Source organism: Triticum urartu, chromosome 6 (genome assembly GCF_003073215.2).
Source record: "Triticum urartu cultivar G1812 chromosome 6, Tu2.1, whole genome shotgun sequence".
Classification (NCBI taxonomy): Eukaryota; Viridiplantae; Streptophyta; class Magnoliopsida; order Poales; family Poaceae; genus Triticum; species Triticum urartu.
The window spans coordinates 115,676,513-115,748,601 of NC_053027.1; the positions used below are offsets into that span (position 1 = coordinate 115,676,513).

The window sequence follows — 72,089 nt, forward strand, 5'->3', positions numbered from 1 at the left end:
TTAACTCTGATAATACGGAAGTGATTGATAGATGAAGAATGGAGGACAATCGGCGGGAGCGGCGACGGCAGTTTTCGATGATTGCTATTTTATGGGTTGCGATTTTGTTATTACTAGATTTGAACATTGTAATAGGGAAGCAAATAAAGTTGCTCATGAAATTGCTAGGCGAAATATTCAGCGACTAAGGATTGGTTTGAGGAGCCCATGGTTGATATTGTATCTCTTCTTATTGATGATGTAACTGTTATTTCTAATCAATAAAGCTTAATGTTTTCAGAAAAAAAGACCAGACATATCTCGTCGCATGGCTGATTTGTGTAGGCAACGAGGACCTGTGCCGTGGGTGGCTGGGTCATCCAGTCATCCTAGCTAGAAAGCTCATTTCAAAAAATATCACATGGAGCCAGCACTTTATTAGGAAAACGGAAACCCGTTTTATGGGCCAGATGATCCAAAATGTACGCAGGCAAAAGTGTAGAAGTGTAGTCGTGCACGTATTCTGCAGCAACGGCAATGAAAGAAGGATAACGCCTTAGCCATGGAGTGCCAAATTTGTACAGAGGGATTTTACCGCTGCACGATGTGGCCAAAGGGCTGGGGTGGTGGTGGTGGTCGCTTTCGGTGCGCAGGGTGATTCGCTTTCATGTGAGTATGTGACCGGCCACGCATGGGGTAGTACCAACAACGACAGCAGGTTCTACTCCTGGCTATGAAAACTGGCGGGTTTGCGTCGCGGCTAGCTTATGAGAGAAAGCGATGCCAGCGGAACTGACCACTCAGTTGGGTTTTCGTGCCATGGTCACATGCGGTCTTGCAAGAGCGATCTCGGACTTGATGAGAGCTCGCTGCTGGTTGATACGGGCAACGGCTGGATTCTGAACGTGCTGGAAGGGAGGATGTGAGGGATGCTCGTTTTTGGCGGCTCTGGTCATTTGCGATCGGGTATAGTTCATGGGAAGGACGTCCCTCCTCCTGAAGCCACAGTCGATTTTCCTGCAGAGCTATATGATGTCGCTAAATCTTGCAAGGATGTTTAGCATTAACGTAATTATCAAAGGAAAAATGCCTATGATGGACAATGGTCTTGTTCCAAAAAAAAAAGAGAATTGCTTCTGTTTTGCCATGGCCTCTGTTGCCGGCAAATCGAGTAGCTCTCTGAGTGGACGGTGCCTTCTTGGCTGCTCACGGTACCACGACACGCGGGCATGATCCTTATGAGGCACCATGAAAGTGTCATATTTTCTGCGTACTTAACCTTATTTAACTGCAATGATGTTTCGGATTCATTCTTTGATGTAGGGCACGGCGTTGACGATACAAGATAGTTAAGGCCCAATCATTGTCCAGGCTGACTCCTCAGAGGCGTTGGCCACACTCCCGGGAGGGCTTGGCATGTTTAACATATGGTCATATAGTTGTCGTGTTACTATTGAGAGGTAGAAGCTCCTCAATACATGATGGTCCTTCATGTAGCTTGATTCCATCTGAAGAAAATGGGTCATAACCCCGTGAACTATTTTCAGCTTACTCAACCCCATAATCTAACCAATGTTGTTCAGAAATCATCATTAGTGGTTTGCACACGTGGTTTTACTGACATGGACGATGTCAAAATGATTTGTTGACCAGTTGGGGCCATTACGCCCGCGCCCTTGTCGTTGCTACCACGGTGACGCACAGAATGGTCGTCCAGGCGTCCATTTGGACTGGGGCTTGGCCCTATGGGCTTAGGGAGCAGCGCCGCATCCAACTGAGGAGTTGGGCATGTTCGAGAGGGTCCGGAGCATTGCCGACAAGGACCTCCGGTGGCTACATCACAGTTATGGGTGACACGCGACGCGTGTAGGCTATAAAGATGAGGGGGGGAACGAGGAAGTTGCAGACGAGTAGGAGACTCACCTAGGGGGTGCTGGCGTAGGAAGGGAGACCGAGGGTGCTCTGCAGTAAAGCCATGGACGCCGAAGGTGGTAGCCGGAGCGCAGGCTTGCTTGGAAGGGGCTCAGGTCGTGGGCCTCGCCGAGAAGCTGTCTAGAAAGTGTGTGAGGTGGTCTTGGGTCAAGAAAGGGGTCGTGGAGGTCGGGGGCGCGCCGGTGATCGTGAATTTTGGCGTGGTGGCTGGCGGCAGTGGTGAGAAAGATGACGATGCCATGCTCGATTGGGGTGGCTCGGCACAATGAATTTGGCAGAGTTGAAAAGGGCAACGAGGCAGATGTTCCAAATGTTTTGGCGTGTCTCTGTGCTTCCTCCGCTACGTGCACGATGACGGTGGCCGTCGACCGGTACTTCGAACTTGGAACGAGCATGAAGAGATTGACGAGACTTTTTTCTCTTTTGAGTTTTTCTAGCCGACCTGCCGCACAAGATCTTTGGTCTTCCCCTGGAATACCGAAGCTCGGGCGCTCTTTGGCGACCGTGGATGTGGCAGGTAGAGGAGGGAGAAGGGAGAGCATGGCCCCATTGGTCAACAAACTGCTTTGACCTCGTCCATGTCAGCAAAATCACTCGCGCAAACCCACCAATGATGATTTTTGAACGCGATAGTTAGATTAGGGGGTTAAGTGAACTGAAAAAAGTTCATGGGGTTAATGCAAACCACCCATTTTCTTCACAGGAGTAAAAATGGACATTGTTCTTCATGGAATAAATTCCTTTCACCTACAAATTTTTTTATTAAGGTGTTCCTCCGGAGTATAACTTTTTTCTAAGACAAACTCCAGATTACAACTTTTTTAGGGACAAAGCCACACTTTATTACTCACAGACCACAAACAGAGTTCTCATCTAAATGTTGTCTTTTTTTGCGAATAATCTAAATGTTGTCATAGATGTGATGAGGCCCGTTTGGCCCACCAACCCCCTTTTTGTCTTTGTCTGATTGATGAGAGCGGCTAATCGAAGAGTATTTCTTCGGGAGCCCCCGCAAGAGTCACCTGAGGTGGCTGGGAGCGCGCCACTTGGCACGCTCTTAGCCGCCGCCACGTGTTACGCTTTGCGTGTTTTTTTCGGATTTTAATTTTTTTCTATACCTGTTTTTGGCTTTTTGATGATTTTTTAGTTTTTTTGGCTTTTTCGTTTTCCCCGCCTTTCCTCGGGATTTGGACCGATTTTTCCTTTGGAAACAAAAAATTATTTTCCTGAAAAAACACGTTTTTTCTTCTTCCGTGAGGCATGGACTTACTTCTCATGGAGGCACAGATTTACTCCCGCGAGAGGCACGGTCGTGCCTCTCGGAAAGGGGAGAAAACACGTTTTTTTCGTTCCGCGAAAGGCATCGTCGTGCCTTCTGAAAAAGGAAAAAAAATGTGGTTTTTCACGAGAGGCACGGATTTGTTTCCGCGAGAGGCATGGTAGTGCCCCTCGGAAAGGAAAAAAAACGCATTTTTTTGTTCTGTGAGAGGTACAAATTTACTTCTCGTGGAGGCACGAAAATGCGATTTTTTCCGTTCCGCGAGAGGCATACATTTACTTCTCATGGAGGCACGGTTGTGGCTCTCAGAAAGGGAAAAAAATGTGCGCCTCTTTGAAAAGGGGAAAGCGCGTGCTCTCGATTCGGGTTTTTCATAAAAAAAGTTCGTTCAAACCTATCAATAGGGGATCTAGTTTTAAAAATCTTGAAGAGAGTTTCAACGGTAAAAAGGTTCGAGATTTGGACGCACGTTTTAAGAGATAAGACATTTTGAATACACGAACCTACGAAAAAATGATAATTCCTAGGCGCCACTTGTGGCAACCCGATAAAATGGGTGTGATCTTTCAATGAAGTATTTTTTTTAATTAGTGATTTCACTGATTGATGGTGTGCATGTACAAACCTCCTATGCAACGCTTATAGTGCCCGTTTGTGAAAACAGCGGCCGCATGGCTGCTTTCCTGGGTCGGCCGAGAACGTGGGCTGGTTGTTCGGTCGGTCCTCTCCTCCTTTGTTCGCTCAGTCCATTCATGGTTGACCGGTTAACTATTGACTGAATGACTTTTGAAACAACCTTAGATTTATTCTTTTTGTAAACTTGAAAAACAGCCGGTGAAATTGAAATATCTGGCAAATTCAGAAAAAAGTTATGAGTTAAAAAGAATCGCAAGTTTGGACAACAGTGTGGATTTGAAAAATAAAATCATGTACTTCAAAAAGGGTTTGCGGACTTGAGAAAAGTTCTGCAAATTAAAAAAACAAAAAATTGTGCAAGAATATGAAAAATATTCACGAATTAATAAAGTTCACAAATATAAAAAACGTTCGGGGGTCCCGTGGATTCGAAGAAAGCTCATGAGTTTCAAAAAAGGTTCACACGTTCCAAAAAGATTTTACGAATTTTAAAAAGTTTTTGAGTTTGAAAAGAGTTCATGGATTTAATAAAAAGTATGGAAAATCCAAAAAATATATTTTTCCATGAATTTGAAAAAATATTGACGAATTCCATAAAAAATGTTCACAAATTTGAAAAAATTGTGTGTTCGACAGATTTGAAAAAAAATCATAGGTTGAAAACGGTTTCTAAAATTGAAAAACAATCATGCATTTGAAATTTTTCAAAATTCAAAAAATCTTCATGAATTTTCAAGAAGTTGCAAAATCATGTGATAAAAATTGCGAGTGAAAAAAAGAATATATAAAGATAAAAGATATAGCATCTAAAAGCTTTCCCAATAGGGTTGCACCATCAACTTGCAGACATGGCAGATGCGTTGTGTGTGTAGGTTGCGGGCGCCCCTATGTCTCGCTTATAGGAGACCTAGGAAACCATGGCATTAAAGACTGCACGAGATAGACCGGCCTAGGCGCAGAAGACGACAGCCTCATTTTTTTCCATGTTTTTGTGTTTTTTTCTTCTTCTTTTACTTTGGTTTGTACTTCCAAATATTATAAATAAATATATTACATAAAAAATTTCAAACAAATATATAACCTAAGCATTTGAAAATTTTCAAATTGTGTATGTATAAAATGTTTCTCATGTATACCAAAAATGTATATGAAAAATATACAATGCGTGTGAAAAAATTTAATCATGTTTCTTAAAAAAATTAATCCAGACATTTAATAAAATGTTAATCCAAGCATTTAGAAAATGTTAAACAGGTATTTGAAAAAAGTTAATCAAGCATTTGAAAATTGTTGATCATGTATTAATAAATATTTGAATAATTTTAATCAAGAATTTAAAAAAATTGTTAAATGTTTATAGAAAAATTGACCATGTATTAAAAAAATGTTAGCTGGTATTTGAAAAATCTTAATGAAGCATTTGAAAAATATTAAGTTTTATAGAATCTTTTTTGACCATGTATCCAAGAATGTTAAACTTCTATTTGGAATTTTTTTTAGTTAACAATTTAAAAACAAGTGTTAAATCCGTATAGAAAAATAGGTTGACCATGTGCTAAAAAATGTTAATTTGCTATTGAAAAAATGTTAAATGTGTATAGAAAAATTATCCACCGTGATTTAATAAATGTTGAACTTGTATTTGAAAAATGTTAAGCATGTATTAGAAAAATGTATAAGACATTTACCAAAGTGTGTATAAAACATTGAAAACCTAAGCGAAAATAAAAGAAAATTGATGAAAAACAATGAAAATAAAATAAAAGGAAAAGCCAGTCAAAACCGAGAGGGAAATGAAGAAAAACAAACAAAAATGAAGAAAAAAAGAAGAAAATTTGTGAAATCAAAGAAAGAAAGGAAGAGAAACTGGTAAAAAAACAAGAAAAAACATAAGCATAAAAAAATCCTGAAAACCAAAGAAAAAGGGGCTCTTTTTCTTCAAGTTTGTCTCGACCTACCAATTTAGTACCAACCCAACGGTAACTCGTTGGCTAGCAGGGGTACGCCTCAACCACGAGATCCTAGGATCAATCCCCGCAAGAGCTCCTACCGTCTCGTTATAAACAAGATATAGCTCTAGCGTTACGTTTGCATGGGAGCGAACGAACAAGAAAAAACACGGACCAAGCCTAGGATGGACAAGACTGTGTGCCAAATTGCATAAATAGTGGTAAACATCGCTATAATATAAGCTTTAAATAGGATATCACGTGCATGTTATGTTGGAGCTTTTTGTCCTTCGTTTTTGTGTGCGCAAGCCCAATAGGGTCGGACCTTTGTGTTGTCTATTTTTTCTCTATCGTTCAAACCTTTAGTTGCTCTAGAACGATGGGATGTATAAATTGATTGTGATTTTTTAAAAATAAATATAATTGAATACTACCCCATTCAGAAATATAAAACGTTTTAACATTTTTGTCAGATGTATATTGGCACGCTTTAGAGTGTTAATTCTTTCATTTCAATTTCCTACGTAGTCTGTATTAAAATATCCAAAACATCTTATATTTGTGAACGGAGGGAGTATACAACTACATCTGTTCAACTTGGACCCTTCATACGGATACCATATCTCTTCGCCGACCAGTCCGGGCCGGTGTCCGGACACTGATATGAGAGTCGGTCATCCAAAGCTAACCACAAACATCATGTCACATTTCAAACGGAATTCAGCCAAAACAAAGAAATTTGATGCAGGTTTAAACAAATTGGACGACTTTCATTCAAACTTAAATAATTTTCATCTAAACTGGAGCAGATTCATTGCATTTTGACATATTTCCACGAAGATGGTCTAGGTTATTCTAACCTAGTCTAAATTATCGCTGGCCGCGGCGACAACAGTTTCCCACGACATGGTCAGGCAGCAAGCTCACCAGCCGTTCAAGAACCCTGGGGATGTGAAACTTCATGACGAAGGGAAGAATAGCCTCCGGCTCCGCGAAGCGGGCAAGCTCACCGGCTGCGAAACTTGGTAAGATGGTGCTGGTGACCTTCTTGGGACCCAAGCGGCGGCGGCCTTCCATGTTCTACTCGTCCTCGCTATCGGCGGCCTCCTCTCATGTTCTTCTATTCCTTGCTATCGGCGGCGGCCATGGACGTGCTGGTCTGGTCATTTATGTCACATCTAAAATGGATCGGAGGTTGCATAATTTATAACTATGTGTGTGTGCGCGCGCGCCCCGCGCGTGTGTGTGGTGTGTGTGTGACATGTATGTCAATTGAAATACAATGGATCAAATGAAAGCTTTCAAGGTGGCTGCAATATAGATAGAACTTTATTTGCAAATAAAGTGATTCGACAAAATTAACACTTTGTTTGGCGTCATGGTGCTGGGGTTTGTGATTTAAATGCAATTGATCAGATATATATAATTTGATAGTAAACTTGCAATGGTGTTTCTGATGATGTAATTAACATTACATCATAAGTATCGACATTCAACAACGTCAGAGACAAAGGACTGGTATATGAGAATTTGTGACCACATACTATTGAAGTGCAAATCAAACTGGCGACACATGGACGATGGAGTGTAGGTACAAGTCGTTCTTCCTCCGGACGGTGATGCCCATATCCTCCACCATGTCGACCTCACCTGGCTTCAGCCCCGACGGGAGCTCCCAGTCGAAGTGGTAGAGAAGTGCGGCGAGAACAATCTCCATGCTGGCCTGTGCAAATGTCATGCCAGGACACATCCTTCTCCCCGCCCCAAACGGTATGTACTCGAAGTCCGTGCCTTTAAAGTCGATGATGCCAGACTCGAACCTCTCTGGCTTAAATTCCTCGGGGTTGTCCCAGTGCTTAGGGTCCCTACCGATCGCCCACGCATTCACAAGCACGGTTGTGCCCTTTTGCACGTCATACCCGAGGATTTTACAGGATTCCATGGCCTCCCGTGGAATAAGCAGCGGAGCTGGTGGATGCAGCCTCAAGGTCTCCTTGATGACAAGTCTGAGGTATTTCAGGTCGGCCAAGTCATCCTCGGTCACCGTGGGCTTTTCTCTGAGGCAACCACGTACTTCGGCTTGCGCTTTCTGCATCACGTTCGGGTACTTCATGAGCTCCGACATGGCCCATTGAAGTGTCGTTGCTGACGTCTCACTCCCGGCACTAAAGAGGTCCTACAATAATAATAATACCAATGTGTGCAATTTATAGAACAGGTAAACATATAAATTACCAATTGGAAACTTGATGATTTTCACCTGATGTCTTATTGACATGTGGTCCCTAGAAGTAGAACCACATGCCAGCAAGAGATCGAGTTGCCATCCTAAGTTTTCAACGAAGGAACCATGGAATGGTAAATCTTGAGTTCAAAGTCACGTGGAAGTGGAAAGGAAAAGATATGCTATGCTTGCTGCTTCTCGCAAGTTAAACCTATAGTAGGAACTGAAAGTAGCCGGGGAGCTGTTGCACTCACCAGTATACTTGCTTTGATGATTCCCATGGTGAGAGGCACCTCGAGGCCACCTTCCTTCTGTATCCTCAAGAGCACGTCCACTAGGTCCTCTCCGTCCCCCGCGGCCCTCTTGTCCTCGTGTTGCTTGATCGCATACTCCATGAGCTCGAAGCTCTTCCGGTGGACCTCCTCGGCCATCCGCGCCGTGCCGCTTATCAAGTTGGCGAGCCACGATGACGGGAACAGGTCGCCGAGGCTGAACCCGGAGACGAGCTTGACGCCCTCCTCAAGGACCTGCAAGAACTCCTCCCTCCTCTGAAACCTGTCCCCGATCATGGTGCGCACGGCGGAGTCGGTGATGAGCACGGCGATCCGCTCGCTGACGTTCACGAGCTGGCCAGGCGGCGTCGCCGCAATGGCGGCCACGAGGCGGCCGACCTCGTCCTCCCGGATCTGGCGGAACGACTGCACGCGGCGCGCGCTGAGCAGCTCCAGGATGCATATCTTCCGGAGCTGCCGCCAGAGGGCGCCGTAGCGGCCGAAGACGAGCCCTTGCCCGTCCGACATCATGATCTTGATGGTCGGGTTCCACGGCCGGCTCGCCAGGGCGACGTCGTGCGTCTTCATGACCTCGCGCGCGGCCTCCGGGGACGAGGCGACGACGACGGAGACCTCGCCGAGCTTGAGGTACATGAGCGGCGCGTCCAGCCGGCGTGCGAGGTCGGCCATGACGCGGTGCGCGAGCGGGCTGCTGGCGAGGTGGTGCAGGCTGCCGATGACCGGCAGCCGCCACGGGCCGGGCGGCAGACGCACGGCGCCGCCACGCTTCCGGCTCAGCTTGAGGAGCAGGAGCGGGAGGAGTAGAGCCAGGAAGAGGCAGAGGTAGTAAGTAGCTTGCTCCATGGTGGGCAATGTGAGTGTGTACGTGTGATCACGGCGCGTCAAGCAGGTCTTGTATTGACAAGAGGCGGGTTACTATCTTGAGCGGTGAGCACGCAGCGACGCGCGTGAACAAACAAATTCGCGTAGCTTTCGGTGTGCGTCACACACGCAGCTTGTCCAAGCGTTTCCCGATGTGAACATGGTGGGCATCAGCGTGGCCGATACACGATGCCTCTTTGGCGTTGCAGGCCCGGCATGTAATTTTGTATGCAGTGACACAGCTTGTCATAAGGAGTAGTAGCATGGTCTGTAAGTACTTGTAACTGACAGTAACACGTGAGAACGATTCTCAAGCTTGATCAGCCTGCCTATTGAGAGCACATTCATGAAAAAACTGCCACGTGACACACCCACGACTGGTGACACGTCATTGCATGCATCCTGTTATTCTTCGACAGTTGTGTTTGCGATTGACACCTCAACAATGGTCAGGGGATTTGGGTGAAGGCCGCAATCTTTCTGGAATGCGCGATAGGATAGGAATGCTGAGGCGCTCGTCCGTCTTCCTTCGCGTCTAGACTCCAGATCAGAATCAGACGACGCACCGAGTGCACAACCGCAGGCCGCCTTTCCATACAAGGGAAGGGGTGGTCCGTTTTGGCTTAGGTCCCGTTTGCATCCACACACATGTAATTTGCGCGGGAAGCTCAATTGGCCGGATGCATGCATGCAGCCAACCGAATGGATCGCGCGACGTCGACCGGTGCCGGCCAGGCCTGCCGCTTTCGGAAGGCCGGCCGGCCGGCCAGCGCGGTGACCCGATCCTCTAGCTAGCCAAAACTCCCGATCGAGCTTGACAACTACGTAGTGATCGATGCCCAAAGAAAAGAAAAGGACAAGTACTCTAGGTAGCAGCGACTCGGTCGGGCAGCAGCCTGATGAGTTCTCTAATCTGTACAGCCACACTCATCGATGCAGGGATCTTGCTAGCGGCTTAGCACTGCACAACAACGTTACGATGGGATCGTGTGAATCTTTTGGTGCTCGATCGACTCGGTTTGATCCGTCCTGAGGCTACTGTTTCCTGAGTGCTTTTTTTAGCTTCCTGATGAATCCTCATTTGTCTACATCGGTACTTGCTCCAAACCAAATTCATTGCAACAATCTTTGATTCCGGCAATGTAGTCAGATATTATGTACTCCCTCCGTCCCTAAATATAAATATAAGTCCTTTTAGATATTCTAATATGGACTATATATAAAGCAAAATAAGTGAATCTATATTTTAAAATATGTCTATATACATCTGTATGTAGTCTACATTAAAATCTCTAAAAAGATTTATATTTAAAAACAGAGGATACTAATATAATGGCTATCACTTGGGTAGTACTTTGACCGAATCCCCTGCAATATACTCCCTTCGGTCCCTTTTACTCTGCATATTAGAATTCTCTGAAGTCAAACTTCACAAAGTTTGACCGTATTTATATGAAAAAATATCAACATCTGCCATGCTAAAGTTATATAATATAAAACTTTAAGTGATGACACATCTAGTGATATTCATTTCAGATTGTGAATGTTGACACTTTTTTCTACAAAGCTGGTCAAACTTTACGAGGTTTGACTTCAGTCAAATCTTATATGCGAACTAAAAAGGACCGGAGGGAGTAATAGCAACAAAAATTCTATATGGCTGACGGATGACAGGGGAGGTGGTCCTGGCGAACGATATGTTCGCACCAGGAGGAGCAATCGAGCGAACTGAATAGTTCGTTGAGAGAAACCCTCCTAGCGACCCCCTCCCCTTCCATGATGAAAAGCAGTCGCTAAGGCGAACCAAAACCTGTGGTTGCATCTATCTATACTACTATTAAAAGACCAAACGTGATTTCCCCTACATCCACACGAGAAAGTGCACACAGGATAACCCCAGACGTCCGATCAGACCCACTTAGTACCATCCAAGTGTCCACGTTTCATCAACCATACATGAACCAGATCGATGGTTCTAAGCAAATGTTCTACCGGCAGACTCCCACCTCCAGGCTCCTACACATCCCAATGATGACACCTCCATCCAGCGAATAAATAGTATCTCCGCGATCAACGCCACCACCACGCCACGAACCTCGCGTCAGCACGCTGCCCCGCCGTCCTCGCTCCGCTCCGCCCCGCCCGGCCGCCCTCGCCCCTGGTCTCCGCGACGTCCTCGACCCGCCTTGCAGCCCTAACTCTCCTCAATACGCCGTCGTCGCCACGCCGCCCTCTCCCCCGGTGTCTGCGACCTCCTCGACCTGCCGCGCTGCCTTACCTCCGGTGTCATCACCCCGCTGGCGATCAACATCTCCAGGACATCTGACTACTTCCGGACCTGCCAGTGCACAGGTTAGATCAACTGAAATTGCACGTCCTTTGGTCAGACATAAGACAAAGGGAATTGCTCTTTTAATCTGACAACCGGAAATTTGATACTTACAGTACATCATGATTTGCATAGCAAACTGGGTTGAGGCACGGTTCAGTAAGTGTTTCACAACGGGAGCCATTGAGAAGACAATATGTTTGGATCTCAGCGTAGTGGGGTACGTACTCCCTTTCAGGACCTGACGAACAACGACAATTCAGGTAAATACAGATATCACCTACTCTTAGCTACTAAGATCACGTAAGTACCGACTATGTCATTGCCTTGCAGGTCAAAAAACAGATCCAAAAGAACTAAACAGACAGAGGGAAAGGGAGAGGTATGCACTAAACAGGGATGCAATATTGAAAAAAAAGAAAGGAGGCAAGGGATAGTAAGAAAGCTATGTCCGCTATTTTAAATGGAACCAACACTCCATCTAAGCCACCCGTGGCCATGTGCCTGGTTACCCAATTTTCTCTGTTCTTTATCATACATTTCATTAATCACAGCTAAATTCATGTTAATTAACTTTCCCTTTGGACAGGTTTTGACACTGTGGAGATGCCTAGTGCGCAGTCTGCTATCACCCAGCAATGACACACACCAGTTGTGGAAGGTCATGTGTTCTCCTACATCCAAACATACTAGCGGCTTTTGTGTGTCAGCAACTGACTTTGGTAATACAATTTGGATGCAGGCATACCTGTTGATGTGGTAATGAGTGATCAGACTCCACTTCATGGTCCATGTTCACTAACAACACCAGATACTGTCGTCTCTAACAATGAAAATGTTAATAATATCAACTCTGCCATTGAGTCCTCCCAACTGACTGTGTTACGACCGCCACTTCAAGCCTACAGATGCAGCAGTTCATATGGTAATCATTTCTGGCTCATATTAACTATCATACATAATTCACACATACATAGTACATGGACCATAAACGTGTGTTGCTCAAGTTGTTTTGAACCTAATTCACACTTACTATACAGAAGCAAAACAAGCACTGAAGAGGCAGAGGGAAAATGCCCGGTATGAGCAACATAAAGAAGAGATATTGCAAAGCCTACGTGACAACCGTCGTGCTGCCAAATCTACAGCAGTGCTTACAACTGGAGAACAAAACCAATTTGATACAGGTGATGCCAGCTACATGAAACACTGTATATCTTATCTTTGATTTCCTAACTGAGATTCACTCAATGTTTCTGTAGCTGATGAAGATTGTGATTGGCTACACACAAATGATACATACCTGATACAAAACATTGGAAGGAGGATGAGGCGAGACAACATACCCACTGCGTCATCACGTCGACACAATCCCGGAGACAATTATAATGGTGCTTTAATTGAGTACATCTTGGTTCATACCTTTCATTCATCGCTGATACTTGCCCATTTTGCAACATATGCTGTCAGGCAACGACCATGACGATGATGCATATGGAATACTGGAGCCCGATGACAACACAACAAATATGGATGGTACACACTAATGCATCTACGGTTCTATGTTTAGTTTAGGAGATCTTATAATTATTACAAAATAATATTTGTCTACTATAGACTGCTTGGGAGGTGAAAACCTTATTGAAACTGAATACGTTGAGCCTGACGAAGAAGCTAGGATGTTCTCCCACCAAGGTACCTTATTGCTATCATGAGTTTCCATATATAATATAATACCGTCTTTTCTGCATAACAAGATATTAATTAATATTCATATTCCGTTACAGATGTTGACTTTGAATCCTACCAAGTTGAACGACGTCACACTGATGGAACACCCACAAATGATCCTCATGATAGGGTTTACACTAACCTTCCCAAAAATCAACACGTCCTTAGAAAAGTTAGGGACTGCCTCCACTGTGGAGCATTGCGGTTTCAATACGAGGGACCTGCATTTTGTTGCAAAAAGGGGAACGTAGGTTTATTTACTCCCGAGGTCTCGGACGAGTTGAAACGGTTGTTCACAAGTCAAGGTGATGACGATGCTAAACATTTTCGAGACAATATACGGTATTTCAACTCTCACTTCTCATTCACAAGTCTTGGAGTCACCCTTGATCGTCGAGTAAGCACTACAGCAGGAACCGGCGTATATACCTTTCGTGCATGTGGGGGGTTGTACCACGCTCTTGGTGAGCTGGTGCCAGCTGATAATGGCCCTAGGCATTTGCAGCTCTATATTTATGATACAGATCATAACTTGGTGCACAGGACTAAGAGGTCCCCAGATCTAGATATAGATCTCATACGGAAAATTCTGGGAATACTAGAGCAGAACCCTTATGCAGAGGCTTTCAAGAGCCTTGGGTTTGTTCCGAATCTAGATGAGTACAAGATCTCACTAAACACAGATATCAAGTTGGATCAACGTAGGTACAATGCCCCAACGACTTCTCAGGTGGCAGCGATATGGGTTGAAGGGAGCGACCCACAAAATTGTTTTGACAGGAGTGTTGTCGTGCATGCCAAAAAAGGAGACCGACCCCTCTATATTAGAGCGTACTATGGGTGCTATGACCCATTGTCATATCCACTGTTTTTCCCACGTGGGGAGACTGGTTGGAATCGTTGGATGCCGTATGTTCAGGCCCCCGATGACACCACCCCATTTCCAACGCATAATTCTGGACCGCAAGAAAACCGGACCTCTGATTTACATACATGTATGATGTTCATTATTACTTTGTTATCTACTTACTATCTTTAAGAATAATAAAAACATTTGACTTCGTTCACCTACCAAACATATGAAAACTTGATTAATGGAAGGGAACGAATTGGCAGCGTTGTGCCAGATGAAGACCAGGTCACTAGTTTACATACAGGTATGGTGTTCATTATTAAATTGTTATTATATACTTGCTATCTTTGTGAATAAAAAATGAATATGAAACTTATGAATTGGTTCACCTATCAAACAGATGATAATTTGATTAATGAAAGGGAACAAGTTGGCAATTTTATGCCAGATGAAGACCATGCGACTGATCTACATGCAGGTACCAGTCATCACTGCTTATATTCTTAAGAAAATCTTATGTTGTCAATCATTATGAGTCCAGCCAGTATACTGGTACTTATGTTAAATATTTTAGATGATAATGAGGATAACCAAGATGAGGATTTTGGTGACAATGAGGTCAATCCAACACAATCCAGGAAATTTGTTAGTGCAAGGGAGTACTACTGCTTCAAGCTACAGGTCAGGAAGAAGTTTTTTAACATCATCTTGTTCGGTGGGTGCCTTTTCCAACAGTGGGCGGTTGGCATGTATATCAAGATTGAGACTAGCTGGACTGGTACTCAAAGCCAGAAAATCAAAAAGTTATACGAGCTGATCTCTACCAGGTATGGTGCTTTTGTTTATTCCAATACATCGTAATACAAGAACATTTTGAAAATCATGCCTTTTCCATAACCTTATATACTATTACAGGGTCTTGTTGACACCATCGTTGCCGGCGAGTCACGCGGTGATCAAATTGGCAAGAGAATCGTGCCTCCACGTACGTTTCCTGGTGGTGATCGCGAGATGCAGCGGAGGTTGCTGGATGCGATGGCAATAGTCCAACGATGGGGAAAACCGGATTATTTTATCACGATGACTTGCAATCCCTATTGGGAGGAGATAACCCATAATCTGATGCCTGGACAACTGCCACAAGACCGTCCAGACCTTGTGGCAAGAGTATACAAGGCTAAACAGCGGGATATGATGGACTTGCTAACTAAGGGTAAGCATTTCGGAGAAGTCGCAGCTTATGTACATGTCACGGAGTTTCAGAAACGAGGCCTCCCTCATGAGCATATAAGGTGATATCCGCAGAGATACCTGACAAAGAGAAACACCCTGTTCTGCATGACCTGGTCGTCAAACACATGTTGCACGGACCCTGTGGTGAGTTGAAAAAAAGTTGTCCTTTCATGATTGAGGGACAGTGTAGGTTTCATTATCCGCGAGATTTTTGTGATGCCACACAACAAGGGAAAGACTCTTATCCCATCTATCAGAGGAGGGACGATGGGCGTGGAGTTAGGATCAGAGGAGCGAATTTGGATAATAGATGGGTGGTACCTTACAACCCTTCTTTGCTTATGCGATACAACTGCCACATTAATGTGGAAGCATGCTCGAGCATCAAGGCAGTCAAGTATTTGTTCAAGTACATCTATAAAGGCCATGATCGGACGTCCTTTGCATTCGAGTAGGACATAATCAATGATGGTGGAATCATCAATGAAATCCAACAATATAGGGATGCATGCTACGTATCTCCTCCAAAGGCTATTTACAGGATTTTTGGTTTCAAAATGTTTGGTGTGAGTCCATCAGTGCTGCAGCTCCAGCTTCATTTACCGAACATGCATACAATTGCATTTAAAGCTGGTGAAAATCTAGAAGATGTTATCGCTCGGCCATCTTCATCCAGGTCCATGCTTATTGAGTACTTTGAGATGAACCGGAGGAATCCGCAAGCACAGAAATTGTTGTACAGAGAGTTTCCAGAGCATTATAGATGGATAGCTGGAAAAAAGAAGTGGCAGAAGAGAAGAACTAACAGATCACAGATTGGAAGACTTTTGTATGCACACCCTGCTGAAGGAGAGAGGTACTACTTGCGTGTGCTGCTAAGTCATGTTCGAGGTGCCACTTCTTTTATGATTTAAAAATAGTAAATGGCAACCTATGCACTTCCTTCAGAGATGCATGTGAGCACTTAGGCCTCATTGAGCACGACAAGACTCTTGATGATTGCATGACAGAGGCAACCACATTTCAGATGCCTTCTGCCCTAAGACGGTTGTTTGCAACTATATTGGTATTTTGCGAGGCAACAGAAATCCGACAATTGTGGGATAAACATCTACCATCAATGTGTGAGGACTACCGTCGTAATGAATCCAATGAGTCAGTACTTGAGCAGATGGTCCTTCGAGATATTAGGGATACTAGTAATCATGCACGTGCAACGCACGACCTCCAAAAATACTGACTTTGGTTACTTGATGCATGAATCTATTTTTATTTTTTCGAAGTCAGATATCCAAGAAGCTTAACTTTTCCAATTTGCTCAGCTTTTCTTGTACCAAGATGTTTATTTAAGTCTTGATACTCAATAATCTTCAACATATATGAAGTAATTTTTGTCATGGTAAAGGAGATAGAGTTTAAGTAGTTTTGAGATAGCTCCAGTCTGCTGATACAAGTAGTAAGAAGCAAAGGTTTTCAACCGCAAAGAAAAAAGAGAGCAGGGTTCCACCTGCTGAGGCAAACGAAAAAGACAGAAGCAGGGTTCTCTTTCTAGGCTTTCACTCTACATAGATTTACCAAGTAGCCTATATTAAGTAATCTAGAAGAAAAAAATCGACACACCCACCAGAGACAACATTAGAAATTCAACTTCACTATACATACCCAGCAACCACCATTTACAGGATAGAAATTCATTATACAACCTCACCACACACTGGTCATTTACCACGTACAATGAGTATATAAATCTTGAGATAAATGGGAAGTAATGTGGACAGGTGATGGATAAAACAAAAAAGAGACAATCTGTTTCAGGTAACTTATAAAAATATTTCAATTCTATAAAACTAAAGAGGATCACGTATTGCATCATAATTACATTTATGAAAAGAGCAGATTGGTTGAAATACACTCATGCTATATGAAAATTGTTGCTCCCTGCAAAAAGATAATAATATGAAATATGTCCCACACATGGATTCATAGTTAGTGTGTGCAGATAACATCAGCATTTTGAAACTGTAGAGATTGATTTGTTTCACATCCAAGAAATGTACATACATGTACTTATCGAAAAGCAACTCAACCAACCTCATCATTACTTATAACCAGCCACATTAACTTTGAAACAGCTTGAACTACTTACAATAACCACTTCGCTTGATCAATAAGGAGTATTTTCTATTGGACAACATGTGTAAGAGCGTATCACCTTATATAGATCTCTTGTTTGATTTTGTTCAACAGGGTGGTCAGGAGCGATTCCCTTTTCTGATCTCTTGCTTCTTCTCTGATCCATTGATCTACTCCTGCTCCAGAGCGATTCCCTTTTCTGATCTCTTGCTTCTTCTCTGATCCATTGATCTACTCCTGCTCCAGCACTCCTCACAAAAGCATCACTTATAGACTCCTAGTATGGGGTAAATATAATATCATTTGAACTTTGCAGATAATATTATTAAAGTACAATACAATTAAAATTAGAATCCCCTCGTCTGGACAGTCAATCACTAAAATCTTTTGTCACCATTCTCGAAAAAAACACAGATGCAAGTATCATTACACGTAAATGTCACTTAATACAAGTTAATGAACCATTTATGTACAAAAAAATCATTAAGGAACAATTGTGAGAAAATAAGTGTCATTCAAAAAAGGTGAGAAGTGACGGGTACTTACATCATTGTGTTACATCAACAATTAACTAAAGAAGATATTTCAAATGAGAAGAACTTTTAAAGTGCAAGAGAATGTAGCATGTCTGATTTTTCATGGCATTATAAACAAGCAAGCATGCAGGACTTGGCTCTTATCAGTTAGTGTTTTGTGTTTCTACTATGCACACTTCTTTCGCCTCATTGCCAAACGATATTTTTATCTTTTTCACTTTCACGTGTATCTGAGGAGGCTATTGAGTAAAAAAAGTTAATTGAGGAACACAGGCATGTATCCCGGGGGATGCCTGTGCAAGATCTGAACTTTGGATGCTGAAGAGGAGATGTTGTATTTTTTGTGATTATACATGCAACAGAGAATTATAAGAAAAATAACAATAGTAAAAGAAATCATCATGTGCTGAACCGGCTTCTTCTCCACTGCATTTGCTGAGGACATAGGAAGCCACTGAAATATGCTATTATGAAATTATGTTTCATGAAAAATGATGATACACTTTCACCTAACCTACTTGAATACTATCTTTTCTCAAGAAAACAATCTGAATGGTCTTTTCTCATGGCATGAGCCAAATCTAGATTGCACACTTTCTAACATGCTATCTGTTTATGAACGGACAGGTACTTACACGCCAATGAGGCCAGAAACGAGCGTCACAGGTAGGGCATCTGTCTTCCACATCATTAGCATGGAGGAGCTCCTCCTCAGCTGCTCAGTGAAGGATGACATCGATGTATCCATTTCCCATGTCTATTGTGGAGATGCGTTCTGGAAAAGATTGATGAAGATATATAGATGTTTTATCAACACACTAAAATAAATAGTAATACAAAGAGTTATAGTAAAGAAGAAAAATCCTTGCATGGCAATCGTATGAAATAGCTATGCAATTATCCCATATAAATGCCTCCCTAACACCAGCAACTGTTCCAGCTTTTATATGAGATAAAAAAATCGCCGATGATACATTTTTATGAGATAAAAGCAACAAAGTCAAGTTATACTACCTTAAATGGTTTCAGTAGACATATAGAAGGATATAAATTCTACAGGTACGTGCCACTGCCACCAAAGTCAGGTTCTGTTGGCATCCAGCTTGAACAAAAAAGTGCAAGTGCAGGCTAGTGCAAAGTAGTGCTACATCACAAAGTTTTTGTAAGGTATAGTGGGAAAATAATAAAAATTCAGTGCAAGCATGGTTGCAAAAGAGCGTAGCATGTGCAGGCCACTTACCAGGTCCGGCACCCGTACTGCTCTAGACTACAGCCAAAATTTGCAACCACATCCTAGAAACCGTTTGCAAGGTTCAGGCTACAAAAAAAGAACAGAAAAGTCTGATGATTCAGAAAACCATAGACCATAGGAAGTCAGAAAGCACTCAAACAACTTTGGATCTGCGTCTGTGGCGGGGGATCGAGCACTACAGCTCCTCACCACATGCCCCCTCAAATCTAGGTCAAACACTACATCAGATTATGGTACACCAAGCCAGATTTATGTCATTGAACACCACATATCCCAAAGTAGCACGCATATCCTAGATTAGTTGAGTAGGAAGCTCTTGGTCCTGGAACTCTGGCAGCTCCAGTTCCTATCATTTAAAAGAAGGGCCTTCATTTTTAGCAGAGTTTATAACTTTCTGGAGCCATTCATGCTCATGCCAAAAAGAGTAGCCTTCTGGTTTGGGTTGAATATTGAACAATTAAGCATGGCATCTCCATGAATGGACTTGCATATTACACAAGAAATTGGTCAGGGATGAATTGTAGATTTGTGCACTGAAATTTTTTGGACCCAAATAACCTTGCAAAGTGGATTACCTGTACGCATGGTGCTAGCACTACAAAAAAAGACACATCCGTGACATTTTGGGCCGAACGAATTTTTTTTCTGTCATACATATGCCACTTCTATGACGATAATTGTGACAAAACCTGGTATCATCATAGATGTGGTGGGCTCCTACTTCTATGACAAAAAATCATGACAGAAAATGGGCTTTTCGTCCTGGGCGGGCCGGAGACGCAGCTGCATGACATTCTTTGGGCCGTCCATGATGGAAAAAACCGTGGTAGAAGCGAGGGGGAGGAAAATTTCGGGGAGTTCCCGGTTACGGTGGGAGGTCGGGGGCCGAGCGATGCGCGTTTCTCTCATACACGTACGCGCGTGTGTGTGAGGCGTTGGCTCTAACTGAACCCGAGTGAGGCGTTGGGCTCTAACTGAACCCGAGCGAGGCGTTGGGCTCTAACTGAACCCGAGCGATTGCACGGCAGGCTACGCGTTACTGAACCCGAGCAATCGATCGATGGCTGTTAACTGAACTCGATCGAGCGATTCCTTCGCTACTGCTGCTAACTGAAGCCGATCGATGGGATGAACAGTGAGCGTTGCGGGGGGGAGGGGGGTTGGATGAACAAGTGAGCGGTGGCGTTGCCTCTGGATGAACAGGACCCCGTGGTGTGGTGTAGGGCTGGATGAACAGTAGACGGTGGAGGGGTGCCCGTGGAGGGGTGGATTAACATGACCCCGTGGTGTGGAGGGCTGGATGAACAGTAGACGGTGGAGGGGTGGTTGAACAGGACCCCATGGTGTGGAGGGCTGGATGAACAGTAGACGGTGGAGGGGTGGTTGAACAGGACCCCGTGGTGTGGAGGGCTGGATGAATAGTAGACGGTGGAGGGGTGGTTGAACAGTAGCCGGTGGAGTAGCGCACGGTGGAGGCTGGATGAACAGGAGCCCGTGGAGGCTGGAGGAGGTCGACGGTGGAGATGAACAGTATCCCGTGGAGTCCCGTTTTGCGGTACGCCACACCCCTCCCGATGAACAGGACCCCCGTTTCGACCGTAGCGCTCCAACACAAGTCCGTTTCCTCCGTTTTGCGGTACGCCACACCCCTCCCGATCAACAGGACCCCTGTTTCGACCGTAAGAGGTCCGTTTCCTCCGTTTTGCGGTACGCCAGACCCCTCCCGATGAACAGGATCCCGTTTCGAATGTGGCCGGTCGAACACAATGCCGTTTCCTCCGTTCTGCGGTACGCCATGCCTCGTTTCCATCGCCTATTTCGTGCAAGCCCTCCCGATGAACACGACGCATTCCATTGCCTCCCCATGAACACGACGCATTCCGTTGCCTCCCCATGAACACGACGACGACGCTGTTTCTCCATTCCGACCCAGCCATGTACACGAGCCCTGGCCGTACATATGCGCGAGTAGGCGTTCGAGACCCCGCCCGTATGTACACATACGTGGCCGTATTTTATTTCTTGCACCCTGGCCACTGTACTTATGTGTACATGCTACGTGCGCGCCTCTACTACGACACGTGCGCGCCCCTACAACGACACGTGCACGCCTCTACATCGACCAGTATGTACGTACACGTTCGTGACCAGAATGACAACGCTACGTACGCTTCGACCAGGTGGGTCCCGACTGTCAGGCACTTCCTTGCCTGCGAAGATGTAGCTGGTCGGTCCCAGCAGTCAGGGGGCGAATCATTTTTTTGCCCGGACGCACTTCCTTGTGTGCGAAGATGTAGCTGGTGGGTCCCAGCAGTCAGGGGGAAACGTTTTTTTCACGAAATACGGTGGCCCGTCCGATGGGTCCCGCTATCAGGTGGAGGAATAATTATTTTGCACGTAATAAGGAGGCACTTCCTTGCTGCGGCCGTGGACCCAGCTGTCAGCCTCTCCACGTACAGTCCACGTCCGATGGAAGCCGTTCCTTGACCACGTTGACCACGCCGCGCCGAGAGCACCAGGGCGGTGGACGACGGCGAGGCCTAGGAAGGGGATGACGCGGAGCCGGGGAAGACGTGACATTGGATGCCCATGCGTAGAGGAGTACGAGGGTTCACTGGTTCGCTGCGGTGTGAGGCTGTCGTCGCCGCAGAATAACAGGGGGTGTGGGTGAGTAGAGGGATGGCCTGGCCAGCGGTGGGAGTAGTAGGGGCGGTGAGGCCTCCGCCGCATCGCAGCCGGCCATGGGAGGCAGGAGCACGAGGCACGACCGGCGCTGGTTTGGCGGCTGGAGCAAGAAGACCAGAGGTTGAAGAAGCACTACGGCCGTTGGATGGACATCGTACGGTCACTGGAGCTAGAATCGTGCATATTGACTAAGTTGACAAAGCCCTCCGACCCGTCAACTTAGTAGGCCCACAAGTCAGCCTGCCACTATACTGGGTCCCAGCTAACAGGGGGAGTATTCATTTTTGTGTGCGTAATAAGGAGGCACTTCCTTGCGTGCGAAGATATAGCTGGTGGGTCCGAGCTGTCAGCGGCGGTAACGTTTTTTTCGCGAAATACAGAGGCCCTTTCGGTGGGTCCCTGATGTCAGGTGGAGGAATCATTATCTTGCGCGTAATAAGGAGGCATTTCCTTGCGTGCGGCCGTGGACCCAGCTGTCGGCCTCTCCACGTAAAGTCCACTTCAGATGCATGTCGGTCCTTGACCACGTTGACCAGGCCGCGCCGAGAGCACCAGGGCGGTGGACGACGGCGAGGCCTAGGAAGGGAACGACACAGAGACATGGAAGACTCGGCAGTTGTTTCCCACGCGGAGGGGAGTACGACTGTACGAGGGTTTACTGGTTCGTCTGCCGTCGCCGGAGAATAACAACAGGCGTGGGTGAGTAGAGGGATGGCTAGGCCAGAGATGGGAGTACGGTGGGGCGGTGAGGCCTGCGCGGTAGCAGAGCCGGCCGCGGGGAGGAGGGAGCAGGCAGTCCCGCCGGTGCCTATTTGAGCGGCTGGAGCAGAAAGAGCAGAGATTGAAGAAGCACGACGGCCGTTGGATGGCCATCCAACAGTCACTGCTTATGCGTCAACCTTTTTTTAGGAAAGCCTCAAATCTGTGGAAAACAGCATGCAGCCCATTTGCTAATTCTTAAGGTTTTTTGGAGCCCATATTCTTTTTGTTAGCATTACAGCCCATATTGTGGCCACGGTTAAAAAATTATACGAAATTTGCATATTTCGGTGCGGTCCGAACTATTTTTAATCCTGAAATTTCGACTCGCATTCAAACTGATTTTAAAAATAAATGTATATCAATATAAAATCCAACAAATTCTCCATGCATAAAAATTAATGTAATTTAAAATCTCGAAATGAAAAAAAGATATTTGAAACTAATTGCCGGTTTGATGTGTTTTAAAAATGTACAGCCCATTTCTCCTTACTGATGGGCCATTTTATCGGCCAGCCGAATGAAAGCTCTCCTCGTCTTGAAAGATTTGCAGCCCAAAAGGCCTGATAAAGCGACTTACTTGGAAAATCACAAAAAAACTAGGTTGTGGTTGTGGACCTAGCTGTCAGTCCATTTGTTTTTTAGTCCATTTGGTGGGCTGGGTGAAACAATGATGTAGCATCTATGCAGCCCATTAAATCCCATTTGCATTTTTCTCGAAAGCCGCGGACTTGCTGGGCTGGGTGAAAATATCATGTTGGGCTAGACGGAGAAATGTTATAAAAACATAAACACATGATTGCACGTCAGTAAAATCTTTGTAAGGTTATCTACGCAATCACTAGGAGTTAACTTGCCAAGTTATATATAAACAATTATTATTATTATTATTTTGTAAGAACTTTCAACTTACGAAATAAAATATCATTTTAATTTGATGAGTTAATAGTACGTGGGGTGTTATTATTTTTTAGGCTAGACGTGGGACAGTTGAGTTGGTTCTAGGGGAAAGTACTGGGAGAAAACTCAGTTTACATTGAAAAAGAAAGTGGGAGAAAATTCAGAGACCTGCTGGGTCCACCTGAGGAGGGGAATATGTTGGGAGGAAGGAGATTCAAAGCACGACAGCCGAGTGAACTAGTTTTTTTATGGACAAGTGAACTAGTTTACATACATAAGCAAATTGCCACTAAAAAAAAGCAATCAGGTTAATGGGTTCTTAAAAGAAATATTTCGGACAAAACAGATAATTATGACACATAGGCTAATGCATGAAACACTCACATGATAAAGGTGCTTATAAACAGATAAAGTACAACATCTAGATCTTCCTGGCACGCTTGATCATGACGCTGCGGCTGTCCGTGTACTCGTTGGTTACGGGAAGCAGACACGCCCTCATGTCCAAGATCTGCATGTACATGTCGTAGCATGGGTATGTGCCCTTGGCCGCGTAGGTTATATAGGCTAGATTCAGAGGTACCTCCCACGTGTTCAGGTCGTCTTCTTTCATGTTGGCGTATCAGGGGTCGATGATGGTCTCAGCGAGGTCAACCACGGAGTCCTTCTCCTGCCCGTTGCTGATAGTCTTGTATTGCTTCTAGATGTCGACAAGCTTGTTGCACCAGATGGACGAATCATCGCATTCTTCCTTCTCTCCACCGTAGCGAAGGTGCAGTCGGCGCTGCCGATGAAATGGGCGAATGCTCCAGAACCTGGTGCAGCCATAGGACTGAGGCGAGGCAGAGCTTCACCGAGTCCGTATCGTTGGTGTACATCACATTCAACTTGGTGCAGCCATAGGACTGAACGGCGAACTCAAAGGGGAACTCCTTGCTGAAGTCCATATCCAGCAGGCTCACCCCTCGGATCGCCATTGGAGTCTCTTCGAGTGAACGAGTGTGTAGGCGGCGGCAGCAGTTCGTTTTTCAGCTCTTGGGGAACTGGATTCAACAGTAAGCTGAGTGTGTACAGGCGACAACAGTTACTACCCCTCCCTCGTCCGCTGCACGCCCGACAGAAGATGCACCCTCGGCCACACGTCGGTTCACGAGCGGGTCTGTATTGGTACTGTAATAACAGGAGTTAGTGGTCACTTTACTTAGATTTAATTAGCTTTAATAGAAATTTGTACTTAAAACAAGCAATGCATTCGCTCATTCTATCAGTGCCAGAGGATCAACATGCACAACAATTAGAATTATTATTCTCAGGACGCACACGATCATCACATTTGTTGCACTTTCACAAAAGATAATACTACCGAGTTTGAACTGTTTGTTATGGTTGTTGTCCTCTGCATCATCATGCCGTGTTTCCCAGCTTGCAAGATTCAGAACCAACAGATAAGATCCAAATAATAAGTACAACAAAGATGCCTACACATCTCATTGATTCCTAGCTTGCAAGATTCAGAACCAACAAATAAGATCCAAATAATAAGTACAACAAAGACGCCTACACATCTCACTGATTCCCAGCTTGCAAGATTCAGAACCAACCCATTTGAGCCTTTTGATAAAGTGAATATCGGGATTAAATCCATCTTGGCTAGCCATGTCATACAATCGAAGAACTTGGCGAATGCTCTTGACCGTCACAACATCTGTAGTTGAGTATTCCTGTTTGCACAGCATGTTTGCACAGCATGTTTGCACAACACAAACAAGGAGACATGAGAGCATGATTTCGCTTTAATAGCGGCCTCCTTGAACTCAACCTCCATCTCTACTTGGATGAGGTCTGCCTGGAGTTCCATGATTCAATTCATGCGCCTTTTTCTGCAGTTCACCTGAAATGAAGCCAAGATTACATCATTCAGCTAGCAAGATGTACTTCCTCTTGTGAGCTGGCAGGTTCTTCTTTAGTAGTTGCACTAAAATTGAGGAACATTAAGGTTGGCTGTCCGGTTCATGTAAGGTGCAACTATAATTTTCTTATCCTTTTGTGCAGTTCCACTAAAATAAAGTGCCATTGTGGTGACAGTGACGGCTCCATCTTGCAAAGGCTAATAAAATGTTGCACGAGATTACCAGCAAAACTTGACGGAGATTTTGGAAACTCTAATCACCATTTTGTGCAGTTCCACCAAAATTGAGAGATGTTGCCCACATGACATTTTAGTTGAACTGCACAAGACACTCATTCCAAAAAAGTGTTTTCTGTAGTTCACCAAAAGGTCACAATAGCAACAAGGTGAAATGGATATCACTATCTGCACAAAAAGATAGAAAGTAAACAGCTGCTGGTCAATAAGAATATACGAAACATATACAAAATGAAAAGAAGCATCTTAATTATGTTCATGGCAATCACACAAGGACAATAGAAATTTTAAAATGTCAGTGATGCTTCATGTTACCAGAAGCATTACGATCAACAATGAGATTACTCAAATATGGGATTACTTTAATGGTGGCATTGCTTGTTTACCAGACACAGTAAATCAACATCAGCTAAAGAGTTGGTTTAAGGGCATGGGACCGTGGGGACACTAGGACACTCAGCAGCGTAAAGGAGCAACTTACTTATCATACTGGGGAACACAACAGGAGTGCCATTGTACTATGTGAGGGCAGCAAATCTAGTCCTGGAGACCTTTTACTATGTGAGGGCAGCAGATCTAATCCTGGAGACCTTTTACTATGTGAGGGCAGCAAATCTAATTCTGAGACCTTTTACTATGTGAGGGCAGCAAATCTAATCCTGAGACCTTTTACTATGTGAGGGCAGCAAATCTAATCCTGGAGACCTTTTACTATGTGATGGCAGCAAATCTAATCCTGGACATACTCTGTTGACTTGTCCACCAGCCGCCACTTTCTATCCTTTTTCAACCAATAATAGATCTGTTCCTTATCCAGTTTGTATTGCGTTTTCCCATTATTTCCCTTTTCAACCAAGAGACCGGTTGGGTATCCGGTCTCTACTACTTTCACCATATTATTTCCTCTTTGAATCAAGTCCTAGATTCATGCTACAACTTTCCCCCCTTTCTTTGTTGTTTGAACAAAGCCCTAGATTCGAATGCATGAAGTAGCTTTACCTCTAATAATACTAAAAATTTAGGTGGCTTTGGAAGAGCTGATGGGAGTAGAAAAAGATGCACATGCAGACACGTGGGGAGCTGGGGCAGTAGAGCAAGGCCGCTTTTGAAGAACTTATACCTAAGGGTCACCGGGATGTCGGCGGCGGCAGGTCGGATCTGCGGACAGTATGACAGGGAGGAAGAAGGGTCGGAGGACCTCCCGAGCCGGGCATGTGTCGGGGAGAACGACACGGGCAGAGGATCGGGCCCCTCCGGCAGCTGTGGGTTTCCTCCCTCGGCGGCGATGACCGTGTGAACGATGCACCTTTTAGTCCTCTACACACACCAGCCGAAGGGATCCGACCGGATCTGTGACCAGCGGTGAGCAGAGAGAAAACGTCGCTACCACTGTCTTGTTTATATCTGGAGAGGATGAGCGAATGAAGAGAGCAACCCTAGTAAAGCAAGCGCTCAGGCCCCTGCGTCCATATATAGTGGAGTGATTATCTTTTTTCTCTCCACAACAAGCGTTTCAATTTGTGTACGTGGCATTAAAGAAAATAAAATCTCTATTTAAGGTGACTACTGTACGACTCCTACTTACTACTAGTAGTACTACAGTATTGTTCACTTGTGCTCCCCGCCCCTCCATTCATTGAACAACCCCACGGGTGAATAAACATACAGTAAGTACTGTATTTATATAGAACGAACAAGCTCGAACTGTTTTCGCGTAGTTAAAAGTTGAGGGCGGGGCTTTTCCTGGGCAGTACACGCGGCAGTTTTCGGGTAGGGCCAGAAGACTATTTTAATTTTTTTTAAAAACTTCGAGACGGCCACATAGCATGGAGCCGACCCCAACAATTTTAAGCTTACGGGCATGGTACACGCTATCCTAGACTACTATACACATGCAACTGCCACACAAGCGTCCGGGCCGCGCTTGGCTCTTCGCCTCTTCGGGAAGTCGAACAATGATGGAATACTACTGCACTGGAGGAGTACTACAGTATGCTTCTGGCCATCTGACACCGATTGAACTGCTGCATGTCCACCGCGTGCGGGAGGGAGAGCGTGTAGCGAAAGCTTCTCCTAGTCTTGCCAGCCACCACGCTCATGGGCGAGGGAGGGACGCTCCTGCCTTTGCGTGTATGACAGGTGGGCCCTACAGGTGTGTGGCCAACCTGTCATACAGCCAAAGGCATGTGCAGTTAAGTCCACGAGGGAGAGGATAATCAAACTTCTCATTGATGTACGAGTTGACGCGACACATCAAAGCACTGCACTCGATATATTTCAATAATTTGCGTGTGTGACTCCCAGATGCAGAGGCCGGGGGTCATCATCCTCCTTTTCAAGAAAAAATAGACGCATGTGTGAGAGGACGAGTGCGTGCGTGCACCTCTTCTCTTCCTGTATAACGTACTACTAAACTCAGAGTACAAGCTTTTGTGGGTGGCACGATGGTGCGTGTGAGAAGTCCCGAGAGATAGGTTTAATGCATTAATTGCAATGCATGCATGCATAAAGTACATGCATTGGTCAATTTTCTCTTAATACTTGCATGCAATGATTTAATGCACCTTGGAATCTGAACATGTGTTGGGGACAACCAAATTGAGCCTTATAAAATGGAAAAACTAAAATTTTGAGATAAGCCCTATAAAACCGGAAAGGAGGGAGTAGAAAAAGAAGTACTCCATCGAGAATAGTGCCGCACTTCGAAACTAGAACCGTCAATAAATTTTGAGCTTGCGTCTCGTCACATTCCAAATTACTCCACGCTATATTGAATTGCAAACCTGTTCACACGGATCACAACCTAAACGGTTTCCCACTTAGGAGCGTATTAGTACTCGGTTATAAATACTAGTATGCCAAGATGACTGCACATTCCTCCTCAACTCCTCATCCACAAAAACAAACAAGTCATTCAGCATCCTTCCCTTGCGTCTTCCATGGCCAGCGTGAGTCCTGGGTCGAGAAATTGCCACCAGGGAGAGGCGAGCATGGAAGCGGAAGCACGAGAGATGTCCCGCCTCGCTGCGAGAGCAACCGACATGTCCCGCCATGCGGAAGTAGCAGCACAGAGGTCCCGCCGTGCCGCTGAAGCAGCACGGAGGTCCCGCCGCACCGTCGATGCAGCAGACTGGTCCGGCTGCGCCACGGAAGCAGCAGAGATGTCCCGCCGCGCCACGAATGCAGGTGAGATGCCCGCCGCACCGCGGTGGCCTGGGAAAATTTCTCGCGGGCACGCGACGACTGTTACAGGCGCATGCATGCGATCATCCATAGCCAGACGAATCAGATCTCCCGCTCGGCGAGGTTGCAGGACGACATGATAGCCTCGTTCGAACAGGCTACCGGCGTCATCCGACAACTAAGGGAGGGCAATGAGAGGCTCCGGGCCAAGCGCGACCTGCTGAGGGAGAAGATCATCCGAAGTGCAGGCCTGCAGGAGGAGACTAGTGCATTGTTGAAGAAACTTATGGACGAGAATGACATGCTCCGCAACGAGCGCCAAAGGCTGGTGGAGGAATCCATGGATGTTCTCAAGCAGCGTCTTGAGGACATGAAAGAGCTCATTGCCGTTCGCCGCGGAGACTACTTTCCTGGTTTCTTTTGATGTAATAGTCGGTTTAGGATGTGGATTGTGTCGTCGGTTGTGAAATGTTGGGTTCTAGCGTAGATGTTTGGCCTTTGTTGGCCTCTTGGGATGTTGCGATTTCAATCTGGTAGCTTTTAGTCCTTCGTGTTAGGCTGGAGTTGTGCTGAACTTCTTGTGAATTGTGGTGGTTTTCAATAATGAAAATCGGAAGGGGCAAGCCCTTCTTGTGAATCTCAGTCGAGTGAGACATAGCCACGCCATTAAACAGAGGCTCGGGCGCCATTAATGGAGACCTTGGAGAGAGGTGGACGACAGATGGAGGTCAAAGGGCTCTCCTCCTGATAAGCACGCGCAGGGGTCTGATCGCACGCCTCTCATACTCAAATAGCTACCCTGCACGTTGCCTCCTAGCTAATAAAAAAGGGGACGCATGGCGGCACGTAAATTACTAGTAAGTAGAACACCCACGGTTTCAACAATACTTGTGTTTCCGATTGTAACGTGACAACACTTCTTCCAAAATGACTTTGTTGATTGTTAATGTGTGCGCCTTCGCAAATCGGACTGCAAATTTACCACAGCTTGTTGGTGCCATGTCATGGCACCAAGCCAAGTTTCATTATTTTCATGCGTGTTTTGGATTTACAGGAATTAAAAAACTAAGTTTCTTAATATTTCCAACCCAGCCACGACGCCCAAAATTTTGAATTTCATTCCCATTTCTTGCATGGAACCTAGAAATTTACCCGAGGACACACATGTTATTTTTCAACCAACTTTGGTGCACTGGAACATGTGCTTGTATTTCAAATTTGAATTATGCACACAAAGGTGACACGTTCCCTCCCAGAACCACGAGCCTTCTTGAGAGAAGCTCCGATTTGCAAGAAGCTTATTCCAAAATTTGTTCCTATTCAGCCAATTTTTTACCACGGCATGGTACTACCATGACATGACACCATGCCAAGTTTCATGATTTTAAAACCAAGTTTCTCAATGTTATCGACCGAGCCACGATGCCCAGATGTTTGAGTTTTATTCTCATTTTTTGCATGGGACCTACTCCCTCCTTCCATCTATATAGGGCCTAATGTGTTTTTCAAGACAACCTTTGACTATTGACACGATTAATAGCACATGAGATGTATACTATGCAAATTATATTATTGGAAGCTCCTTTGACATACAAAATTGAAGGTATGTTTTGTGTAAGTTGCATGTCATATATTATTGCTCTAACGTTTGGTCAAAGTTAGCCTCGAAAAACGCATTAGGACCTATATGCATGAGAGGAGTCGACTTCGAGAGAACGTGTTTGTTCGAGAGACACCGAGGAAGACTACTATATATCGATGGTGCATGTAGGCGGGAATTAAACTAAGGGATGGTCTTATTGGTTTCGGGGATATAGGGGAAGAGTGAGAGGCGGGGGGGGGGGGGTTAGCTAGAAGGAGATTGTTAAGTGTGAGTGTGTGTTTTACCCATCTAGGCGGAAGTTATGTGCACAAAAGAGGAGAAGGATTTGATGTGGCGTTAGGATTGAGGGTAATTAACTACGTATGGAGACATAGAGACCTTGAACGTGCATGTGTGAGAGGTGTACATGTATACGTGGGATGTGTGTGTGTGCGCGCGCATGATCGAGATAAAAAAAGAAGACATAAGTCATAAGATCAACGACATGGGAGAGACGGATCAGTATGACAATATGCATGCATGTGAGAATGCATGGAAGAAGTCCCGACAATTGAGCATGTGTTTTTGTCTTTAAGAGATAGTGGCGTGGGCTGGAGCATGCATCTATGGCGAGCAGAGGGAGTGAGGCGCAACGATTGTGCAAAAGAGACCAACCTATAAATGCATATGTATGGAGAGACATATATAGTGTGGGTGATAGGAAGCAAGACTCCGTGCGAGAAAGAAATGTTAACGGAGAAACTACAGATAGATACAGAGATGGAGATGCTAGCTAGAGGGACATCCGCTAGTTTGGGTGTTGGAGATGACCGTCGGGTGGTTCAAAGGGTGAAGTTATATATGTGTGTGAGAGGGCACTTGACTGCATGTAGAGAGAAACATATGTAGTGTGTGTGATAGGAATCAAGAGTGAGGTCAAGAAACAAGGTTGATGGAGAAATAGCTAAATAGAAAGATAAAGATGCTAGCTAGTGTGCGTTAGAGATAGGAGTCGAGTGGATCAGAATGCTGGGTTATGTGTGTGGGTGTGAGAGAGATAGAGAGAGGGTGCGTGTGAGTCACATACAAACAGATATTAGAGAGAAATGAGATCCAGAGAGATGGAGTTTTGTGTCTGCGAGAGAGAAAGATATTTCACAACGAGAGTGATAGCTAGAGAGACATACGAGGGAACACAATATATCTGTAGGGAGAGAGGGTGTGTGTGAGCGACATACAAGAGAACAATGGAGAAATATGAGACCCTGGGAGACAGAGTTTGTGTTTGTGTGTGAGAAAGAGATATTGATGAGGAAGAGTCGTAGGTTCTCATATCTAAGGAGCGAAAGACATCTCTGTATGAGGGGTGTGCGAGTGGCACACATGGGAATAGTAGAGAGAAATGAGACCCCGGGAGACAAAGTTTTGTGTTTGTGTGGAGAAAGAGATTCCACATGGAGAATCATAGTTAGAGACACATAGCAGGGAGCAAGATATACTTAGAGAGAGATAGAGTGATGAAGGTCAAGGGGGAGAGTACCGTCAGTGTGTTACGAAGATAAAAGATCATTGTCGACATACAGGTAGCACGAGAGATACCTGAGAGACGATGAACGCGTATAGGTCCAGAGAGATAGTCCTATATAAGCATGAGTGATAGCTATATGAGACGAATATCTGGATTAAAGGGGATTCAAATATTTAAACTGGAGATCACGACATCGATAATATCATAACGCAAATTGGTGTATCAAACATGCATATTCATTTGAATTTGGGCACACGTGTAATGTTATATAGTTTATCAATATTGGTGATCCATAGATTCTTCAATTAAAAACAATGCATGGTTTATATGCAATTAATGTCTAAACGGGATTACACTATATGTTGCGTGTGTGAAACACATTATACATGTTTGAGAAGTAAAAAACCCCCCGCATGAAACACATATTAATTGGAGACAGTTAGCGAGGAATGCATACATTGGATTTCAACATAAAGTGGTTTCAAATATTTGAAAATCCAAATTGATGGATACAACCTTATGAATCTGAGATCATGCCATTTGTAAACCATATTTATGTATAAATGGTGTTGTGCTTTTGAAAGTATATATAAAAAATGATGTATATAGAATGTAATTCCAATTGAAAATGGATCCCGCCCGGAAAAAATAGAATACAAACGGGATTTGAATTGAGTTGGCACGATAAATGTGCACTCTGCAAAATTTGAACGAAGCATGGAAAGTCACAGTAACCGCCCGGAACCAAAATCTGCAAGATGGAAATCACTCCTGCCTATCCCTGCCACGCAAAGCCTATATGCTGGATTTCTATAGGTTTCGATAGGGGTATGTTTGTAATTTCACCCAAACGTGACGTAACCGCCTCTCACCCGGATTCATACACGGTGGGCGCCAAAACACGGTGTGTCCTCGGCCGAAATCGACTCCCTCCCTGATTCATATTCATACACGGTGGGCGCCAAAAACAAACTCTCGTCGGCAAATATTCGGTGTATGCGAGATTACCGTCCTATCCCCGACCGACTAGTGTTGCTGTGATGTAGTAGAAATTTGAAACAGGGGCTAAGTTTGTAATTTTCCTCGCATTTGAGACAAGCGCGCCCTGAATACATGGTTCCCCCTTCCTCTCTACCTCCCTTTTCCCCATTCGTACTCCGTGGGCGCCAAAACACCCTCTCCACCCCACCCTCCTCCGTCCACCGCCGTCCGCCACCCCATCCACCGCCGTCCTCCTCCACCATGCCGGAGCTGATACCCTGACGCCGCCGTCCATTACAAGAGATCGACCTCTCTCATCCACGGTTTCGGACTGGGATCCTTGCATCCCGTCCTCTCGCTTCATCCCCGCCATCGTCCACCTTGCCGGCGCCGCTCCTACGACCGTCTCATCCACCGCGCCCCACCGCCACCGTCTACCCTCCTAGATCTGCTTCCACGCCGCCGACAGCCATCACTACCGCAACACCATCAAATTCTCAGCAAATGCGTACACGGCGCCGCACCAGAGGCAGTACTCTTTCGTATATGCTCAACTTATTTATCACAGCAAGAAAATAGATCGCCACTGCTTTACTCTGATTTCTTGTCTTGGTTGCAAAGTTGCCTTTGTCCGGTTTGCACCTTCAGATCCGCCATGGCACGCTCAACACCATACTCGCAATGCTTATGGTTTTCCCCTTTTATATTCCACACTAGTTAAATCACAGTAGACTAAATTTCAAAATTGGGTCAGTCGATTTTTCAGAGCTCGCCAGAGTTCGCCGGTGTGATCGAAGGGGCTCGGGTGGTTGTGGGGCCTCGCTGAACGAAGAAAACTCGACGCGGGTGGGGGTTGGGGTGGGGGTGGGGGGTGGGGGTGGCGGAGGAACACAGGCGGTGGGGGCCGGTGGTCCGGCCGGCGGCCCGTGCGGTGTTCTGTATGGGAAGAATCAGAGACGAGGAAGAAGAAGGGTTAGGAGACGTAGGATCTTCATCCAACCGCCTGAAATGGTTGAGAGACAGCTAGGAGTTGCATTCTTAATGCGCTCTGGTTCATCATGTGTGGGCACTGCGCAAGCAACATTTTATTATCCAAAATCTGCTTGCTCTTCTTTACCATGTTCCTCTTCCATTCTTCTTTAATATGTACTCTCCCCGTTCCTAAATACAAGTCTTTGTATAGATTCCACCATGGACTACATATGGAGCAAAATGAGTGAATCTACACTCTAAAATGTACCTGGATACATCTGTATGTTATCCATAGTGGAAATCTCTACCAAGACTTATATTTTGGAATGGAGGGAGTATGATAGTAGTACAGTATGTTCCTTGTACTGAAGATGAGCAGGGACATTTGCAGTGTAGAGGTCTATACGGTCGGTTGTGATGGAAACTTTGAGCCTCTTTGATTCGTAGGATCTTGTAAACATAGGAATAGGATTTGTAGTGGCCTGCCCACTTGAATCCTATAAGAATAGCAAGGAAATGCGGGGAGCTGTGTTGCCTTTGAGAGTTACATTGATATTAATAGTACCGCACCTTCACTTGAAGAGAGCTGGTATCCGAAGCCTTTCTAGCCATACCGGCAATACTAGCACATATATTCCAGCAAGTTCCACTTTGCTGATTTTACTCTGATGCTTAAGGTTTTCCTGTTATATCTACACTATGATCTGTGTAGCTGCTTTGTGTCGCACTAGCAGTAGTCCACTCTTGAAGCTAAACACTGCAATGACTTACAAAATTGGCACCAAGGCATTGAGTGCCATTCTGGATGCAATGAAACTCATATGCTCCCCACCTATTGATTCTTGTTCAGAATATCATCCTAATGACTATTCTAACCTCGAGGAGTCAAAGGCAGATGGCCTGTCCTATTCACCCATCATGGTGCCTGTTCTAATTTTTCAATGTTTTATTGATTGCGGGTATATTGCATATGTTGTCTTGCATTTCTTCTACTTTGTTGCACTGCTATCTGCTTAGTTTACTCATCATATATGTCGAGATGCCATGCCCATCCATTATCAATACATATTCCATCTGTCATCATACCATGTTTTTCCACTCAAATGTTGTTCTTGTGCATCAGACATCAAAAATGAAGAGGGTGATTGCCGAACCTGAAGGAGCACCAGCAAAGTCCTTGAAAAACATGGTGGTGCCGGAGAAATCAGACAGCACCCCACTTATATTGGCTGTACAACCAGTGGCACAAAACGTAGGACCGACTCCAGCAGACTGTACCCGTACTTTACTGGCAACACCACTAGCCCCACCACACAGGACCTGCACTCCAGCAAAAGGTATACCGATTTCATTTGCCATAGCACTAGCTGTACCATAGAAAAATCCCACTCCAGCAAAAAGTACAGCAAGTCCACTGGCCGAAGACCTATCCCAACTGCAGAGACGGCCAATTCCTACAGATTGGAACCCCATTCCATTTATTCCCAGTTTAAAAGAAAATGCTTTCAATGTTGTTAGGGACTACGTGCATATATTCCCATCATGGGAAGATTATTGTGAAGACAAACACCATTTTCACATCTTCCTGTCCAACTTACGTGTAAGTGCTATTATTCATGGTTATTATTTTCCTGTTTTCTGCTGATTGAACACATGAATGATTTACATTACATTGTTGTAACTAGGCGAGGGTCAATCTGGATAGTCATGACGAGCAAAGCTTGCTTGTGCTTTTCAAGGAAGCATTGCAGTAGTATCGGTGTTACCTGAGGAAATCACACTTTGATGGCAAGTCTATAAACGAATTTCCGGTGAAGTCTCCTGTGCTAAATTTAGAAGACATTGAATGGAAAAACCTTTTTATGCACTGGTATCATTCCCAGGATGAGGTACTGTCTATGAAATCACATGACAATTTGAACTTCTACTTTTCCGCATGTGCCTTACAGATCTTTTTTGCAGGAAATCTGCTCGAAGAAGAATTCCGGTTTGACAAGAACGACAGGATATCGCAAATATGCTGCCCGCTGCTTTGCTCTTGTTAGTACCTGTTGTCCTGTATCACTGTACTTGCATACATACCGGGTTCATTATGTGACAGCAGTATGCATGATCGCTTGCTTATCAATTGTTCGCTCCAAATTATCTGATCTGTATGAATGGTTACATTAGTGTAGAATATATCCAATGCCAATGTTTTTTAGCTCTGCATTGTTCTTATAAGTACATGCTGTCCTTTATTAGTGTACTTATAACGACAGGTAGTTGTTCATGTACCATCACTCTGCAACTTATTTTCCTTTGCCCTCCATTTTCTACACATCAGATCTATATTTACTCTTACCATAAGGTTGGTACTGAAGAAGTTTAGTTGTGCATTGCTCTTGGCTGTACCTTTTGCCTGTATCGCTGCACTTACATTTAGAGCTACTTGGTTATGTAGCATCACTCTTCATCTTATCTTAAATATTCTCCATTTTTTCGTATATTATCACATCTATATTTACTCTTAACAAAATGTAGAATAAAGACAATGCTTTTGAAGAAGATTCTGTGGTAAACTTCTTGAATTGCCCCCCCCATCAGCATGGACAAGGCCTTTATAGAGCCTGTCTTCACCAATAATGTAAGTTTGTCCATCTCAAGCCTTCAAACTTTGTTGTATATATTTGGTTAGGCATGACTGCAACAGCTGTTTATTTTTGGTGTTTGCATCAAATTGCTTGTTTAAAGTTTATTATGTAGTTCATAAACAAAAGTTTGTCCTTTCTCAATTTAAGTTTTCAGTTGTACAACCAACTTCCTTCTTCATACCATGTAAATTAAACTATACAGAGCAAGTGATCTTCTTTTGCACTGCATGTATGCTTCTGTTCTTCATCCGTAATCCAATGGTGTGGTGAACCTACCCACCACATCACAGTGTCATATTCTGCATTGTCTTAACTATGAACAATGTCATATCATTCTACTATTATTTAAACCGTCTCTTTATTTGCCAATCTGAAATGGTATAAATTGACAGCACACTAACCATTGATACTTATGAGTTCTTGATCTGTAATCCAGTGGTGTCGTGAAGCTGCTAACTCCTTCACAATGTCATTTCCTGCCATGTCTTGACCTGAACAATACCATATTGTGTTAATGCAAATTTAAACTGTGTCACTTTATTCGTCAGTAAGAAATGTGATGAATTGTCAGCACTGATACTTTTATGTGCAAAACCTGTCATCTGTCTGCTTGTTTATATTTTAGAGTGAGGAAGATATAAGTGTTGAACAAGTGCAGTCTCATCATATTGCTCAGCTGCTTGCGCTGCAGCTCCCCAGCAGGGCTAACCTTTCTTGAACTCTATTGAAGTGCTGTCGGTTTTGTATATTATTTTGTCGGCGTGTTTATTTGCATTGGTGGCGATCTTTGATGCCCAGTGTATGTAATCTGCTGTCTGCTTGTGCTTTATTATCATAGTGGCGAACTTTGATGCCCAGTGGATGTAATATGCCGTAATTTCTTTATTGTATAGTATATGTTTTTTCTTATTCACGATGCTGCAGTTATTTTACTGTATATATATCCTGTCTTCGCAGTAAACCGGCCAAACCATAGAATTACGGTACATAATCGGGCCGTCATGCAATCACGATGTAGGTTGGGCCTGAAACGTGCCGATCAGCTCACGGGCCGGCAGCAGTCCGAAATGAACCCCGGCCCATGATTGTGCGAATCAAATCACGGGCTTTTAATAGGCCGAAAAATTGTCTCATTCCTTGTTTGGCCCAATCAGATATCGGCTGCGAGCAGGCCGGATGCAAACCGGGCCGTAGTTAGGCCCAACTATATGACGGGCTTTTAACAGGCTAAAATTAATATAGGGCCGAAATGTTAAACGGGCCCTTAACAGGCCAAAACTAATATCAGGCCGAACTACTAAGTGGGCCTTTAGCAAGTGGGCCCAAAAGCATAGTGTCCAGTTGACGGGCCGAATCCGATATAGGCCATAATTAGGCCCAAAACCTCTTAAAGGGTCAGACCTGATCTGAGCCGTAATTTGGCCCAAAACGTGGTAGGCTTTTAACGGGCCGGATCTCATATGGGCCACTATTAGGCCTGGAGCGTGGCAGACCATTAATAGACCAGATCAAATATGGGCCGGCATTTGGCCCAAAACATGGCAGCCAGTTAACGGGCCGGCCTACTAGGGTCCTCAAAATCTTGTGGGCCTACAGCTGGGCCGACCCATTAATGTCGGCGAAATCTCGTGGGCCTTTAGCTGGGCCGACCCATTATGATCCGCAAGAATTTTGTGGGCCTTTAGCTGGGCCGGCCTATTATGGCACACGAAAATCTTGTGGGCCTTTACCTGGGCCGACCCATCATGGCCCGCGAAATCTTGTGGGCCTTTAGCTGGGCCAGCCCATTATGGTCCACAAAATCTCGTGGGCCTTTAGCTGGGCCGGCCCATTATGGTCCGCAAAATCTTGTGGGCCTTTAGCTGGGCCAGCCCATTTAAACTTGTTGGGCCGTGCCACATGTCGATGTATCATAGGCGCATTCTGTCCAGTGAGTGGATGACATCTATCCCGACGATGAGCCGACACATGTTTCCTGTAGCCAATGATGATTTTACACGTGGAAAATCCCCATTGGTCGGGGCTGTTAACGGGTTATCGGATCCAAAACCCGACCCGATAGCTTAACGGCGTTCCGTTACGGTGGATGCCACGTGTCAGTCACCCTTGACGAAAGCACTTCTGTGACGCGCGATTTATCGTCATGGAAGTGGACACTTCCGTGATGATAATTTTGGTAATGTCATGGAACACTTCTACGACAGCACAGGTATGACTATCTTGATTCTGTCATAAATTTGTCATGGATGTACATGCATGACAAAAAAAGCGACCTACTGTGACAAACACGTATCATCACGGAAGTGTATTTTTTTGTAGTGTAGGCTCGATCAAATCTCCATGAAAATCAAATCAGATCACGCAAATTACTCCTCTGAATCCTGTTTGGCATCGGAATACTGTGTGTGATGGTAGCGCGGTGGTGGCGTCAGGGCAAGGTATTTCACGCATGTAGAGGGTCGTGTCTGCCCTGAGGAAGATGCAGGACGAATCAGAGGAAGCCACTATTGGGGTGCATGGGGATGCAGCGTGTGGGCGGCAGATTTGATGGAAGTCTGGCGGATCTTTGGTCCATGGCCATCGCGTCTTGCATAGCGGGCACAGAGAGAGGGAGAGATAAGGGAGGAGGAAGGCGCTGGGCGATGCTGACCGGCAAAGGGAGGCATCGTCGGCTTTGTAGGAGCACGGGCGGCAACTTGAGTCGGGGTCGACTCGGGGCGGATCGAGCAGAAGCGCACGGGAGGAGCGCCATGGCATGGTTGTTGCGGATCCGTTCTTCACGATCCAAAAATCAGGTAGTTGCGATAGGTGGAATTTGATCCGAAAATCACAGAGTTGCTGGCGGGGCCGTAGGGACTGGTGGACGCGGAGTCTGGGATGACCAGCAGACCACCGCGTCTGCTAGGCAGAACATTTCATCTCAGATGTTGATTTGGCTGGCAGACAATTGATGTAATACAAACAGTAGGATGTGTTTAAGTTGACTTGATCGGAGGGTCTAGGTGATTCCGTGTACAATTTTCTGTGTGGCTTAAGAGGAAATCATGTTTGCTCTTTTAATAGTAGTATAGTATAGATATAGATGTTGCAATCCATGGGAAAGTATATTAAGAGCTATGGACTTCCAGATCTGGTTGAGACCGATGGTTCTTATGACAGTGAGTACAAAGAGGTAACAGAGGAGAGGCAAATCACCGCGGACATAGAACATCTAGATCTATTTAGTAGTTTGAACAATGAGCAGCTAGCTGGTTTCAATGACATAATGGATCATGTGATGAACAAAAAGCTAGATATTCTTTGTTGATGGTCTAGGAGGAACTGGGAAGACGTACCTGTACAAGGCATTGCTTGCAAAGGTGCGGTCCATAGGCCAAATCGCGATCGCAACTACTACATCTGGTATTGCAGCGTCGATAATGCCTGGAGGACGCACATCACACTCTCTGTTCAAAATTCCAATCAAGCTCACTGACAACAGTATGTGCGGTTTCACAAAACAAAGTGGTACAACGGAGTTGCTTAGACAGGCGTCCCTGATAATTTGGGACGAAGTCGCTATGACAAAATGACAAGCAGTTGAGACGCTTGATAGATCACTACAAGATATAATGGAATGTTCTTTGCCGTTTGGAGGAAATGTTGTTGTCTTTGGTGGTGGTTTCAGGCAGGTCCTACTCGTTTTGACACATGGTACAAGAGCACAGATCACGGATGCTACACTTCTGAGATCCTATCTTTGGGAGAAGACCCGCAAGATACGTCTCACGCGCAATATGCAGGCACATGATGATCCTTGGTTCTCAGAATACCTACTAAGGATAGGCAATGGAACTGAAGAGATAATTGGCGACGATTATGTCTGTCTCCCTGACGACATTGTCATTGGATATACCGAGGATGAAAAATCTATTAACATGCTCATCGAAGATGTCTTCCCATCTTTGCAGGACAATGCTAGATCGAGAGAGTACATGAGTGCACGTGCTATTCTTTCGACCAAGAACGATCATGTCGATGACCTGAATGACAAGATGATCTCCAGGTTTCCAGGCGAAGAAAAGTTATACCATAGTTTTGACTCAATTGAGGATGACTTGCAGAATAATTACACAATTGATTTTTTGAACTCAGTCACACCAAATGGCTTGCCCCCGCATGTTTTGAAATTAAAGGTCAACTGTCCGGTCATTCTACTCTGGAACCTCGACCCTCATAATGGTCTATGCAATGGAACACAGCTTATGATCAGAGCCTTTCAGGATAATGCAATCGATGCGGAGATTGTTCGTGGTCAGCATGCTGGAAAGAGGGTGTTTATACCTAGGATCCCTATGTCGCCCTCAGAGGACATCTCACTTCCTTTCAAACTTAAGAGAAAATAGTTCCCCATCCGGCTGAGTTTTGCCATGACAATTAACAAGGCACAGGGTCAGACCATCCCAAATGTCGGCATTTACCTTCCCGAGCCAGTATTCTCACATGGGCAGCTATATGTTGGATTGTCAAGAGGAGTGTCGAGAGAGACAACACGGATTTTGGCCAAGCCAAACAAGGATGTTGATAAATCCAAGAAAAGCACCAAGAACATTGTCTACAGAGATGTTTTGGAGAGATGAGGCAGGTGTATTATTCTATTATTTCTTTTCACCTACTATGTTCGCTTTCGAAACCAGCTTATGAAACTAGCTCCTTACAAGCTTATCACTTTTGTAGCCGTATCTCATGTCATGCACTAATCACTTAACAGTTTTTGTTGATTCAGGTTTGACAAATATTCTTGTTCAGGAGAATTGAGGCTTTGCTGTGGCTACTGGTCTCCACATGTGCAACTTGTAAACCTATTTGGAAGAGAAAAAGATGGTGGAATGATGCTACGTCATGGTGTCAGATCATACATAATAAGGAACGCTTTGTGCTGTATCCTGTACTATATTAATTTTTCCTTTGAAATTATGTTCTGTTAAACATGTTCTTGAATGCCTAAGTGAGATGCTCTATGATATATTTGTAATGAAAACTGCAAAAGACGGAGATTCCTGGAATATATTGAAGTTAAAAGGCGTTATTACTACTATGTTGCAAATAGGACGTTCCCGGATCTATAGCACACGAGCTCACATGCTTTTTTTCAGAAAAAATTCAAAAGAATATAGTGTACAGTATTCATAAAAGAATATAAGTCATGTAACAGACTAAACTAGTGGATAACCAGAGTGGGCGAGAATACCTCTTCCAACATGCATCAAACTAGTTGAAGATATGCCTCCTATTCCGATTCCATTTTCTACTTCACCTCTTCACTAATCTCCCCCTTGGCTGGCTTGATGGATCATGTGATGAACCAAACAAATCAAAAGAACAAGTCGTGATCTCCCGCAGTCGTAAGCTCATGTACAAGAAGGCAACCACCATATATACATCAGCTGAATTTCAAATGAAACAGAAAAAATTAGTTTCTCAAATACGAAAAGGGTGTGCCTTTTCTGAATTAAGCCCACGGTTACAGAAGGAAGGTGGGCCAAACCCACTATTTATGCATATAAAATGTACCACGAAAATAACTCCAATAATTTTGTGTGAGTATAAAAAAGCACAAGATAAGATTCTGGGGCCTCAGATAAATCCCGGGATGATAGCAATCAGGAGTCCCCAATTATCGCGATAGTAGTTTCCTTTCTCTCACGATTCTGCCTTATATTGCCTGATACCATTACTTTCACCTCTCCTCCATCCTCCCTCGCGGTCTCTCAGCCGCATCCCAACATACCTCCACAACAAGTCTCTCCACTGAGCCACACACATCTGCCCTTGGTGAAGCACCGTCATCATCCATGTCTGCGCCTCCGTCACCGGTGCCCCGTGCGAGTCAATCTCTAACTAGATCCGGTAGTACTGTCCATGCTATCGAGATGGTAAAGACATATTATATCTCTGTTCTTTCTATGCAAGGTTTCCTATCTAAAAGTGTCATACTTGGGGTTTTAGGATGACATCAACAAGGTAGCAAAGGATGAGGATATAGATAATATGCAGGTTGAAGAGGTGATAAAGAAAGACGAGGATACAAGCTATGAGTCAGCACAGGTGATACAAGAAGACTCTACTATGGAGGATACAGAGAATATGCATATTGATGAGGTGATAACCGTACAGGAGGATACATATCCTGAGTCCACGGAGGCAAGTTTTCTTTCCACATGTCATTACTATTTCTAATTCTAACGCCACAGAGCACTTTGTAATTTTTTTAGTACAATATCATATCAAAAAGATATTCTATCTGTTATAATATTATACTACCATGTGTTTCAGCTACCGAGAGATGACGAATCAAGTGAAATACCCAACAATAATGAAGTGGAGGAAAATAATTGCACGGAGAGCCCAGAATATACACATATTCTTGAAGAAAACATAGCAAACAAAGAGGTCAAAGATTCTGAACATACAAATGTGACTTTCCTTTTCCAACTATTCTTTCAAAATTATTCTAATTATATAACATCCTACATACGGGTAATTCTTTTAATATTGTTTTTAGAAATTAACCCACAATGAAACAAGTCAACAAATGGTGGCAACTGAGGACGAGAAACTGGCACAAACACCCGGCACGGATGGGCTTCAAACTATAGAGGACGAGCTAACAGTGCCCGTGCATATAAAGAAACATATACGATGGCATAACACACTAGTAGAAAAAGGGCTTTCGTTCGGGCCTGGCCAACCCATTAGTCCCGGTTCTTCCACGAACCGGGACTAATGGATGCATTCGTCCCGGTTCGTGAGCCCAGGGGGCCGGCCGGGGCCTTGTGGGAATTGGTCCCAGTTCGTATGGACCTATTTGTCCCGGTTCCAGGCACGAACCAGGACCAATGGGCCTCGCTCCTGGCCCACAAACATTGGTCCCGGTTCTTGGCTTGAACCGGGACAGAAGGCTGGGCTTTAATAGACAAATGAGTTGCCTATATATACCCCGTCGCTACAGCAGAGCACTCCACAGTGCTCTATTTTTCTGGTCGGCGAGGAGAGGGCATTTGGGTGCTCTAGCTCACCTCCTATGCACACGAGGTGTTCAATGAAATGCCCAAGCCACGCTAGTTAAGCTTTCTCCTCTCGAACCTTGACCTCCAAGCTCCATTTTCCCCGAGATTTGTCTAGGTTTAGCGGTCCGTCACGTCCCGTCCCCGTCTTCACCGCCGTCGATCGCCCGCGCCGATCTCGTCGCCTGCACCACTGTGGTGAGCCTCTTATCTTCTTCTAAAAGAAAAAAAATTCTTACTTTAGATAGATACTTGTCTATTTTTCGTACTTTTATTATTGCTTGTGCTTCTATAGTGTGATGGTTTTGGTATCCGCCCCCGTCGGCCCTCGTCATGGCTATGATTCAGATGTGGTATATATTATCTTTTATAACTATTTGGTTCATTTATTGTTTATGACAATTATGCCCATCAAGTTGACATAGATTTTATTTATGTAGGAGGTAGTTGAACCGTAAATTCCAAACGACCCTATTGTCAAGAGGTTAAATTTAGTTGAAGAAGAAAACAATTACTTGAAGGAAAAAATAAAAAAATTGTGGGGGAGAAGATGATATTGGAGTTGCATGCTGCGGATGTCGTCGATGATCACAAGATCAAGATGGATGCAATGCGGTTGAAGATGAGAAAGATTAGAAAATATGCCATTCATACCGAGGCTTGGTATCATTATGCCATTGGATCAATTTTTACCTTGGTTGTGATTATGATCCCATTTATTGTTGCATTGAAAGGTTTCACATAGTTTCAATGTATGGTTTAACTAGATGCTCTGGAGAGCTATATGTTGTTCAATGAGAACTATCTATGTACTTTGTTTTTAATGCGATGATTAACTTCTATTAATTTGGTCACTTATCTATCCATGAGAGCTATATGTACTAAATTGATGATGTAGCTTTGAATGGTGCATTTTATACACGAAGTGCATCCAGTTTTTGTCGTAAGCCTCTCTACTTTCTTGCATATGCTATGTGGGTGAAATGATGATACCATGCCAACATTCAACCTTTTCAGAGTTCATTTGTAGTGCTTTTCAATTTCAGGGTCTTATAACTCAAAATAATCAGTAAATGCATGTAAAATAACAAATGAAGTCAGAAAGGGTTGAAAATTGATGATGTGGCTTTGAATGGTGCATTTTGAACACAGAAAAAGTATGGAGTTCAAATAAGTTCAAAAAATGAAATCCCTTTGTAACAGACGAGTTTCCGTATAAAACCCTGATACTTTGAAAGAGATTGTGCATTTTGTACACGAAGTGCATCCAGTTTTTGCCGTAAGCCTCTCTACTTTCTTGCACATGCTATGTGGGTGAAATGATGATACCATGCCAACTTTCAACCTTTTCAGAGTTCATTTGTAGTGCTTTTCAATTTCAGGGTCTTATAGCTCAAAATAATCAGTAAATGCATGAAAAATAACAAATAAAGTCAGAAAGGGTTGAAAATTAATGATGTGGCTTTGAATGGTGCATTTTGAACACAGAAAAAGTATGGAGTTCAAATAAGTTCAAAAAAATGAAATCCCTTTGTAACAGACGATTTCCGTATGAAACCCTGATACTTTGAAAGAGATTGTCTGTTTTGTACACGAAGTGCATCCAGTTTTTGCCGTAAGTCTCTCTACTTTCTTGCACATGCTATGTGGGTGAAATGATGATACCATGCCAACTTTCAACCTTTTCAGAGTTCATTTGTAGTGCTTTTCAATTTCAGGGTCTTATAGCTCAAAATAATCAGTAAATGTGATACTTCGAAAGAGAATGTGCATTTTGTACACGAAGTGCATCCAGTTTGTGCTGTAAGCCTCTCTACTTTTTTGCACATGCCATGTGGGTGAAATGATGATACCATGCCAAATTTCAACCTTTTCAGAGTTCATTTGTAGTGCTTTTCAATTTCAGAGTCTTATAGCTCAAAATAATCAGTAAATGCATGAAAATAACGAATTTTCAGGCGTCTTTCAGTAAAGAATTATCATAAAATAAATAAATAAGTAATTTGAACAAATAATATAACTTTAATAAATATATAAGTAGAAACAAATAATAAAATAACATAAATAAAATTTATGAAACGAAAATATCAAGTATTTTCTGTTCAAAACATTATAAGCAAACCTCTAAATTTATGAACTAAATTATATAAAATTGATATGCAACTAAAATTTATCAAAGTATTCTTTATTCAAATCATTAAAGCAAAAAGAATTTTCATAAAGAACTTTTTTTTGTTAGAACTTTAATAGCAAAAAAATTAATCATAAAATAAAATAAATAAGTTAATTAGGAACAAAATAAAATAATAAATAAGTTATTTTGTTGTAAGTAGAAACAAACAAAAAAATAGAAAAAAATAAAAAATAAAAATTGCCAACCTACTGGGCCACCACAGCTTATACGACTAGAAACCCATCAAATGGGCCAGGATCAGGGCCCGCAGAGGCCCCAGTAGGCCCATCAGGCATATCAGTCACAATTAGGCCGTTAAGCCTGCAATGGAGAGGAGCTCGAGGAGGGGTGCGGCAGTGGGGCTTATAAACCACTGCGCGCCCCTCTCGACTAGAGAGGTGGGACTAAACTCCCACCACCACCCGGCTGTGCAAGGCCTTTGGTCCCGATTGGTGGCACCAACCGGGACTAAAGGGGTCAATTGGTTCCGGTTCGTGGCACCAACCGGAACCAATGCACCCCCTTTAGTCCCGATTGGTGCCACCAACCGGCTGTGCAAGGCCTCTCGACTAGAGAGGTGGGACTAAAATCCCACCACCACCCGGCTGTGCAAGGCCTTTGGTCCCGATTGGTGGCACCAACCGGGACTAAAGGGGTCAATTGGTTCCGGTTCGTGGCACCAACCGGAACCAATGCACCCCCTTTAGTCTATTTGCCAAACCGGGACCAAAGGCCATCGCTTCCCGCCCTTTTGGGCTGCTAAAAAGATGCCTTGGTCCCGGTTGGTGCACCAACCGGGACTAAGGGTGCATTGGTCCCGGTTTGTGCTATGAACCGGAACCATGCTCTGAGTATATAAGCAGACTTGTGAAAATTTTCACTTCTCATCTTGCAGTTCCGCCCCGATGACGCCGCGACATCGACGCCGCCAGGCTGCCGCGCCCCCCGTCCCCGTCTCCGTCGTCGCCCGTCGCCCTTGCCCCGGCCTCGCCGCACCCTGCTTCGACGTCGACCGCGCCTGCCCTGACCTCGCCGTCTGCCGAGCTGCCTCGACCTCGCCGTGCCTCGCCGCCGTGCACGCTGCGCCCTGCCCCGACCTCGCCGCCGCTCACGTGCAGTGTGAGCGCCTCACCGCACCGTTCCCCCTCCTCTCCCCCTTCTCCCCCACGCCCAACGCCGCCGCCCGCCCCGGCGCCGACGACGAAGCAGGCCCCTGTTCACACATATATTTATTTTTTGTTCATATTGTAGTAGTAGTAGATGATGATGATGATGTATGTATGTTCATATATATGCAAAAGTTAGGATTTTTTCTGTTCATAGATTTTTTGGGGTGATATTATTGTAGAATATGCAAATGTTTGTATGTTCATATGCAAAGAATATGCCATTTTTTATAAAATTTGTATAAAATTTTTATGATTTTTTCTGTTGTAATTTTGTTCATAGAATTTTTATTCTGTTCATAGAATTTTTAGTTTATATATATGTTCGTATGCAAAAGTTAGGATTATTTTAGTTTATATATGTTTAGCTTAGGAAGAAGGAAAAGAAAAAGGAGAAGAAGAGGAGAAATAAATAAGAAGAGGAAAAAAGGAGAAAAAAAAGAGGAGAAGAAGAAAGGAATAGATGAGAAGAAGAAAAAATAGAATATTTTCTTCTTCTCCTCTATTCCTTTCTTCTTCTCCTCTTTTTTTTCTTCTTATTTTTCATCTTCTTCCTTTGCTTATTTTTTTTCCATGTATGTATAATTTGTGTTTAGCTTAGGAAGAAGGAAAAGAAAAAGGAGAAGAAGAGGAGAAATAAATAAGAAGAGGAAAAAAGGAGAAAAAAAAGAGGAGAAGAAGAAAGGAATAGATGAGAAGAAGAAAAAATAGAATATTTTCTTCTTCTCCTCTATTCCTTTCTTCTTCTCCTCTTTTTTTTCTTCTTATTTTTCATCTTCTTCCTTTGCTTATTTTTTTTCCATGTATGTATAATTTGTGTCCCGATAATTTCAACACAAGGGGGGGGTCGATATACCACCTCCCCGATAACATTATTTTCCCATGTATGTATGTCGTCGTTGTCGATATAACCCCCTCCCGGATAACTTTGACATGAGGGGCGGTCGATATATATACCCCCTCTCGACCGTGATAACTTATACCACGGGAGCACCCCCCGGCCCTCTCGCTCGACCAAAACTCTCGAGGACACCCAAACCCTAGAAAAAACGATGTCGGTCTCCTACCCCCTCCCGCCGCGCCCCTACCCGATCGACAAACTCTCTTGAGGCCACCCAAATTTACCAAGTTAAAAGAGCGTTTCGTCGAGGCCACCCCAAACCCTAGAGAAGCGTCGAGGCCAGGCCACTAATATGATTCCTTATTGTATTTAGCTAGCTAGTTCAACGTTTGCCACTAATATATCCATCTGTCATGTTTGAATAATAATTGCCATGTTGTAAATATTTGCAGAAACTATGGATCCGCACCCCCGAGATGAAGCAACAGAAGCGGTTTTGGGGGATATAATCGCACACGGAAGTGATGCCATCTTGTCGTTTCTCAACGACACATGCGCCGATGGTCTGGAAAGACAGGATGAAGAAGCAGGCTACGACGACGATGATCAAACAATGGAGGAGGAAGGACACCGTGATGACAGCTTTGGTGACCGAATGGAGGGGGAAGGACATCGTGATGACGGCTTCGGTGACCGAATGGAGGGGGAAGGACACCATGATGACGGCTCCGGTGACCGAACGGAGTCTGGCCAGGTATATATATATTAATTAATTAAGCATGTGCTGACTATAGCTAATTGATGCATTAATTGTTTTTGGTATGTACACATATTAACTCTCTTCTTTTTCTTCTTTTCTAGCCCTCCGGATCGAGCAACACTTCGGTAACGAGACGAGGCCCGAAGAGAAAGTTGCGCTCGGATGAAAGGTACACGATCATCGAAATTAATCACGCTGGCCAACCGATTGAACCACTCCGGACCAAGCAAAAATTTAATGCTCAGTGCAGGGTTCTAGTTAGGGACATGATCCTAATCAGCATCGAGCAATGGTTGAAGCCTAAGGACAAAGACTCTCAGGTGTCTTATGTCAGCGATAGGCAGAAAGCTGATCTTTGGACCGCGCTGCAGGAAAATTTCACCTTCCCGCTAGAGGAGGATCTAGAGAATCCAGTTAAAAAGCCAATGATCAAGGTTTATGCTCCTAAGAAGATGGCTGAGCTATTCAGGAGGTGGAAGAATGAGCTGAAATCATCGTTTGTCAACCAAGACAAGACTCCAGAATTGATCGGCCGATTTGAGAAGATCAAAGATCAGTGGCCCGCATTTGTCACCAAAAAGAAATCTGAGAGAGCAGCAAAGATGTCAGCGACAAACAAGAAAAATGTTGCAAAGAAGAAGCATCACCATCGCACGGGGTCAGGTGGCTACCTGAAAGCCCGGCTATTGTGGCACGAGGCTGAGAATGACCTCATTGCTAAAGGGATCGAACCAGAGACGCGACGCTTGCCAGACCGTTGCAGGACTTGGTTCTTCGGGGTTGGGGGAAAATTGGACCCTGTAACAGGGAAGTGCGTTTGGACCAGCGAGCAGCTGAACACACCCATCGAGAATCTTTAGGAGTATATCGAAAAGGCACAACAAGGGACGTTCGTTCCGGACAGAGAGAACGACGAGCTCACAGAGGCCCTCGGGAATCCTGAGCACCCCGGACGGACACAAGGCATGCTAGGCTCCCTTCGTGCAAGGCTGGATTTCCCGACGCAGGCGGTTACAAACGCTGGGAGAGGAAGAATAAAAAGGAGTTGACCCAACTACAGGCGCTGCATGCAAGGGTACAAGCGCTAGAGGAACGAGACGATGCCCGCATCGCGCGACCTGCCGAAGCTGCTACACCCGAAGCAACCCCGCCATCTCAGCGGAGAAGTAGCATGGCTTCCACGGAGCTGCTTCAGGAGCCTATCTTCATGGCTCCTGCTAGCTACCCCGTGGATGCTATCACGGAGTCTCAAAATTGCCACCTTATGACGCAGTGGATGGAATTCAAAGTCAAGGCGGCTGTTGGCTTTGTTGCACCTCCTGAACCTGGCGCAACTTTTCACTGTTGGCCGATTCCAGAAGGATATGCTAGGGTGATGGTGGATGAAATCACAGAAGGATTTGAGGACCTCCAGCTTGACCACCCTATGGGTGACGGGGAGACTCGGCTGGGTTCTTGTCTGAAGACTCCATGCCTATGGCAGAAGGAGCTCATCAACCTTCCGAACTGGACGCCTCTGCCTCCTCCTCCTCCTCCTCCTCCTCCGGCGAGTCAGGACACTCCGCCTCCTCCACCGCCTCCTCCTCCGGCGAGTGATCAGGGCACTCAGCCTCCTTCTCCGGCGTGTGGCGGCACTCTGCCTCCTTCTCCGCCTGCGCCGGCGCGCCCGAGCAGCCACCAGCCTCCTTCTTTGACGTGTGGCGGCACTCCGCCTGCGCCGGCGCACCCGAGCAGCCACCAGCCTCCTCCTTCTCTGCCTCGCCAGCAAGGGCGGAAGAGACCCGCCGCCACCCTGGTTGCTCCGGCGTGTCGTAGTCCTTCTCCTCCGCCTTGTAAGCAAGCACGAAAGAAGACAGCCGCAGCCGCTCCGGCTGCTCCGGCGTCTAGCAGTACAGTCAGAGGCAGGCAATACAGATTCGGTCCACCTCTCAAGCCTCTAGAGAAGTTACCATACGAGAGGACCGTGGAAGAAAACACGAAGATCGTGGAAAAAGAAGTGAATAACTTCTTTGAAGGGGTGAAAGCAAAGAGACATCCACCTCCGGAGGAGAAGGTAGACCGGGTGAAAGCAAAGCGCACACTCGATGCCCTGAGGAAACCACCAAAGTGTCCGCCGAAAACCAACTATGAGCGCATTACTGCAAAGGTATATATCGAAGCGGAGCAGTCGGGAAATACTATCAGTGATCGAAGGTTAGCAGAACGACAAGTTGGGAAAAAATTGCCCAACTCGGCGAACAAGCGGACCAATTGTGCCCCCTGCTCAAGGTGTCTAGCGATATCGTCGCTAATGATCCGGGGATGGTGCCCGGTTATAGCAATCTTGAAGATTACCTGCCAGACGATGTACATTATGATTTCTTGGAGGTGAAAGAACACCAATACCATTACAGGAAGCCTCTTGTCAAATATGAAAAATCTCTAACAACGATGATGCGAAGATTCCATGATTGGTACATGAAAACCTGCAGAGAGTCTGGGGGGGACGAATACTTTGTATCGGAGAGTTAAAGAGGAGCACAACCTCGTTGTAATTGATTTGTTGACTGTTCCATTTGAGGAGTTCTTCTAGTGGTTCAATCAAAAGGCCCTCGATAAATTAACAATCACTTGCTACTGTTTGTAAGTACTACTTCTGTCATTAAGTCTCTATATATAGCTCAGCTCTTTCATTGCATGTATATATGATTATCCTCACTATATTATGCAGATTGAAGATCGTCGAGTGCAGAAAAGCAGAAATGTATGATATTGGGTTCATTAACACAAATCTCATAGATAAATTTGAGCTTGAAAAGAACGCCAATGATGCTAAGGCCAACTTGCTCAAATCATTGATAGTAAATCAAAACAAAGATAAAATACTCTTTCCTTACAACTTCGAGTGAGTGTTACTGTCTTGTTCATATTCGGTTTCCCTTATTACTCGAGCAAGGTTATAGTAATGTAATTGATGAGTTATGCATGCGTGCGTAGCTTCCACTATATTCTCCTGGAGATTAAACTTGAGCAGGGACTAGTAACCGTCTTAGACTCGAGACGAAAATCTCCCGAGACCTATGCTCGAGACTAAAATGCTCGAGAAGTAAGTTCAATCGATCATTATCGCACCATATCGGCAACTTTTTGTTCATTTCTTGATATCAAGTAATTGTTTTCTTTGTCTCGCAGGGTTTGGAAAGTATTCACCGCACAAGCTCCGGGACTGCTAGGGGAGCTGCGATGGACATACCTGAAAGTAAGTAGTACTAGCTAGCTAGTTCCGCGCATCTCGATCCCGTTGATTCTAGCTACTTCCATCAATGCCATTTATAATGCTTCATTATCAGTTTGATTGACCTCTATTTCTCGTAAAGTGCTTGTGTCAGGAACAAGGGAATTATTTCCGTGGATACTACGTGTGCGAGTTCACCTACAACGCGACTTGCAAAGATAAGCGGGGCTACTCTAAAAGACAATTTGATGTGCGTAAGAAATAATATTCACAATTTCCTTTTATTACACCATCATTTCTGTTGAGTTTCATTCATATATATATGTATTAACCCCCTTCTTCAAATTAGACGTGGGAGATGCGGAATGAACTCCTACCAGAAGATCGCATGAAAGCAATTCAAGAGGAATTAGCGGGATTCTTTCTTGACCACGTCATCAATAAAGCCGGAGAATACCATGTGGAACTTGATTTCAGATGCTAGGGGATTGTAACAGATCTTACATATTGTATATGTATGTAGCCAGTAGCGTCGGATAGATAATACGAAAACTTGTTGTTCGACCAATCTCTCGGAAAAGGAGAGGTCGATCACTTCTCTCGGTATGCATGACGAACTTCTGTACTTAATGGTTTCCTTCATTTTCTTACTAGCTAGCGTGTCGAGGGCCTTTCTATACATATAGTATGTAGCGTCAACCAAGCACGGAGATAAGAGAGGACACTTCTCTCTATTAATTAATTAGCTACCTAACACAATATATGAAACACCTTAATTAACCATACAAAAACCCCAAATCCACCCCCTTTCAGAAAAAAAACAAAAACCCTAGCCCTTGAACAGCTGACGCGTGGATGCCTATTGGTCCCGGTTGGTGCCACCAACCGGGACTAAAGGACCTCCTGCCTGGGCTTGCCACAACGGCCACGTGGAGGCCCATCTGTCCCGGTTCGTATAAGAACCGGGACTAAAGGCCAAGGGCATTAGTAACGACCCTTTAGTACCGGTTCCGCAACCGGGACAGATGGGCCTTATGAACCGGGACAAATGGCCCTTTTTCTACTAGTGACAAGCCTATGAAGGCACAAGACTATGTTGTTTCTCCATAAGGCACAGAACAAAACCTTCAGTGTCCTTGTACTGCTATATTATTGTTTTTGTGTTCATTATCATTAAATGTTATCATGGCCATCGTGACAGATTATGCCTGCACTGGCGATGATTGGTCCGTTATAGAAAAAATTAGATCCGAACCAAGTAAAGAAAGAAATTTAGTGAGCATCGACGACACATTTCTAAAAAAAGACATTTACTATCTCTTCTATCTCCCAAAGAATGGGTTGGTGACGAAGTAAGTATATTAGGACATGAAGATGCAATTTGATTAGAAGTATGTGTCATCTAATATACTATGTATACTTTTAATTGTAGGTCATAAATACACACATAAATTGCATGATTTTTACGGAGCATCTACAAGTAAGGTCTGTTGGAAGTGTGTTCTTAGAGAAATGCATCTCTAAAATGATGAAGATCAGTAGCTATCTGCCCTCAGATGACATGGATGCTGCACTAGCATGGGTATTAAACAGAGCCAAAGCATATTTGGAAAATGATATGGTTAGTCTTACTTTTCTACATATTTCTATGTTACAGCAAGAACGACTGATTCGTCCACATACGAGTACAACTAAAATAATCATTTTCTTCAGATATACATTCCAATAAACAACAACGACATTCACTGGTACCTATGTGTTATAAATGCCAGAAAAAATGTGTTCAAGTGCTCGACTCGCTAGGCCCATACATGAGCCGCAAGGACCTCACTGATACGGTTTGTACTTAGTCCTACTCCCCCATCTTTTCTAAGAACCTTTTTTTTTCTTATTTCTCACTTGTGATGCTTATACTTTGCATCACTTCTTGGTACAACAGCTAGAAGGACTAGATGATTTATTCAAATATGCATCCAAGCACATGGAATTAAAATCCGATAAGTGGACTGAACTGGATGTTACAACATGGAAAAGAGAAGAATATATTAAGAGCAGTCTTCAGACGGATGGGTACGCCCCCTACTATAACTCAGAGCATTTATGCTTAACAGGGCACATTTGGTATGCTATTATGTTTATTTTATCACTCATAGCATCCCCGAATCACATTTGATCAAGAGACTTTGTATGCCAATGCAATTATTTACCTTATTGTATGCCAATGCAATTGACACAACACCTCTCATGAGATATGGCCTAAATAATGGTGCTCAAGGCGATACACTTCATTGGGCTGCATATAAAAAATGCGTTACGATTTTCAATCTTTTTTTATTCACTCATAGGGCTAAATAGAGTAAGCAGTCACGCATTAACTTGTAGTATCAGCTACGCTAGCAGTATTACAGGAGAAGTATCAGCTATGCTAGCAATAATACAAGAGAAGAAGCAGAGCGTGTTCTGTTATACTATTCGGCAATTGAGCATAGATCAAGTGTTTCTTTCCGCACTTGCATAAATGTTATTTGGGTATAACTCCAGGCCTTATTTTTTTACTTCTCCATTTGTACCATCTTGCAACTGGAAGAAGCAGTGTACAAATAACATTCTACATACAAGAGATCAAGAACAAGAACTGAAATTGCTAGTGTACAAATAACATTCTACATAAATAGTGGGAACTTTGAATCAACCGCTTTGTGGTACCTGGAAGAGTTATTGTCCATCATTTGGTCAGGAAGTGTGTTCTACTAAGTGTACAAACTGAAGCTGCATGAAAAACATAGGAATGGAGACAAAGCCTACTTGAGGATAGATTGAACTGACCTATGGAAATAGTCTGGTCTATTGCAAGCCGTTATGACAACAGCGGCGACATAGAGATTAGGCTGATCGTGTAGAGCACGTATGCGAGCTGCGAACTCCTTTCCAGAGCGACTTGCTGACGCACAGGATCTCGATCCAATTCGATATGCCTGCTCCCGAATTGTGTCGACCAACTCACATCTCGATCTCCTCTGGGCAGTAGGATGGAGGCGGCAGAGTCGATCCAAGGAAGATCCGCGGGGTTGGCGGCGAGGCACGGCCGTGGTGGTGAGAGGAGGGGGTGAGGCGAGGCCGTGCTGGGGATAAGGGCCGGCGGGGTGAGGCCCTGGTGGGGATAGGAGGAGACGGGGCAAGGCCGTGGTGGTGGAGGTGGTGCGGGTGGGGGGGCAGGGGGGGCGCCGGCCGACATCGTGCCGGGAGAGGATGTGGCGTGCTGCAGAGTAGGCGCCATGCTACAGAGGAGGCGGCTGGCGGAGGAAGAAGTGAGGAGTGGAGAAAGCAAAGTGATAGTGTACTGGAGAGATCAAGATAGTGATAGTGTGACGGGTTACATCCTGTTGCTCTTTTTTATTTTACTTTTCACCGGCTGCTCCTTATTAGTGTTTCTTTGGTTGCTTTTCTCTCTCTTTTGCAACCCGACCTCTGGTTGCTTTTCTATCACCTAACTAGGCGACCCAGATTAAACAGTACATCAACCAAATGGATCATCGGCCATGTCTCTTTTGTTTAACTTTTGTATCTATGATCGACAACCCATTCGGTGAAAGTAATAATTATATGGGTTTCTCTCAAAATAATTATGCATTCACAAATTCATTTTTTATTGATAACGGTTTTGTTCATTTGATTTATATACAAAATATATGGGTTTAGAAATTAGTTATTTTATTGATAGCCCTTTTGGTCATTTGATTTATATTAGCGGCAAACGTTGTTTAGTTCCTTTTTTATTGAGCGTATCCGGTATGATAGTGTGGTTCAGTCATCATCATTTTATGATACTATTTTTTATTAATATTTTTGTTATTAAGCATAACAAAATTTCTTTATCATCAAGGTCATCTTGTGGTCTTTGGATGTTAAATTTCATGGAGTACTTCACGGGAGATAGTTTGTCCGACACTCCTGAACATGTATATTTTGCATCGTATCATGATACTAATTATTTTGTGTTGTATCATTATTTGAAAACTAAGTCTTATTACTAATTCACTTTAGGTTCACATGACATATTTTAGAACAAAATTAGCTATCATTTTAGTCGACTCGGAATTCAATGATGACGATATAAGAAACCGAGACTTGGATGACGATGAAACCAACATGGATCCCACTGATTGTATGATTGTCGAAACACCTCCTAACAAACCTAAAGCATCCAACTCATCATCACAAGTTGAGCTCATCTCGCAATCATTTATCCTTTCGCCGTCTGTCACTCCAACAAACGACGACTTAATAGATGAACTTTGTTTGTTCATCAGCATGGTTGATGATGTCCCGATGCTAGAGTAAGACACATTTTTGCAATTCATTTTTGTTCCTATTACTCTTGTATAATGACAGAATTCCCATTTCACAGGAGTGAATGGGTGAAAAGCTCTTAGCCTTACCCTATTAGTTTAAACTTGAGACAATTAAAGAACATATTAAAAAATGATGATTACATGGATGCTGATTGTTTTAACATGGCTGTGAGGATACTAGCGTGCCACAACGTCCAGCTTGCTAGAGACGTCCCAATACACTATATGGATCTATGATTCTGTGTAAGTTATTTTAATCACATTTTACATTTTGCCTCATTCTACTAATATTTTCTTACAATATTGTAGTCCATGTACCACTATGCACGAGTCCCAAGTCATCGTGACAGTATGGACATTGCTATGTTGGCACAATTGTTTGATAGCTGGCCTGACAGCAATGCGTATCATATCTCAAAATGTGATATGATAAGATTTAAATTTAAATTTATTGTTTATTTGGTATTAATGAATGATAATGATTGATGTGTTTCTATATGCATGTATCATTGTAGATTTTATTTCCTTGTGATATTCTTGGGTTATTTTTATTGTTTGTCTTGGACCAACATAAAAAAGTTGTATCTATTTTGGACCCGCTTTCAATACCCACTTTCAAAAAGCATATACTTGAAACTATGGCCAACAATCTAAACCTTGCACTCCAAGCTTCAAACCCTGCCTTCAAGGACGACATTTTGAAATGGGGATGCAAAGTTCCTGCTGTTCCAACAAACTCATACGGGTACGAATCTTGTCAATACATCACAATCTTAATTGATTCCTTCAACTTGCATGTAACATTTCATACATGCAGTCTGGTTATTTGGTTTTCAATTTAATGCACTCATGGCACGATGGGATGCTACATTTTCCAGTACCCAAGGTAAGTATTGACACCATGCTCATTTCTACACACATTACACATGTTTTTTTAATAATGATGTTATATAATGCATATGTAGGATGATTTTGAACCGAGGAAGCGATTTTTGGTTCATATTTTGAAGTATGAAGAGAATGAAGTTTTAAACAATATCCCGACCTTAGAACGAAGCATCATCGATCAGATCAAAAGATGGACCTTCCAAAGAGGATCATCATCAAATAATGATTACTAGATGATGTTCCTTAGTTGTTATTTTTAAGTGTTTTTGTAATAAGTAACAATTACAATACATTTATGTCATTGTTAATTTTATGTGAAGACACGTGTATTGGTCGTGTGTTACATGCGCGGGTTTTTTCATTTTGTTTCTTGAATTTTGGGATCACAACATTTCAACAATGAAAGTCTTTCACCGGTCAAACAAGACTTAATCTAAAATAAATTATTGCATTCAAATCATTGGGCGTGACACGCATTTAAATGTTCTGGTAAAAACATGAGTGAAAGTTCATGTTTTTAGTGTACTTTATTAGGATACCTGCGTTGCACGTGCACGCTTACTAGTGGATGTAAATATAACAAATAGACAATAGAAAATGCCACCACAAAGGCAAATTGTTGGAAAAATTCATAAATGATCACATGGCAACTTGTTGTAAAAAGTTTTACTTATCACAAGGATGAATTTTGCAATCATGGTGTTTGGAAAAAAATTCTACAATTTGCCATGGGATATTTTCAAAACATTCCTAAAAATATCCATAGGGATAACTATTTACAATTTGTCATCGGAAACTATTTTCAGAAAAAATACCATGTGTACAAACACAAAAAATCTTTAAAAGTTGCCATGAACCATATGGAACATTTGCCAGGGACATTTGTTCTTTATTTTTGCCGTGGACCAATACAAAAATGCCACGTGACAGTTCCAAAAAATGGTAAACTAACACAATTCTAAAATCACCATACTTCATAGAAATAAAAAAGTTATAAGACAAAGAAAAATTGGGCATTACTAATTAATAAAATGGCCATACTCTAAAGAACAAAAAATGTCATGCTACATAAAATAAAATTGCCATGTTCTACTTAATAAAAATGCCATTGTATGTTTACTGAAAATGCCATGCTCTAAAGAAATAAAAATGACATGCTATCGAAATTAAGTACGCATGGTCTACTTAAATAAAAATGTCATGGTCTAATTACTAAATTTCCATGGTAGCTCAAAAAATTTACCATAGTCAAATTAATAAAATTGACATGCTCTAAAGAATATAAATGCCATGCCACACAAAATTGAAATCTCCATGGTCTAGTTAAAAAAATGCCATGGTGTAATTACTAAAAATGCCAAAGTACCTATAATAAAATTGCACATGTCAAGATAATAAAAATTAACATCATAAAATCCGATTACCGTTCTAGCAATCAATCACCACTATATAGCACTACGAGACATGGTCACAGATAGGCACTCCGCAATACTACCACTGCTCATAGATGAAGGAAATATGCCTTGGAGGAAATAATAAAGTTGTTATTTTATATTTCCTTATTCATGATAAATGTTTATTATTCATGTTAGAATTGTATTGATCGGAAACTTAAATACATGTGTGAATACATAAACAAACACCGTGTCCCTAGTAAGCATCTACTAGACTAGCTCGTTGATCAAAGATGGTTAAGGTTTCCTAACCATGGACATGTGTTGTCATTTGATAATAGGATCATATCATTAGGAGAATGATGTGATGGAAAAGATCCATCTGTTAGCTTAGCATAATGATCGTTCAGTTTTATTGCTATTGCATTCTTCATGTCAAATACATATTGCTTCGACCATGAGATTATGCAACTCCCAGATACCATAGGAATACCTTGTTTTTTATCAAACGTCACAACATAACTGGGTGATCATAAAGATGCTCTACAGGTATCTCCGAAGGTGTTTGTTGAGTTGACATAGATCGAGATTAGGATTTGTCACTCCGAGTGTCAGAGAGGTATCTCTGGGCCCTCTTGGTAATACACATCATAAGCTTGCAAGCAAATGACTAAGGAGTTAGTCATGAGGTGATGTATTACGGAACGAGTAAAGAGACTTGCCGGTAACGAGATTGAACTAGGTATGAAGATACCGACGATCGAATCTCAGGCAAGTAACATACCGATGGACAAAGGGAATTACGTATGTTGTCATAACGGTTCGACCGATAAAGATCTTCATAGAATATGTAGGAGCCAATATGGTAATCCAGGTCCCGCTATTGGTTATTGACTGAAGAGGTGACTCGGTCATGTCTACATAGTTCTCGAACCCGTAGGGTCCGCACGCTTAACGTTTGTTGACGATATAGTGTTATATTAGTTGTATGATTTGGTGGCCGAATGTTGTTCGGAGTCCCGGATGAGATCACAGACATTTCGAGAAGTCTCGAAATGGTCGAGAGGTAATGATTGATATTTAGGACGATGATATTGAGATACCGGAAGGGTTTCGGGATGCACCGGGTAGCCATCGGGTCACTGGAAGGGGTTCAGGACACCCCCGGTAGGTGATATGGGCTTAATGAGCCAAGGGAGGGACAGACCAACCCACAGGGGGCTGGTGCGCCCCTTTCCCTGGCCGGCCAGCCCTACGAAAGTAAAGGAGGGAGGGCTAGCCCCTCCTTCCTTTCCCTCTTATGGGAGAAAGGAAAGGGGCCGGGGGGGAGGGGGCGCCACCTGTCGGTGTCAAAACCGGCGGATCTCGGGTAGGGGGTCCCGAACTGTGCGTCTAGGCCGGATGGTAATAGGAGGCAAGGGACACGAAGTTTTACCCAGGTTCGGGCCTTCTCGATGGAGGTAAAACCCTACGTCCTGCTTGATTAATATTGATGATATGGGTAGTACAAGAGTAGATCTACCACGAGATCGAGGAGGCTAAACCCTAGAAGCTAGCCTATGGTATGATTGTGGATGTGTATGTTGGCCTACGGACTAAAACCCTCAGGTTTATATAGACACCGGAGAGGGTTAGGGTTACACAAAGTCAGTTACAATGGTAGGAGATCTTCATATCCGTATCGCCAAGCTTTCCTTCCACGCCAAGGAAAGTCCTTCCCGGACACGGGACGAAGTCTTGAATCTTGTATCTTCATAGTCGAGGAGTCCGGTTGAAGGTATAGTCCGGCCATCCGGACACCCCCTAATCCAGGACTCCCTCAGTAGCCCCTGAACCAGGCTTCAATGACGATGAGTCCGGTGCGCATATTGTCTTCGGCATTGCAAGGCGGGTTCCTCCTCCAAGTACTTCATAGAAGATTTTGAACACAAAGATAGTGTCCGGCTCTGCAAAATAAGTTTCCACATATTGCCATAGAGAGAATAATATTTACACAAATCTAATCTGCTGACGTATTCCATAGTGTGACATCACACCACGGCCAAGCTTTTATTTGAACCGTTTTACTGTCCCATCTCAGCGCGTTATGCGAGGCGGTTTCCTTGGCACGTCTTGTTAAAGCAGAGATCGTGTCCCCTTATTCCGGGATTCTCATCAATACGGGCGTGGGTAACCCAACCGTGCCATTGATTACGGCACTTGGAGATAAGCGAGTCTTACTAGGTTGATGGGGACATGTAGTTGCGTTCACCCATATAAGGGGATAAGGATCCACCTTTTCACCTACGCCTTCTTCCTCCTTCGCCTATCCATTCTTGCGCACTCGAGCTCCAGCGCCCAAGGCCGCACTCCCCACCTCGACCTTCTCCAGCCATGTCCGGAGCGGGAGGCAAGTGGATGGTCTCCTCCGTCACTGAGGGACATATCAAAAAGCTGAGGAAGGCCGGATACCTGTCTAACGACATCGCGTACCGGCTCCCCGAAAAGGGGCAGCTCATCCCCACCCCTAGGCCCCATGAGAGGGTGGTGTTCCTCCCCCATTTCCTCCACGGACTGGGCTTCCCTCTCCACCCATTTGTCCAGGGCTCATGTTCTACTACGGCCTGGATTTCCACGATCTGGCCCCGAACTTTGTCCTCAACATCTCGGCGTTTATCGTCGTGTGCGAGGCCTTCCTCCGCATCCGCCCCCATTTCGGCCTATGGCTCAAGACTTTCAACGTCAAGCCGAAGGTGGTGCGCGGCAGCCAGGCGGAGTGCGGAGGCGCCATGGTGGGCAAGATGGCCAACGTCCTTTGGCTCGAGGGCTCCTTTGTGGAGACTCTGAAGGGGTGGCAATCGGGGTGGTTTTACATAACCGAGCCACGCAACGCCGAATGGGTCGCACCCCCTGAGTTCCGGTCCGGACCCCCAACGCGGCTCACGTCCTGGAAAGAGACGGGCCTGTCGTGGGGTAAAAAAGGAGAGCTGACCGGACTCCAAACATGCGTCAAAACCCTGGTGGACAAGAAGCTCAAACTTGTCAACGTAGTCCAGGTTATGCTCATCCGCTTGATCCTCCCGTGCCAACAACGGGCTTTCAACCTGTGGGAGTTCGACCCAGCGCGACACCAAACTCTGAGTAGGCTCTTTGACACGACATACGAAGATGCCTGGAAGGTGCCTTTCAAGGGCACCGAGGCTCCCGCATCCGCTACTGAGGATCGCGGATTCAGTGCGCAGCGTCATGCTCTCGCGGTAAGCTGTTTTTTTTCCTTTTACAGGGTATCAGTTTTTCATAGTTTGACTCCATGCGGGATCTAAGCTCCCTTTCCTTTGACAGGATTGGCAGGTGACGTCCGGACAGATCAACTGTCCGGCCCCTTTGCCCGAAGGCCCAGCGGACGCTCGCTTGGCGAGGCTGCTGGTTCCGGCACCCTATGTGGTGCCGGAGAAGAAGGTCAAGAAGAAGGCCACGGGGACTCAAAAGAGTGCCCGACGCCCAAAGGTGTCGGATTCATCATCCGACGAATCCAAGACGCACTCCTCCCGCGAAGATGAGGAGGAGGAAGAAGAGACCCCTCCCCCTCCAGCGGGGGAAGGGAAGAAAAGGAAGGCCGCCCCAACTGGGAAGGCTGAAGGGTCCAAGAAGGGGAAAACCCTTCCTCCGGACTGCTCTACTGACGCTGATGCCGGCGGAGAGGAGTGGGCGCCTAGGGCCAAGCCCCTGGCCAAATCATAAGTATCCGGATACTAGAGTAATTCATAGTATTCGTTTATTGCATAGCTTTCCCTCATGTCGAATATGTTTATGAAGCCCACCCAAAGACCGGCTCGACGCGTCGTCGAGCGGCTCACTGGACTCATCGAATGTGAACTCGCTTCCGATGGCTTCCTCCCCCCGCCCTACGGACGACACCGAAGTGTTGTCCCAACAGTTTCCAAGCCGGGAGGAGGTGGTCCTGGAGGCGCCGTAAGGTGACCTCTCGGACTCCAGGAGTAAAGGGGATGAAACCCCCCGGGGCTCCAAGTCCGGCTCTAGGCCAGACACCTCTCCGGAACCTTCAGAGGTTCCAGAGTCCGGCGGGGGACCTCCTTCCAAGAGGAGCAAGTCCGCCATGCCGGTGGCCCCCGTCCAACCGGAGGCGCTAGATAATATGTTGGAGGCGCTCCAAGGCGCCTGCATCGACGAGGAGCACCGTGCCATTATGAGTGCGGTGGTCTAGAAGGTTCAATCCGCCAAGAGCGGACTGACTGAAGCTTGTACTAGCCTTTTGACAGGCTTTGAGGTAAGTAAACAATGTGTAAATAATATTACCACATAGACAGTAGCTGCTGATGCTCTGTTTGGCGTTCAGGAAGAAAAGCCGAATAGAGGATCAAATAAAATTCGCAGGAGTCTAACAAAAGGAGTCAATATGCGTATGCAGGCTTCTCTGCTTGTGTCCGCCGCACTGACTGCGGAAGTGGACACGCTAAAGCAGAACCTCGAGCGGTCCGAGCAAGAGCTCGGTCGTGCCAAGAAGCAGCTCGAGGACAACGAAGGTAAGAAATACCTTGTTAAAAAAATATATAAAAAGGTGCAATTGCAAAGAATGACAGGATTATCGTGGCTATTGTAGGGGCCACGTCTGAAGTGGTGACCCTTAAGCAAGCGCTGGTCGAGGCCGAGAAGAGTGCGGCCTCGGAGCGCACCGAGCAGGAGAAGTATGAGGCCGAGGTTGGCAAGGTGCGGCAAGAGCTCCAGGCTCTCAGGGAAAAACATGAGAGTTTGGAGCTTGACTCAAAGACGCGAGCGTCCGAGCTCGCGGTGGCTATTGAAAATGCCAAGTCTGCCAAGGCCGAATCCCAGAAGACCCTCCAGGAGTTGGATGAGGTGAAGAAGATAGCGGCGGGTAAGGCATTCTTTATGCAAAGCAAACACATAAACGTGAGTTCCTTGTTACTTACCCAAATCCGGAGCTCTCCAGGAGCGTTCGCAAATCTTCCTCGGAGTGTGTACGATGCCGCCGCATTCTATCGAGCCGAGGAGGGCAGCTCGACAGAGAAGGTGTTCTGGTATCAGTACGCTAAGGCCGGACACCCCGTGCCCCTGAGCGACCAGCTGAAGCAACTGGTCGAGCTCCACAAGGCGGCCGAACAGGTCATGAAGGGCCTCATTGTTCGGTTGTGGCCTGGAGGGGCTCTACCTGGGAGCTATTTCGGGTTGGTGCGGCGGCTGGTGGAGGCCTGTCCAAGGCTCAAAGTCATCAAGCGCTCCTTCTGCATTGAGGGTGCCCGTAGGGCCCTTGCCCGTGCTAAGGTGCACTGGGGCAAGCTGGATGCTGAGACACTTGTGAAGGACGGGCCACCGCTGGGGAAAGAGCATCTCAAGCCCAAGAATTACTATAAGGATGTTCTGAAGGGTGCCTGCCTTGTGGCGGATGAATGTTCTAGGGATGTAATTTTTGAGTGAAACTTGCTCGTTTTGTCCTGTGCGCTGAAAACTTGTTTATATGCGCTAAGAAATGCTGTTGGAATTTAAAAATATTACCTTCTGTGCGGCTGTTTATCAATTCTGAGAGATGGAGAGTCGTCGGCTTTTGCCCCCATGCCGCTAGTGCTGGGGTGTTCGGGGATAAACCTGAGCGCTCTTTTTCCCATGTTTGGGTCCTTCGAGGGAGGCGCTCAGCACAACGAACAAGGCAATCAGACTATAATGTGTGAACACTCTCACTTAGCCATAGAATTCTATAATTTTAAATTTCGGCAAAGCCCCTGGTATTCGGAAGACCGAGTTCAGGGCGCTATCCACGCCTTGGCCGGACAGAGCCGACTCCTCGCCCTAAGCGGCATAAGTCTTTAGGGACTCGAAAAAACCTCTTGAACAGCGACCAGCTCTTGCTTCATCATGACAGTCAGTTTTAGCTTTCTCCACTGAGGTGGTCGACCCAGCTCAACTGGGGCACAATCGAAGTGGTTCTCCTAGTGCTACCTTAGCCGATATAGCGAAACGTAAGGCACCAAAACATAGGAGCCGGGCAAACCCAACTATTGACCCAAGACATGATTCGGAGCCGATGCATATAATGCTATAAGTTCGGGGTGCCGCACTTGTTAAAGTGTTCGGACTTCTTACACCATATTGAGGGGTACTAAAGCCCCTGGCGTATTTTGGCCGTACCAACGTGTATGGGTGCAACATGTCATTAAGGAACATATATAAAGAAAAAAGGTAATGCAAAAATAGACGAAAGCTATGCATTGTTTATTAAAAAGGTGTGCGATCAAGGCAGAACGATACAAGTAATGCGATAAGTAGAAGGTTGGACTAGTTAACATGTCCGTTCCAGGGGCAAGCTGTGGAATAGTATGCGGAACGGGTATACTGCTCGTAATAGAGACCACCTAGGAGTTCCGTAGTGCGGCATGGCTTGTCTGCTTCCCTGGTTCTTGCATCGTTTGTGCGGCAATTGAACTGCCGAACAGGCCTTCCGAAGGATGAAGTCCTGAAAGTAAGACAAAGTTAAAAAATCGGCAGCCCCAGGTACGGTTTAAGTCGTGTTTTTGGGCGTGCTGTGATGGTGCCCCTCCCCCTATGCCCATGGTATCTCTAGAGCGTAGTTATGTATGCGAAGTACTGGCGTCGCCTTTTTGTGAGGGTTGGGGTTGGGGCCGCATTGCTACGCCTGCTCGGATCGTGCCAGGTGGTCTTATTGTAGGTTACTCTGGGTGCGCTTGACGGTGTCCGGTCGTTTAGTGGCCGGACTGGAGAACTGCCTAGAGAGGCTGCTTTGTACTTCCGCTGCAAGGGCCGCCGTGTGCTCCTCCGTTCGGAGGGAGCGTTCGGTGTTCCCATTGACCGTAATTACTCCTCGAGGGCCTGGCATCTTGAGCTTAAGGTATGCGTAATGCGGTACCGCATTGAAATTAGCGAATGCGGTTCGCCCGAGTAGTGCGTGATAACCACTGCGAAACGGGACTATGTCGAAGATTAACTCCTCGCTTCGGAAATTATCCGGAGATCCGAAGACCACTTCAAGTGTGACTGAGCCTGTACAGTTGGCCTCTACACCTGGTATTACGCCTTTAAAGGTCGTTTTGGTGGGCTTAATCCTCGAGGGATCTATGCCCATTTTCCGCACTGTATCCTGGTAAGGCAGGTTCAGGCTGCTGCCGCCGTCCATAAGGACTCTAGTGAGATGAAATCTGTCAATTATTGGGTCTAGAACCAATGCGGCGAATCCACCATGACGGATGCTAGTGGGATGGTCCCTTCGATCAAAGGTGATCGGGCAGGAGGACCATGGGTTGAACTTTGGGGCGATTGGCTCTACCGCGTATACGTCCCTTAACGCACGCTTCCGCTCCCTTTTGGGGACATGGGTTGCGTATATCATGTTCACCGTCCGCACTTGTGGGGGAAAACCCTTCTGTCCACTGTTGTTCGGCGGCCAGGGCTCCTCGTTGTCATCGTTATGCAGCTCCTTGTCATCATTTTCGGCGTTTAACTTGCCTGCTTGCTTGAACACCCAACAATCCCTATTGGTGTGATTGGCTGGCTTTTCGGGGGTGCCATGTATCTGGCACAAGCGGTCGAGTATTCGGTCCAAACTGGACGGGCCCCTAGGATTCCTTTTGAATTGCTTTTTCCACTGACCGGATTTAGAGCCTCTGAATCCGGCATTAACTGCCGTATCCTTAGCATTGTCGCCGTTAATGCAACGCTTCTGCTTGTTGCGACGCAACCTTCCACTACTGTCCTTGGTGTCCGAATTACCAGGGTTCTTGGTCATATTGTTGCTACGAGCAAGCCAGCTGTCTTCTCCCGCGCAAAAGCGGGTCATGAGTGTCGTGAGTGCTGCCATAGATTTCGGCTTTTCCTGTCCAAGGTGCCGGGCCAGCCACTCGTCACGAATATTGTGTTTGAAGGCTGCTAGGGCCTCAGCGTCCGGATAGTCGACTATTTGATTTTTCTTTGGAACCGTGTCTAGAATTGCCTGGCCGATTCCTTTGGCTGCTGAATTACGTGACTTAGGTCATCGGCGTCTGGGGGTCGCACATAAGTGCCTTGGAAATTGTCGAGGAATGCGGCTTCCAGGTCCTCCCAACAACTGATTGATCCTATTGGCAAGCTGTTAAGCCAATGCCGAGCTAGTCCTTTAAGCTTGAGTGGGAGGTATTTGATGGCGTGGAAATCATCGCCGCGGGCCATGTGGATATGAAGGAGATAATCCTCGATCCATACCGCAGGATCCGTTGTGCCATCATATGATTCAATGTTTACGGGTTTGAAACCTCGGGGATTTGATGATCCATTATTTCGTCTATAAAGCAGAGTGGGTGTGTGGCGCCTCTGTACTGGGCTATATCGTGACGTAGCTCCAATGAGCCTCGTCTACTGTGTTCGGCCCCGCCGAATTTGTGGCCGGCGTGACGGTTACCGTCTCGAGTCGTGGGGCGCCCACACGATCCGTAGATCGATCTTGTTATCCTTGCCTTATCCTCCAACATGTCTCGTAAGTCCGGCGCATATTGCCGTGCCTCGGTACGGGGTGCGGCTTGAGTGGAGGGCCGAGAGGCCTCTTTGTCGCAACCATGAGGTGGCTAGTCGGCCGCATCAAGTGCTTCCTCCTCTAATCGGGGTAGCAACCTGCGCTTTGGGTAGCTCTTGGAGGGGTGTTCGAGTTTATGCTCTTCGGCCGCAAGGACTTCAGTCCATCCGTCGACTAGCAAATCTTGATCAGCTCTAAGCTGTTGCTGTTTTTTCTTGAGGCTTCTTGCCATGGCCATAAGCCTGCGTTGAAAACGCTTTTGCTCGACGGGATCCTCTGGCACGACGAATTCGTCGTTGTCGAGGCTTGCCTCGTCTTCAGAGGGAGGCATATAATTATCATCCCCGACCTCTCTGTCTGCTGCTCTCTCATGAGGGCTGGTTTCTCCATCCTCCTGTGCTAAATCTTGTTGGAGGGGGTTTTCTTCAGCGCTTTCCGGAGTATTATTATCTCCCGTGCTGGAATCACCGTGTTTGTTTTGGCAGGATTTTGAGTGGCGCCGTTGACGCTGGCGCTTAGGCTGTTTCTTGGAGGGGTCATCCTCTGCTGTTCCATCGCCATATCCCTCTTTTGGGGTGTCCACCATGTATATGTCATACGATGAGGTGGCTTTCCAGGGCCTAGTAGGCACTGGTTCTTCATCATCTCCTTCATCGGCATCCATACCGTCGATGTCTTCGGAGTCGAAGTCGAGCATGTCGGTTAAGTCGTCGATAGTGGCTACAAAGTGGGTGGTGGGTGGGCTTTGAATTTCTTCATCGTCCGTACCCCAACCTTGCTGACCGTAGTCCGGCCAGGGCTCTCTGATAAAGAGAGAGACTTCAGTGACTTCAGGATATCGCCGAAAGGTGAGTGCTGAAAGATGTCTGCGGCAGTGAACTCCATGATCGGCGCCCAATCGGATTCGATCGGTAGGGGCGCGGAGGGTTCGGAGTCCGGAGAGGAGTCCGGCTCCTTGGAGTCACGAGTCTCGCAGAGTACGGGGCTGGTGCTTGGCTCAATCGCCGTTGGGGTCGCAGCCCCTAAGGTGGCGTCCAACCGCCCATCCTCGATCGGTGCAGTTGGCTCCGAATTAAAGGTCGGAGCCGATGCGGGTGCGGCCTCCAGGGCACTGTTCGGCGGCAGAGCTAGATCATGCTCGTCGTGACAGTGCGGCGCGCTCGGCAGTGGCTCGAATTCGTCGAAGATCAAGTCCCCGCGGATGTCAGCCTTGTAGTTAAAACTTCCAAATCTGACCTGACGGCCAGGCGCGTAGCTTTTGATCTGCTCCAGACGGCCAAGCGGATTGGCCCACAGTATGAAGCCGCCGAAGATGAAGATCTGTCCGGGGAGGAAGGTCTCACCCTGGACTGCATCACCATCGATGATCTAGGATCCATCGAGCCTGATGAAGACGACACAGAGGAACTCTCAATGAAAGCACCAATGTCGGTGTCAAAACCGGCGGATCTCGGGTAGGGGGTCCCGAACTGTGCGTCTAGGCCGGATGGTAACAGGAGGCAAGGGACACGAAGTTTTACCCAGGTTCGAGCTTTCTCGATGGATGTAAAACCCTACGTCCTGCTTGATTAATATTGATGATATGGGTAGTACAAGAGTAGATCTACCACGAGATCGAGGAGGCTAAACCCTAGAAGCTAGCCTATGGTATGATTGTGGATGTGTATGTTGACCTAAGGACTAAAACTCTCCGGTTTATATAGACACCGGAGAGGGTTAGGGTTACACAAAGTCGGTTACAATGGTAGGAGATCTTCATATCCGTATCGCCAAGCTTGCCTTCCACGCCAAGGAAAGTCCCTCCCGGACACGGGACGAAGTCTTCAATCTTGTATCTTCATAGTCCAGGAGTCCGGCTAAAGGTATAGTCCGGCCATCCGGACACCCCCTAATCCAGGACTCCCTCACCACCATCCCCTTCCTTTCCCCCGCACCTACATAAGGCAGGGGCGCGACTTGGGAGGGACTCCAAGTAGGATTCCTCCTACTTGGACACCTCCTTTGGCTGCTCCTCCCTCCCTCCCACCTATATATATGTGGGAGTTGGGGGCCTAGCACACAACAGACAATTGCCTAGCCGTGTGCGGCGCCCCCCTCCACGGTTTACACCCTAGGTCATATTCTTGTAGCGTTTAGGCGAAGCCCTGCGAAGATCACTTCACCATAACCGTCACCACGCCGTCGTGCTGCCGAAACTCATCTACTACCTCACCTTGCTGGATCAAGAAGGTGGAGGACGTCACCGAGCTGAACGTGTGCTGAACACGGAGGTGTCGTACGTTCGGTACTTGATCGGTTGGATCGCGAAGAAAGTTTGACTACATCAACCGCCTTGTGAAATGCTTCCGCTTACGGTCTACGATGGTACATAGACACACTCTCCCCCTTGTTGCTATGCATCTCCATGGATAGATCATTGTGTGTGCGTAGAATTTTTTTGTTTTCCGTGCAACGTTCCCCAACAGTGGCATCATGAGCTAGGTCTATGCGTAGATGATATGCACGAGTAGAACACAAAAGTTGTGGGCGGTGATGGTCATACTGCTTACACTAGTAGAAAATAGGGCTTTGGTTGGGGCCTGGCCAGCCCATTAGTCCCGGTTCAATCATGAACCGGGACCCATGGGGGGCATACGTCCGGGTTCGTGCGCCCAGGGGCTCGGCCGGGCCTCGGGGGGCATTTGTCCTGGTTCGTGTGGACCCATTTGTCCCGGTTCTAGGCATGAACCGAGTGTAGGTGTCAAAACCGACGGATCTTGGGTAGGGGGTCCCGAACTGTGCGTCTAGGATTGATGGTAACAGGAGACAGGGGACACAATGTTTTACCCAGGCTCGGGCCCTCTCTATGGAGGTAATACCCTACATCCTGCTTGATTGATCTTGATGAATATGAATATTACAAGAGTTGATCTACCACGAGATCTTAATAACTAAACCCTAAAAGTCTAGTCTGGCTATGATTATGAGGATTCAGACTAGCTACGGACCTAGCCCTCTGGTTTATATAGACACTGGAGGGATCTAGGGTTACACAAGGTCGATTACAGAGAAATGAATCTTCATAGTTGGTCGCCAAGCTTGCCTTCCATGTCAAGGAGAGTCCTATCCGGACACGGGTGGAGTCTTCGGTCTTTGTATCCTTATGGCCCATTAGTCCAGCCCATATCCAATAGACCGGACACCCGAGGACCCCTTAGTCCAGGACTCCCTCAGTAGCCCCTGAACCAGGCTTCAATGATGATGTGTCCAGCACGCAGATTGTCTTCGGCATTGCAAGGAGGGTTCTACTTTACGAATACTCCAGGATAGTCTTCGGACGTAATGATCGTGTCCGGACCTGTAACATAAGTACCATAGCCGTAGAGCATAGTATTTTACGAGTCCAATCTGCTGATAATTTTTATAACGCGACATCACGCTCGCCCAGCTATTTATTTCGAACCGTTTCCTATCCCATCGTTTCACGTTTCGAGGCATGGTTGTTATTGGCACGTCCTGTCGAAGCAGAGATCGTGTCCCCTTATTACGGGACTCTCATCAATACGAGCGTGGGTAACCCAACCGTTCTATTGGAAATATTCCTTAGGAATAGAGAAGTCTTCAGGCATAGAAGGAGGCGTTCAATACCCGGTGCCTTTATAAAGGAACCTAGGGCCGTCTTTTTACATCAAACCTCTCCTCAGCTTTTCCACCCTCGAGTTCTAGCACTCAAGGTTCGGCTTCACTGCTCCAAGCTTCCCCATCATGTCAGGATCCAACCCTCAAGGTAGATGGGTGGCTTCCTCCATTATAGAGGAGGACATTGCAAAGCTTCAGACGGCCAGATACCTGACCGCGGAGATCCCCCACCGGCTTCTTGCTCAAGAACAGGTTATTCCGACCCCCAGATCCGGCGAGAGGGTCGTATTTATCTCTCACTTCCTCCGAAGGCTAGGGTTCGCTCTCCACCCCTTCGTCCGGGGGCTAATGTTTTATTACGGACTAGATTTTCACGATCTAGCTCCGGATTCCTTCCTCCACCTCTCGGTGTTTATCATCACGTGTGAGGCCTTTCTCCGAATTCCCCCACACTTCGGCCTATGGCTCAAGACTTTTAATGTGAAGCCGAAGGTAGTCGACAGGGAACAGGCGGAGTGTGGCGGTGCTGTGATAACCCACAAGTATAGGGGATCACAACAGTTTTCGAGGTTAGAGTATTCAACCCAAATTTATTGATTCGACACAAGGGGAGCCAAATAATATTCTCAAGTATTAGTAGCTGAGTTGTCAATTCAACCACACCTGAAACTTAATATCTGCAGCAAAGTATTTAGTAGCAAAGTAATATGATAGTAGTGGTAACGGTAGCAAAAGTAATATTTTTGGGTTTTGTAGTGATTGTAACAGTAGCAACGGAAAAGTAAATAAGCGAAGAACAATATATGGAAAGATCGTAGGCATTGGATCGGTGATGGAGAATTATGCCGGATGCGATTATTCATGCAATAGTTATAACATAGGGCGACATAGAACTAGCTCCAATTCATCAATATAATGTAGGCATGTATTCCGAATATAGTCATACGTGCTTATGGAAAAGAACTTGCATGACATATTTTGGCCTACCCTCTCGTGGCAGCGGGGTCCTATTGGAAACTAAGGGATATTAAGGCCTCCTTTTAATAGAGTACCGGACCAAAGCATTAACACATAGTGAATACATGAACTCCTCAAACTACGGCCATCACCGGGAGTGGTCCCGATTATTGTCACTTCGGGGTTGCCGGATCATAACACATAGTAGGTGACTATAGACTTGCAATATAGGATCAAGAACTCTCATATATTCATGAAAACATAATAGGTTCAGACCTAAAATCATAGCACTCGGGCCCTAGTGACAAGCATTAAGCATAGCAAAGTCATAGCAATATCAATCTCAGAACATAGTGGATACTAGGGATCAAACCCATCACCGTACAACAAACCTACGATGGAATTACTCACGCACGGCGGTGAGCATCATGAAATTGGTGATGGAGGAAGGTTGATGATGACGATGGCGATGGATTCCCCTCTCCGGAGCCATGAACGGACTCCAGATCAGCCCTCCCGAGAGAGTTTAGGGCTTGGCGGCGGCTCCGTATCGTAAAACGTGATGAATCCTTCTCTCTG

The 72,089-nt window shown here is 45.3% G+C and overlaps 1 protein-coding gene and 1 long non-coding RNA gene across 2 annotated transcripts; both read right to left on the reverse strand.

The window, feature by feature from the left end:
* Positions 1–7,201: 7,201 nt before the first annotated feature.
* LOC125516253 (desmethyl-deoxy-podophyllotoxin synthase-like) lies at positions 7,202–9,170 on the reverse strand. Its single transcript, XM_048681738.1, has 2 exons — positions 8,254–9,170; positions 7,202–7,951 (listed from the first exon to the last, which is right to left on the reverse strand). The coding sequence occupies exons 1-2, from the start codon at positions 9,133–9,135 to the stop codon at positions 7,334–7,336; spliced, it is 1,500 nt and encodes a 499-aa protein (XP_048537695.1). The 5' UTR covers positions 9,136–9,170; the 3' UTR covers positions 7,202–7,333.
* A 2,513-nt stretch (positions 9,171–11,683) lies between these two features.
* Positions 11,684–41,894, reverse strand: LOC125512097. Its single transcript, XR_007285210.1, has 3 exons — positions 41,820–41,894; positions 12,231–12,305; positions 11,684–11,723 (listed from the first exon to the last, which is right to left on the reverse strand). It is a non-coding gene; the product is annotated as an uncharacterized LOC125512097 (long non-coding RNA).
* Positions 41,895–72,089: the final 30,195 nt, after the last annotated feature.

Coding starts and splice junctions, on each gene's coding strand:
- LOC125516253 (XM_048681738.1), bottom strand. CDS start 9,135: ATGGAGCAAGCTACTTACTACCTCTGCCTCTTCCTGGCTCTACTCCTC. Junction 7,952..8,253: donor TCATCAAAGCAAGTATACTG/GTGAGTGCAACA, acceptor TTATTATTGTAG/GACCTCTTTAGTGCCGGGAG.